Source organism: Mustela nivalis (genome assembly GCF_964662115.1).
Source record: "Mustela nivalis genome assembly, chromosome: 15".
Taxonomy (NCBI): Eukaryota; Metazoa; Chordata; class Mammalia; order Carnivora; family Mustelidae; genus Mustela; species Mustela nivalis.
Window position 1 is genome coordinate 2797631 of NC_139034.1, and position 72089 is coordinate 2869719.

At 41.2% G+C, this 72089-nt stretch overlaps 1 protein-coding gene across 1 annotated transcript; it reads left to right on the top strand.

The window, feature by feature from the left end:
* Nucleotides 1-30061: 30061 nt before the first annotated feature.
* Nucleotides 30062-58439, top strand: ATP12A (ATPase H+/K+ transporting non-gastric alpha2 subunit). The gene is made up of 23 exons (XM_082700923.1): nt 30062-30163; nt 30802-30957; nt 34023-34082; nt 36909-37112; nt 37835-37948; nt 39146-39280; nt 39412-39529; nt 39757-40025; nt 40637-40835; nt 40994-41103; nt 42718-42852; nt 46177-46369; nt 48481-48656; nt 49293-49429; nt 51998-52148; nt 52688-52856; nt 52945-53099; nt 54409-54532; nt 54722-54867; nt 55344-55477; nt 55634-55735; nt 56161-56252; nt 56338-58439. The coding sequence occupies exons 1-23, from the start codon at nt 30155-30157 to the stop codon at nt 56364-56366; spliced, it is 3117 nt and encodes a 1038-aa protein (XP_082557049.1). The 5' UTR covers nt 30062-30154; the 3' UTR covers nt 56367-58439.
* The last annotated feature ends 13650 nt before the right edge of the window (nt 58440-72089 follow it).

Genomic DNA, 72089 nt, shown 5'->3' on the forward strand with positions numbered 1-72089 from the left:
ACCCATTCTTTAACTGGGGCAGGATACAGTGCCAACTACCAGCCAAAATTTTTGCTTTTGCCTCCCTGGATACAAGGCTGGAACCCATTTCCTCTATTGCTGTCAGATATGGCTATGTAACCAAATCCTAGCCAATGAATGTAAATAGAAGCTACATTTCTGGGCAAGGCCTATAAAAAGCTCCCACATCTGTACTTCAATACTTCCTTCCTTTCCAGGTGGCTGGAATGAAAATGGTCTCCAAGGCAACCTTGGAAGCCATGCATTCAAGATAGAAGTATCCTTATCAGCCTGTGTCCTGCAACAGTTTTACAGAGGAGCGACCTATGGAAATCTGTACATCTACCCAGTAATGCTAAGGAAAAAAAAAATGCAATCTTCTCTTGTATTAGTCTTCATACTTTTCGGTCTACCCCTTCCTACATTTAACCTGTCCTATTAATAAAGCTAAGGATTGCCTAGATTTCCCCAGTAGTCTGTAAACTATCTACCATGGGCCTCTCATAAAGCATAGGCCCTCAACAAATATTTCTTGTTTGATTATAGATCAATCAGTTGACAGAACATATACATTTTTAATGAAATGATTCTTATAGAATCCCTTCCTTTCTACAGCTGCAAAATTTTCACTACTGGAGTTGAGGACTTGCTATCCAAGAGCCCCATGGCCAGCCTCACTGGGATACTTTTGGTGGGCCATTGAATTTCGCATTTTCTCATTTCCTCCACTGGGATACAAGACCATAAATATCTCAAACCACAGTGAGGTCTAACAAAGAAAGAGTTGAATATCGATTTTACAAGTCCAGAGTGTCCAGAGGAATGTCCTATCAAATATCTAAATTCTAACTAGTGGTGTGCCTGGGTGGCTCAGTGGGTTAAAGCCTCTGTCTTTGGCTCAGGTCATGATCCTGGGGTCCTGAGATCGAGCTCCGCATCAGGCTCTCTGCTCAGCAGGGAGCCTACTTCCCTCTCTCTCTCTGCCTACTTGTGATTTCTGTCTGTCAAATAAATAAATAAAATCTTAATAAAATAAAATATAAAATAAAATAAAATAAAATAAATTCTAACTAGTATCTTTTGGCAGGAGTTTCAGCACAATAAGCATGCATTAATAAATCAATCTAAATACAATTCTCCACGCCTAAAGTACATGTTGGTTCCAAGCATGTAGACAGATGACTTTTAGAACATCCACAATAAGCAAATGTCCCCCCAAGTAAAGAAAAAGAATAAGGGGAAAGTGAAATTAGATGACTGAAAATTATAAAATTAGAGCAAGAAAAAAATGCTTAAACTGAAAAGATTTAGAAACAGACAAATGTATATTAAAGAAAAATGAAAAGATGAGACAAAAAGGTGAAAAGAAACCTGGGAATCTGGGTAAGAGTCCTGAGATTTTTCAGCTTCTCTGTTGCCACTGGCTTGGTGACCTGGATGGAGTCTGATTCAGATTAGCAGGGAGTGACCTTCCCACAGTTGCTAGATTTAATGGGTGTCCCAAGACCTTCCATCCACTTTCCCCTTAATAAACATATCTCAGTGTGGAATTATGCTAATTACTCTGGAATTGCCTCTTCAAACCAGTTTAACAACTTGCTTGTGCCAGAGTGATGTAGTGTTGAGATTAATGGAAACCAGAAATGGTGCTAGATTATCACTCCTGTATGTTACACCTCTGTCACTGAACAGACATAAAGGGCATCTTCCAAGGGGATTTGTTGCCCAAAACCCACCCTTCTTCCCTGCAAGTCAGACCCTGACAAAGGCCACTGCTGGTCAAGGTGGGACACTAATGACTATGTCAATGAAAACTGCTTGGCTGATGGTATCGAGCTGGTCTTAGCAGTCACCATCAAACACCATCTTTTTGAAACACTAGAAGGACATATGTCAGTATCTAAGTAAAGAGATAGCAATCTTGAGAAAGAAGACCAAATTTGAAAGTATCATAATCCCAGATTTCAAGATATACTACAAAGCTATAGTAAACAAAACAGTATGGTACTGACGTAAAAATAGACACATATACCAATAGAACATGACAGAGAGCTCAGAAATAAACCCACAATTATATTGTCAATTAACCTATGACAAAGGAGGAAAGATTATACAATAGCAAAAAGACAGTCTTTTCAATAAATGGTGCTGGGAAACCTTGACAGCACAAGCAAAAGAATAAAACTAGACTACTTTCTTACACCAACACAAAAATAAACTCAAAATGAATTAAAGAACTAAATGCGAAACCTAAAACCATAAAATGCCCTAGAAGAAAACATAGGCAGTGATTTCTTGGATGTTGTCCTTAGCAACATATTTATAAGCATGTCTATTCAGGCAATGGAAACAACACAAAAATAAACTATTGGGACTACATCAAAATTAAAAGCTTTTGCACAGCAAAGAAAATCACTACCAAAACCAAAATGCAACCTACTGAATGATGAAAGGTATTTGCAAACAACATATCCAATAAGGGGTTAAGTCTCCAAAATAAATAAGGAACATGCACAACTCAACACCAAAAACACAAACAATCCAAGTAAAAAATGGGCATAGGGTCTTAATAGATATTTTTCCAAAGAAGATATATAGATGACCAACAGACACATGAAAATATGCTCAATATTCCTCATTATCAGGGAAATGCAAATCAAAACTACAGTGAGATATGACCTTACACCAGTCAGAGTGGCTAGTATCAAAAAGATAACAAGACAAGATAACAGGTGTTGGGGAGGATGTAGAAAAGACAACCCTCGTGCTCTATTGGTGAGAATATAAATTTGTACATTGATAGAAATGCAAATTGGTATGGAGATTCCTCAAAAAATTAAAAATATGACTCAGTAATTCCATAAGATATGATCCAAATCCATAAGATATGATCCAAAAATTCCACTATTGGGTGTTTACCCAAAGAAAATAGAAACACTAGATTTAGGGGTACCTGGGTGGCTCAGTCAGTTAATTGTCTACCTTTGGCTCTGGTGTGATCCCAGAGTTGTGGAATCAAGCATGGGACTCCCTGCTCAGCAGAAAGTCTGCTTGTCCCCCTGCCTCTTTCTGTGCCTCCAGCTCATGTTCGATCTCTCTGTCTCAAACAAATAAAGAAAATCTTTTTTAAAAAACCCACTAGATTTATATTCAAAAATACATTCACCATTTTGCTTATTGCAGCCTTATTTACAATAGTAAAGATATGGAAGAAACCATATATATATATATATATGGTATGGAATATTAGTCATTATACCATATGATTGCACTTATATGTGAAACCTAAAAAAACAAAACAAATAACAAACAAAAAACCAAACAGACTCTTAAATACAGAGAACAGACTCATGATTGCCAGAGGGAAGGTGAGTGGGTAGATGAGTGAAACAGATAAAGGGTAAGATTAAGATTATAAACTTCCAGTTATAAAATAAATAAGTCACTGAAATGAAAAGAGTAGCATAGGGAATATAATAACAATACTGTGGTAATGTTGCATGTGACAGTTACTACACTTATCATGGTGAGCATTGAGTAATATATAGTATATATTACTGAATCAATATGTTGTATACCTAAAACTAATATAACATTATATGTTAATTATACTTCAGTATTTTAAAAAGGCAAAAAAAAAAAAAACCCTGATATTCACAAACCAGGATATCTAATCACAATTTCTTAAAATTAGAAATCAATAATAAATATAGTTTTAAAAAAACACATATATATAGAAATATAAAAGTATACTTTAATTATCATTTGCTCAACAGAAAAGTATCATGAAAGTTTTGAAATATTTCTAACTTAACAGAAAAACTGAATTTTAAAAACTTGTGGAAAACCCTTAATGCAGGATGTAAAGGGAACTTGCACCTTATACGCATTTAGGTAAAAACATGAAAGATTTAAAAATAAGCACAATAAACTATGAAAGGACAAGAGAACAAAGGCAAAGGAAGTAGTAGGAAGAAAGTAATATAGTAAGGGTAAAAAGTAATGAAATAAATAATTTAAAAACCATAGACAATCAACCCAAGAAAAGGTGGTTCTTCATGAGGACTAAAAAGAGATAAACTCCTTGTGAGCTTGATAAGAAGAAAAACAAGTTACAAATAAGCAAAGTATGAAAAGTATGACATACCTACATATTCAGTAAAGTTTTTAAAGTCATAGGAGAATACTACAAATTTTATATCAATAAATCTGGAAACCTCAGTGAAATACAATAATTCTTAGTCAGGTATAACTCACCAAAATTGACCAATGAATGAATAGAAAGAATGGGAAAAAATAGAAAGAAATTAACTCAGTAGTTAAAAATTTTCTGCCTAATAATGATATCAAGGAATAAATGAATAAATGAGGAAAATAGATAAATCTCCCATACAGACGCCTTTCAAATAATTTATGTAGCTACTCCATGCTCAGGAAAATGAAGCATAACTCCTCACTCCTTAAGTGCAGACTGCATGTAGTAATTTTCTTTCAAATAGTACAAAATTCAAATAGTACAAAATAGTATAGATTGCTGGGGGTGTGAGTGGGGAGAGTAGCCTTATCTAATAAGCACTACCTAAGCCAGGTGATAAAGGTCAATATCATCAGTGAAAAATCATACTGAATGTATGTACCTTTGGTTTGATATGATGAGAACAACAATTCATGTTTATGGTCATCTTCCCCAAAATCCATAACCCCAATATAATAATAGGAAAAACATCAAAGGAAACCCTTATGCGCTGTTGGTGGATATGCAAACTGGTGCAACCTCCGTGGAAAACAGTATGGAGGGTTCTCAAAAAATTAAAAATAGAACTACCCTATGATCCAGCAAATCCTCTTCTGGGTATTTATCAAAACATATGAAAACACTAATTCAAAAAGGTATCACAGCTCCATATTCATAGCAGCATTATTTACAATAGTCAAGAAATGGAAACAGCCTAAATGTCCATTGATGGATGAATGAATAAAGAAAATGTGGTACACATACAATGGAAATTATTTGAAATTATTTGACCATAAAAAAGAATAAAATCCTGCCATTTATGACAACATGGATGGACCTTGAGGTCATTATCCTAAGTGAAATAAGTCAGAGAAAGACAAATACCATATGACCTTCACTTATGTGTAGAATCAAAAAAACAAAAACAAAAACAAAACAAAAAAAACCCCAAACTCATAGATACAAAGAACAGATTGGTAGTTGCCAGAGGCAGGTGTTGGGAGGTGAGTAAAATGAATGAAAGAGGCCAAAATGTATAAAATTTCAATTAAAAAATAAGTCCTGAGGATATACTGTACAGCATGGTGACTGTAGTTATTAAGACTGTATTATATATTTAAAAATTGCTGAGAGAATAGTTCTTAAAAGTGTGCATCATAAGAAAATTTTTTTTAGCTATGAGTGGTGATGAATGTTAACTACTCATTATGGTGATCATTTCAAAATATATGCATATAAAAACCACTATGTTGGGACGCCTGGGTGGCTCAGTTGGTTAAGCAGCTGCCTTCGGCTCAGGTCATGATCCCAGCGTCCTGGGATCAAGTCCCGCATCGGGCTCCTTGCTCGGCAGGGAGCCTGCTTCTCCCTCTGACTCTGCCTTCCACTCTGTCTGCCTGTGCTCGCTCTCACTCTCTCTCTCTTACAAATAAATAAATAAAATCTTTAAAAAAAAAAAAAAACCACTATGTTGTACACCAGAAACTAATATAATGCTATATACCAATTATATCTCAATTTTTTAAATAAATAAATCAGTAAATATTTTTTAATAGGAAAAAAAAAATCAGATGAATTCCAACTGAGGGACATTCTACAAAATACCTAATCAAAAGTGCCTCTAAACTGCCAAGGTCATTAAAAGCAAGAATATTCTGAGAAAGTGTCACAGCCAAGAGGAGTCGAAAGAGACTGGGTAGTTTAGTGTAATGTGGTTTCCCGGGAAGGAACCCTGAAATGGTGAAAAGTAAGAAAATTCAAATATAGTATGGACTTTAGTGAACTATAATGTATCAATATTGGTTCATTAATTCTAGTAAACATACCACACTAAAGTAGATATTAATAATAGATCAAAGTGAATGTCGGTGGGGAAGTTGGGGGAAGAGGTAGAGGGAGAAAAATCCTCAAGCGGACTCCCTACTGAGCAGGGATCCCCACATGGGGCTCAATCTCCAGATCCCCAAGATCATGACCTGATCCAAAACCAAGTCAGTCCTTAACCAGCTGAGCCATCCAGGCATCTCTTACCTGCTCATTTTTTCCTTAAGCCTAAAGCTTCTAAAAAAAATTGTCTACTAACAAAAAAGCAGAAAAATAATTAAAATTCAACAATTGTTCATTATTTGTTAACTTCTGCTTACAGATATATTATTAAATAAATAAATAATTTTTAAAAAGTTCTTGGCAAATGTGGAATGAACAATAATTTCGTTAATCTGATAAAGGACATCTACTAAAAACATCAAACTTTACTGTACAACATTAGAAGTAGTCCATTTAAAGTCAGAGGCGAGACAAAGGTACCTACTCATCAATCTTTTCAACATTACTCTGGAGGCTAACTCAATGCAGTAAGAAAAGAAGCAAAAGATGTTAGAATTGGAAGTAAGTGAGAGGAAAAATCATTATTTTCAAATGATAAATTTTATCAAATATATGGAATCCACAGAGCAGCTCTTAGAGCCCCCACTCTGTAACCTGCCTCTGAATAAGGAGAGAGTCTGGGAAGTGGCCTCAAAGGAAATGGAGGCTGTTGGTCAGGTTCTTCTCTCCCGTTTATACATTTCTCAAACCATTTCCCTCTACTGTTCCCAACAGGATCCTCTGTGCAGTTGTCGACTGTGAGACAAGAGGAGAATTTAACAGATTTGTTCCACAGCTCCCCTGAAGCTAGCTTAGCCAAGCTGAAGGCAAGTCAAATTTCACAGTGTATAGCACCAAGTAAGCCTTGTACTTCCCAGATACTTCCCCACCAAGCCCCTAATGCATAACATTTCATAGTTAGGGTTTCCTGTCTCCCACATCAAACCAATAGCAGTTTTATCCCTCTGGGAGATAGAAAACTCCAGGGACAGAGGGTCTCTCCCCAAACACCTTGAACTATGTAAGTCCTCAGTATCACACAGACCCAATACTCAGGGCAGCTGGGGTGACCTCCATTACTACCAATGCTAACTTTATACAACCTTACAAATGGATTTTGAAATAGAAATTAAACTTAGTTATAGAAAAACAAAGTTTTATTTCTCATACTCTCAAATTTGTGAACTGAATCTCAATCCCTCTACATGAACATTATAGAAGCTCGAAATTTTTTAGGGGTCATGACTCAGTTTAAAGCACATGTGCTACAGCTTGGGTGATCTTGATAAATGACAGAAACTATCTTCCCCAGCAAGCTGTTAAGGTAATGATTCCTGAGAACAAAAATGGAGGGAAGGCAGCATGGAGCCTTTCATGTTTACATTATATAGTGCTACATTATTTTTATAACTAAAAAAGAACTTCTAATCAATTATGTCTCAATTTTAAGAAAAGAAAAAATGAAATGTGTTTATACTATACCTAGTACATAGTAAGCACTCAATAAATGATAGCTACCAGTAAGAAGGTCAATGTAAAACAATTCTTGGAAGCCCACTGTCTACAATCCATGAAATTATGTTCTTTCCCATGAGGATTTGTCCTTATTACTGTTGTTTATTCTGCCCAATTGTTATCTATTTTTTAAAGACTTTTATTTATTTATTTGAGAGAGAGAGTGAACACAAGCAGGTACAGGGTCAGAGGGAAAGGGAGAAACAGACTCACTGCTGAGCAGGGAGGCCAATGAGAGGCTTGATTCCAGGACCCTGGAATCATAACCTGAGCCAAAGGCAGATGCTTAACCAACTGAACAACCCAGGAGTCCCACTGCTCAATCTTTAAATAGAATATTTTGACTCACTGATCAAGCATTTAACCAAATGAATTAGAAACAATAAACTCATAAGGAAACTACATAAGGAAACTACAAAGTTTATTCCAAGTAAATATATTTGGGGAGTGTTCTCTCTCTACTTAAGCACAGAGATTTTTCTAGTTTGGGAGGAGCTATCCTCTGCCCTCAAGGATGAATTTTGTACTTCATTACATAGAAACTCATTTCTCCTGGAAAGAATTTTTTAAGACTTCCTTGTGTATCTCCCTGTCTCTTGAGTAAATGAAATTTTTCAGGCTTTCAAGAAAAAAATGTTACATATTGTCCATGAGAAAGTATTTTACACTCCTCCCTCCCCTTGTCCTTGGGTCTGCTGGCTGCCATCTTCAATCCAGTGAAGTACTTAAACTCTGGGTACCAAAATTCCTGTGTGTCCATGAGATGGGAAAGGAGTTCACTCAGCTCTAATGGTTGGGTCACCTTAGAAGCCCTTTTTGCCACCTCTTCTTGAAATGCTGCCTGTCAAGTCCCCAAGATCCCTCAGGGAGACTACTTGTGTCTGCCTTCAGCACTTTGAAAGTGAGCAGCTGAAAAATGGATCCATATGCTGGGAAGTTCTAGAAAAGCCTGTGCTATTCTTAGAGTGTGAAGAAGGGAGAGGGCTAGCCAGATAGTTTCTCACATTTCAAAGAAAGTTTTCCTGCTTCTATCAATTCTCATAAACTTTACAGAGAACATTCAATAAATTCTCCCTTCCCTTTTGCCCAGAGTCAAAAAAATGAAGAGGCTACATAGCAGAAATAACTCCAGGTTGCAGTCCTAGATCTGGTCCTTGTGTTGTCACTCAGTTGACTGTGATATTAGGAAAGCCACTTACCAGAGGAAAACTGTCAATGGACATTCATCTGTCAATGGACATCTGGTTCTTTTCATAGCTTGGCTATTGTGGACAATGTTGCTAATAAACATCTGAAGAGATGCAGGTGCCCCTTAGATTGCTACCTTTGTATCTTTTGGGTAAATACCTGGTAGGGCGATTGCTGGGTCGTAGGGTAGTTCTGTTTTCAAATTTTTGAGGAACCTCCATACTGCTTCCAGAATGGCTGCACCAGCTTCCATTCCCACCAACAGTGTAGGAGGGTTTCCCTTTCTCTGCATCCTTGCCAACACCTGTCATTTCCTGACTTGTTAATTTTAGCCATTCTGAATGGCATGAGGTGGTATCTCACTGAGGTTTTGATTTGTATTTCTCTGATGCTGAGTGATGTGGAGCATTTTTTCCTGTGTCTGATGGCCATTTGTATGTCTTTATTTGAGAAATGTCTGTTTATGTCTTCTGCTCATTTCTTGACTGGATTATTTGTGTTTTGGACATTGAGTCTGATAAGTTTTTCATAGATTTTGGATACTAACGCTTTATCTGATAAGATGGCTACAGTTATCTCTTCCATTCTGTCAGTTGTCTTTTGGTTTTGTTGATTGTTTCACTTATTGTGCAAAAGCTTTTGATCTTGATGAAGGCCCAGTAGTTCATTTTTGTCCTTGTTTTCCTTGCCTTTGGTGGTGTTTTTAGGAAGAAGTTGCTGTGACAGAGGTCGAAGAGCTTGCTGCCTGTGTTCTCCTCAAGGATTTTGATGGATCCCTGTCTCACATTCAGGTCTTTCATCCATTTTGAGTCTATTTTTTGTGAGGTATAAGGAAATGGTCCAGTTTCATTCTTCTGCATGTGGCTGTCCAATTTTCCCTCAACACCATTTGTTGAAGACTGTCTTTTTTCCGTTTGACATTCTTTCCTGCTTTGTCGAAGATTAGTTGACGATAGACTTGAGGGCCCATTTCTGGGTTCTCTATTCTGTTCCATTGATTTACATGTCTGTTTTTGTGCCAGTACCATATTGTCTTGATGATTAAAGCTTTGTAATACAGCTTAAAGTTCAGAATTGTGATGCCTACAACTTTAGTTTCCTCTTTCAGCATTCCATTGACTATTTGGGGTCTTTTCTGGTTCTATACAAATTTTAGAATTATCTGTTCCATTTCTTTGAAAAAAAAAGTTGATGGTATTTTCATTAAATGTGTAGATAGCTCTAGGTAGCATAGACATTTGTTCTTCCAATCCATGAGCATGAAACCTTTTTCCATTTCTTTGTGTCTCTCTCAATTTCTTTCATGAGTATTCTCTAGTTTCCCGAGTGCAGATTCTTCGTCTCTTTGGTTAGATTTGTTCCTAGGTATCTTATGGTTTTGGGTGCAATTGTAAATAGGATCAACTCCTTAATTTCTCTTTCTTCTATCTTGTTGGTGTGTAGAAATGCAACCGATTGCTGTGCATTGATTTTATGTCCTGCCACTTTGCTGAATTTCTGTATAAGAGCTAGCAATTTTGGGGTGAGTCTTCTGGGTTTTCCATTTACAGTGTCTTGTCATCTGCAAAGAGTGAGAGTTTGACTTCTTCTTTGCCTATTTGGATGCTTTTATTTCTTTTTGTTGTCTGATTGCTGAGGCTAGGAATTTTACTGCTATGTTGAACAGTAGTGGTGGGAGTGAACATCTCTGGCAGGTTCCTGACCTTAGGGGAAAAGCTCTCAGTTTTTCCCCATTGAGAATGATATTCGCTGTGGGCTTTTTGTACATGGCTTTTATGATTTTGAGGTCTGTTCCCTCTATCCTTACACTATGGAGAGTTTTCATCAAGAAGGGATGGTGTATTTTGTCAAATGCTTTTCCTGCATCTATTCACAGGATCATATTGTACTTATCTTTTCTTTTATTAATGTAGTGTATGATGTTGATTGATTTGCAGATGTTGAACTACCCTTGCAGCCCAGGAATAAATCCCATTTGGTTGTGGTGGATAACCCTTTTAATGTGCCGTTGGATCCTATTAGCTAGTATTTTGGTGAGAATTTTTGCATCCATGTTCATCAGGGTTATTGGTCTGTAATTCTCCCTTTTGGTGGGGTCGTTGTTTGGTATTGGGATCAAAGAATGCTGGCCTCAGAAAATGAGTTTAGAAGTTTTCCTTTCATTTCTATTTTTTTGGAACAGTTTCAGAAGAATAGGTATTAATTCTTCTTTAAATGTTTGGTAGAATTCCCCTGGAAAGCCATCTGGCCCTGGGCTCTTGGGAGATTTTTGATTACTGCTTCAGTGTCCTTGCTGGTTATGGGTCTGTTCAGGTTTTCTATTTCTTCCTGGTTCAGCTTTGGTAGTTTATATGTTTCTAGGAATGCATCCATTGCTTCCAGATTGTCTGATTGGTTGGCATGTAATTGCTCATAACATGTTCTTACAATTGTATTTCCTTGGTCTTGGTTTTGATCTCTCCTTTTTCATTCATGATTTTATTAATGTGGGTCCTTTCTTTTTTCTTTTTGGTAAGTCTGGCCAGGGGGTTATCAATCTTATTAATTCTTTCAAAGAATCAGCTCCTAGTTTTATTGATCTGTTCTACTGTTCTTTTGGTTTCCATTTCATTGATTTCTGCTCTGATCTTTATTATTTCTCTTCTCCCGCTGGGTCTGGGCTTTATTTTCTCTATTTCTTTCTCCAGGTTGTGTATTTGAGACTTTTCTTATTTCTTGAGGAAAGCTGTATTGCTACATACTTCTCTCTTAGGACCACCTTTGCTGCATCCCAAAGGTTTTGAACAGCTGTGTTTCATTTTCAATTATTTCCATATTTTTTTAATTCTTCTTTAATTTTCTTATTAACCCATTCATTGTTTAGCAGGATGTTCCTTACCGTCCATATGTTTTTGTTCCCTCCAAATTTTGTATTGTGATTGAGTTCAACTTTTAAAGCTTTGTTGTCTCAGAATATGCAGGGAATAATCCCAATCTTTTTTTCAGTTGAGACCTGATTTGCAATGCAGTATGTGATCTATTCTGGACAATGTTCCATGTACATTAGAGAAGAATGTGTATTCTGTTGCTTTAGGATGAAATACTCTGAATATACCTGTGACATCCATCAGGTCCAGTGTGTCATTCAAAACCCTTGTTTCCTTTTTGATCTTCTGCCTAGATGATCTGTCCATTGCAGTGCGTGCAATATTAAAGTCCCCTACTATCATTGTATTACTGTCCTTTTTTTTTTTTTAGTTTTATTATTAATTGGCTTATATAATTGGCTGCTCCCAAGTTAGGAGTGTAAATATTTGCAATTGTTAGTTTTTCTCATGGGATAGACCCTTTAAATATGATATAGTGTCCTTTTTCATCTCATTACAGTCTTTAGTTTAAAATCCAATTCATCTGATATAAGGATTGCTATACCAGCTTTCCTTTAATGTTCATTAGTGTGATAAATGATTCTCTCCCACCTCACTTTAAATTTGTGTCTAAAACGAGTCTCAGGGAGCCTGGGTGGGTCAATGGGTTAAGCCTCTGCCTTCGGCTCAGGTCATGATCTCATGGCCCTCAATGGAGCCCTGCATCAGACTCTGTTCAGCAGGGAGCCTGCTTCTCCCTCTCTCTCTACCTGCCTATCTGCTTACTTGTGATCTCTCTTTCTGTCAAATAAATAAAAGAAATCTTTTTTAAAAAATAAAATGAAGTTAGGGGCACCTGGGTGGCTCAGCGGGTTAAAGCCTCTGCTTTCAGCTCAGGTCATGATTTCAGGGTCCTGGGATTGAGCCCCACATCGGACTCTCTGCTCTTCAGGGGGCCTGCTTCACCCCCCACCCTGCCCCCGTCTCTGCCTACATGTGATCTCTGTCTGTCAAATAAATAAAATCTTTAAAAATAAATAAATAAAATGAAGTGAGACTCTTGTAGAAAATATATCAATGGGTATTGTTTGTTATCTAATCTGATACATATGTCTTTTGATTAGAGCATTTACATTCAGAATAATTATTGAAAGAAATAAATTTAGTACCATTGTATTACCTGTAAAGTCAGTGTTTCTGTATATTGACTCCGTTCCCTTCTGATCTATGTTACTTTTGGGCTCTCTCTTTGCTTAAAGGATCCCCTTTAAATTTTTTTGCAGATCTCGTTTAGTGATCACAGATTCTTTCAGTTTCTGTTTCTCCTGAAAACTCTTTATCACACCTATTTTTTTAAGTTTTATTTATTTGACACAGAGAGAGAGAGATCAGAAGTAGATGGAGAGACAGGCAAATAGAGAGAGGAGGAGGCAGGCTCCCCATAGAGCTGAGAGCCTGATGCAGGGCTCGATCCCAGAATCCCGGGATCATGACCTGAGCCAAAGGCAGAGGCTTTAACCCACTGAGCCACCCAGGCACCCCTATTGCACCTATTCTGAATGACAGCTTACTGGATAAAGTATTCTGGGCTGCATATTTTTCTCATTTAGCATCCTGAATATATCATACCTGTCCTTTCTGGTCTGCCATGTCTTTGTGCATAGAGCTGCTGCCAGTCTTGTTTCTACTCTTGTAGGGTAAGGACCATTTGTCCCAAGCTGCTTTCAGGATGTTTTCTTTGTTTCTGAAATTTGCAAATTTCATTATTCTATGTTAAGGTGTTGACCTATTTTTATATTTTTTAAGGGGGTTTGTCTGTGCGTCCTGGACTTGAAAGCCTGTTTCTTCCCCAGATTAGGCAAGTTCTCAGCTATAATTTGCTCAAATAAACCTTCCCCCCCTTCTCTCTTTCATTTTCCTCCTGGACTCCAATTATTCTGACATTGTTTTGCGTTATGGTATCACTGATTTCTCAAATCCTCCCCCTCCTAGTCCAGTAGTTGTTTATCTCTCTTTTTCTCAGTTTCTTTAATTTCCATCATTTTGTCTTCTATATCACTGCCTCTCACTTCTGTCTTGTTTATCTTAGCAGTTAGAGACTCCATTTTTTATTCATCTTAGTAATAATCTTTTTGATACTCACCTGATTAGATTTTAGTTCTTTCATTTATCTAGTAAGGGATTCTCTAGTGTCTTCTGTGCCTTTTTCAAACCTAGCTAGTATGTTTATTTCACCTTGCATAACACCTTCTAGATTTATCCATGTTGTCACAAATGCCAAGATCTCATCCTTTTTTTATGCCACATAATATCCCGGTGTGTGTGTGTGTGTGTGTGTGTGTGTGTATAATCTTATCCATTCACCAGTCAATGGACATTTGGGTTGCTTCCATATCTTGGCTTTTGTAAATAATGCTGCAATAAACATAGGGATGCCAATATGTTTTTAAATTAGTGTTGTCATTTTCTTAGAGCAAATATTCAGCAGTGGAATTATTGGATCTTAAGGTAATTTTAATTTTTTTAGTAACCTCCATACTGTTTCCATAGGACCAGCGCCAGTTTGCATTCCCATCAACAATCCACAAAGTTTCCTTTTTCTCCACATCCTAGGCAGCACTTGTTATTTCTTGACTTTTTTATTTTAGCCATTGTGACAAGTGTGAGGTGATATCTCATTGTGGTTTTGATTTACATTTCCTTTGAGTGACGTTGAGCATCTTTTCATGTGCTGTTGGCCATCTATATGTCCTCTTTGGAAAAACATCTATTCAGTTTCTCTGTTCATTTTTAAAGTAAACTTGCTTTTTTAGAAATGTGAGCAGTTGTATAAAAAAGTTGTATGAAAAAAGCAGTTGTATGAAAAATATTAATGAATATTAAATTGTAAACTACTAACCTCATTCAAATTCTCTCATATTTTCTAATGTACACACATTTAATTCCACTTGGTTGTAACCAGCATATATGTAACTTTTTCTGGTATTTTCACCTAACTTTATTTCATTTAGGCATGTCCTGGTGTTGACATTTTCTACATATTCGTCATGTTTTCCAATTAATTTATAGCATTCATTCATGTTAAGAAGCTATAGTTTTAAGTCATAACCCTCCCCCTTTTTTAGGAGGGAGGAAACTACTATCAATTTCACTTAACATCTATTTACATAAACTGTAATACCTATGCATTCTTTTTTTTTTTTCATTTTATTTTATTTCTTTTCAGTGTTCCAGAATTCATTGTTTATGCACCACACCCAGTGCTCCACACAATATGTGCCCTGCATAATACCCACCATCAGGCTTACCCAACCCCCCACCCCCCTCCCCTCCAAAACCCTCAGTTTGTTTCTCAGCATCCACAGTCTCTCATGGTTTGTCTCCCCCTCCAATTTCCCCCAACTCACTCCTCCTCTCCATCTTCCAATGTCCTCCATATTATTTCTTATGCTCCATAAGTAAGTGAAACCATATGATACTTGACTTTCTCTGCTTGACTTATTTCACTCAGCATAATCTCTTCCAGTCCCGTCCACGTTGATACAAAAGTTGGGTATTCATCCTTTCTGATGGAGGCATAATACTCCATTGTATATATGGACCATATCTTCTTTATCCATTTGTCTGTTGAAGGGCATCTAGGTTCTTTCCACAGTTTGGCGACTGTGGCCATTGCTGTAAGTCATAGCCCCATTTTAGCCATTTGCAAAATTCCAAGTGTTTGCCATTTGAAAAGCACTACTTGAACACATTTATGCAAATAATTTTTAAATGTTTGAATAAAAAGATTCCTACTATTTCTTTTGTGGATGCTGCAATTACACACTTCCTGCTCATCACCTGGCACAGGTGAAAGAGTATCGCCTCTACTTCTATGTATGTATGTAGTACTAAGTCTCCAAAAGAACTCCTCTGTCAAGCTGGATCTAAGAAGGGATTTGCAGGCTTGGAAGTTGGAAGAAAGGAAGCATTTTACATTATGAGAATTTAGATTCTGCATATGGTAATGGTGTATTTACTACTGTTAGCTGTACTTGGACTAATAATCATTACCTTGTGACTTAGCTTGGATTTATAAAATCAATGATCTTCCAGAGCAAGTTTTCTGTCCCAGCAAATGCCCCTCTGTTGGTTCACCACCCTCTCAGGGGGTTTCCAGGTATAATCTGAAATAAGACACTTATATATGGAGGGCAGAGAGAGACCCAAGAAAGAGGAGGCCATTCCAGGTTAGTAGTTGGTAGTTTGAACAAACAAAGGGAACTTCCATATTAGGCTTTGTCTTGGGTGGCAGCAAGATGAGTAGATCCCCACCTTTGTCTGCCAAATCTTAGAAAGCTAATAAAGAGTTCCTAACTAGGTTTAGTCATGTATACCATGCAGATGTTCTCAATATCACACCACAATCTCAAGACTAGGTCCTTGGAGTGGCCTCTAGGAGTGGGAGAGGAAAGTGAAACCCATATTCCAAGGAGAGGGTTGGTGAGGAGCCTCTGAATGTCCAGGTCAATCTCACAGGTCAACTAGCAGTTATGTCTTTTTGATTACTTTCCCCATAATTCCACTCCTCATGACTGACTATAATTTCATACACATCCCTCCTTCCACAGCAGGCCCTGAGCAATTAGCAAGGGGTTTCACTAGCATGGAGGTGGCCCCTTTGGTGGCTATCTGGCTGTACTGGAGGCAAATGCTGCACCAACACAGGCACATGTAAGAAAAATCACAGATTAAGATAATAATTCCAAAATCACTAATAACTTTCTGTAAGAGTCTATCAAATCACTGATTCATCTAGTCCCCTAAGCTAGGAGTCAAATCACTCAAGGAGTTTACTATGTCTTCATGAAATTTAATAAACACGATACATTAGTATACTCATCAAAGTATGAACACAAAACATTCTGTTTGGATAATGACATAGGTGCCTCCTTATAAGGCAGTAATAAGGTCTAAAGCCATCCTATTTTGGATGTTTCTGATGTTTCTCATCAGAAACATTTCAGTGTTCAGTAAAAACAGGCTTTGTTGGCTATCATTTAAATCTTGCTGGGTGAATTTTGTAAGGATTTCTTTTTGTGCTGTAACATCCTCCAGGCCAATGAAGGGAACAAAGATGGTGGCCAAATGATCAAACCAGTGGAAACAGAATGCCCCTACCTGGCCTTGAGGAGAGGGAGGTTGGGAGGTTTAGAAATTTAACCTGGTGGTATATACTATGCATGTTGGCAAGAGGAGGCAGCATTGTTAGGCATGAGGAGATAGACTAGGAGAGGGATGTGCTAGACCAAGACCCCCATCCTCTTCCCTTTTGATGGTGTATGTTACATTCCAGGTATAGTGCCTTTTAATGGGTCCAGCTTGGATAATAGGATCCTGGTGGATCCTGGTGGAAATTGAGTAGCTCTCCCTCACCAAGGAATACAAAGTAACTATCCCAGCAGGAGGTCCCACTGCAATTTCTAGTAGATAATTCCTTTCTCAGGCGTGATAGGGCTTGGTGTTCTCAACAGGATAGCGTTTATCCACAATGAGAGTTGGGACAATGGCTGGTTCCCACAACTTCTTCATGGTACTGGGTGTTTCATCAGGGGTCCCCAACCTAGCACATGGAGCAATAGGCCCTACTGGATGGTCATTCAAAATTATTAAAACCTGGGACAATACTTTAGTCCATCAGCCAAGGTGGTTTTACTTGTTAACAATTTAATTTGCTGTTCTGATATTCTATTTCTTCTTTCTACCAACCCTGCTGCTTATAGGTTATAGGGAAGATGGAACCTCTATTCAGTGTTATGTTCCTTTTCCCACCCTTGCATGTCATGACTTTTGAACTGTAACCCCTAATGACCATCTAGTCAAGGAGGATATCTATATGTGGTACTTAGCTTCTCTAATCTTCAATGATGGCAGCCTGGTTTGCATAGCAACAGTGGAAAGTTTGGGGTTAAGCCAGACGTAGTGTCCACACAAACCAAGGCATATTTAGGACCTCGCTCAGAGGGAGGGAACCAACATAATCAATTTGCCAATTCTTCATTGGTTGGGAACTTCAGTGAATGGCCTCAGATTCCTTTGACATCTTCTTTGGGCATTGTTTAAAATACATAGGACATGCTGTTGTAAGTAGAATTTAAGAAACAAAACAGATGAACATAGGGGAAGGGAAGGAAAAATAAGAAAAAACAGAGAGGAAGGCAACCCATAAGAGACTCTAAGAAACAAACTGAGGGTTTCTAGAGGTTGGTGGGTGGAAAAATGGGGTAACTTGGTAATGGACATTAAGGAGGGCACTTGATGTAATGAGCACTGGGTGTTATATGCAAGTGATGAATCTACCCCTGAAACTAATAGTACAGTATACTTTTAACTAAATTGAATTTAAAATTTTTTAAGAGGCCTAACTGGTTTCAGTCGTGTATAGTGCAGGTACTCTCAGCACTACATTCCATCTCAATGTTCTATCCTTGGAACAGCTTCTGGGATCAGGAAAGGCAAATGAACCCACAGTCCAAAGATAGGGGAGGGGATGAGGAGTCTCTGAATGCCCAGGTTCATCTCATAGGTAAACCAGCAGCCACTTCTTTTGAATGACCTTCCCTACCATCCTCTGAGGGAGGTTATTGGGGTCTTACTACCTTTTGAATGCTAATAGCATGGCAACTCTCCAAGGATGAGAAGATCTTATTATAAAACATTTTTTAATGTATTTGTCCTTATGACCATGTTGCAGAACTAAGACACCATGGCACACATTTGGGGAACTACAAAGAAGAAAAATAGAATCCTTAAGAAATCACCTTCCTGTGTTTCTCTTTCTCATACATTAATAATCATAACTGGACAATCTGATTCTCTGTGGCTAAGAGCAAAGAAGCCAAGAAAACAAGAGTATTTAGGCAACTATTTGGATTTTCCAGTTCCCAGACCTCTAGGTGATCCTGTGAGCTGCAGACCTGATGTCTAAAGCTGTTCAAATCCACCAGAAAGTTGCTATGTGCCTTATTTCCTTTTATTTTGTAGAAATAGTTTACATGATGCATTTTTTTAAATGCTGCATTTTAAAACAGACCTTATAACCACCATGAGATTTAGCAGAAATAGCTTTATTACTCTGAATTCCTCAGAAAACTAAGAATTCAAATCACTTCATCACAGCCTCTCAAATATTTCACAACCAAAGCCTCTACTCCATGATTCTTTTACCTGAAGGTGATTGTTCATTGTCTGCCTCCCCACAGCTACCCAGATACCCCAAGGTTAGCAAAATGGCCTTGGAACAAATCACAAGGAACTCTGGTTGTAATAGTACTTATGAAAATGAAGCAGTTGATGGTAATATCCAATCATGAGAACATCATAGATTTTTTTATACACACCCCCAACCTAAAAGGTGGTTGATCATACAAATTTCCTTTAGGTTGTAGACAAATGACAGAAAACTGCCTTTGAGGGGTGCCTGGGTGGCTCAGTGGGTTAAAGCCTCTGCCTTCAACTCAAGTCATGGTCTCAGGGTACTGGGATCGAGCCCCGCATCGGGCTCTCTGCTTGGCAGGGAGCCTGCTTCCCCCCTCTCTCTCATGCCTGCCTCTTTGCCTACTTGTGATCTCTGTCTGTCAAATAAATAAAATCTTCTAAAAAAGAAAAAAAGAAAAACTGGCTTTGGCATCTGATTTCTTTTCTATGCTAGAAGTTGTCTGTGTGGTTTGCTGGGGTGTTAAGCTTAGAGCTTGCACTAGCTTGTATTAGCTCAGGATTCGCCAGAGATAAGAGAACCCATAGGATGTTTAAATATAGAGAGATTTAAAGAATTAGTTCACAAAGTTGTCAGGGTTGGCAAGTCCAAAATCTACAAAGCAGGCCAGCAGGCTGAAGACTTGATACTATAGCTTGAGTCCAAAGAGGTCTCGAGGCAGAATTCCCTTGTCCTTGGGAGCATCAGTCTGTTTGCTTTTAAGTCCCTCAACTGATTGGGTGAGGCTCATCTGCATTATGGAAGATAATCTGTTTTACTCAAAATCTATTGATTTAACTGTTAATCCCATCAAAGAAAATGCTTTCACAGCAACATCTAGACTGGCGTTTGACCAAAAACTGGCTAACATGGCCTATCCAAGTTGACACATAGAGTCAACCATCACAGACTTTTAGTCAGAATATTCTAAGAGCTGAAAGGTTACATCAGAAGTAAGATGGAGTGATTGAACTGAGACCAGCTTTTTTTTTGCTTCCGTGTGGCATGTCTTTCATTGCTTGCTGAAGTGGAGCTGAGGAATGCCCTTGGCAGAAGGTCTGGTTCACAATCCATATCAGGCCCAGATCCTTGAGAAAACAGAGGCTCCAGGACACAGCCCAGGATCTGACTACTCTAAACCCAACCCCAGATAGTCTTTCCTGGCCACATAGGGAGGGAAAGTAGTAGAAGAAAGGTGCCTCTAAGATGTCACCTAGGTGCTGATAAGCTTCCATAGGCATTCTGAGAAGAGGTAGTCGGTATTAGAGATTCAAAGAGCCTATAATCTCCTAGACTAGCAGGATTTCCAGTCACTTGCTCACCACAGAAGCAATGCTATTCTTACTGCAGATGAGCCTTCTCTTACACACTCTTGATGATGGCATCAAGACCGAGTAACTCCTCACAGAGGAGTGGAGAACAATTGACAAAGCCTAGCATTTGCTAAACTGAACTAGAAAAATTTCCTCAAGAGATCACAGGTACTTGGGTCCTAGACTGTGTCTCTTGAAGTTAGAAACTGGCATTATGATGTAAACTGTGTTCTGTCAGCCCTCATTCCTCTCTGCTAATTCAGAACCCTGGAACCTACAGGCTTGGAATACTGAGAGAGGTCAAGTCACCCTCCTCTCCTACCTCTGCTCTAGCCCTGTCACACTCCACTGCTAACTCCCCATCCACCAAGGCACCAAGGATCATCACCACTTCCTGCAAGTTCCTGCTGAACCTCAGTTTTTATGAAGCCTGGCCACTGTGAATACACAGAACTTACAGGTGTCAAACCGCAGAGTTTCAGAGTTTCAGAGTCTCAGCTTTTGCTCTAGTCCTCTCTCCTCCTTTGGCCAGAGGTACATTCATGAGCTAGATCGTGAGACAAATTAGAATGACAAAACATTGTACTGTCCTACCAGTGACTAAGGTTTTTGTACTGGACCAACCTTTGCATACGTTGCTCTTTCTTCTGGGTAAGGAGATGCCTCCACCCAACCTCCTTCCTTTTGGCCTGCCCCACCAGTTAACCAGACATGCCCAGGCAGGTCCTACTGTTGGACACAATTTAGGCTCAATCTAAAAAGCCCTGTCACACTCCCAATGTGTTCATCAGTTACATTTAAAAATATAGAAATAAATTAGAAATGTTGTTACCCTGAGGTCATTGCAATTCAATACATTGTTTGTAGAATGAGTCTACATCCCTGTTCCTGAAAAGCTCTACTTGGATGTCAATATTCATACACTACTGGAAGCTAGCACATGGCTGGGACACTCAACTTGCTGTTGGTGAATGTACACTTCTAGTATAACTGGCCTGCGCTCACTCACCCACACTCCCACATCCCCTTCTTTCTGGAAACAAGAGTGACCCTTTGTTAAGGGGTAGCTATGAGACATTTGCCCTTTAGTCTACAGATCTGAGCCACAATAGCAAGCCACCCATTTTTTTTAAATTTTTATTTATTTATCAGAGAGCAGAGGGGGTGGGGTGGGGGGGGAGAGTGAGCGCAGGCAGACAGAATGGCAGGCAGAGGCAGAGGAACAAGCAGGCTCCCTGCTGAGCAAGGAGCCCGATGTGGGATTCGATCCCAGGATGCTGGGATCATGACCTGAGCCGAAGGCAGCTGCTTAACCAACTGAGCCACCCAGGCGTCCCGCAAGCCACCCATTTTAATTAAATGCAAGAAAACTGCCATGTAAGTACTTATAAAGGTAAGGTTCTTAGACCTTAAAGTGTTTGAGTCAGAAGGGATCTTAATGAACATCTAATCCAGGGCCCTTGACCTTGATTGCATGGTAGATACGCCTGAGGACACAGCTCACACTAGACCACTGAAGTCACTCTCTGGAGGTCCAGGCATGGATATGTGCAGTAAGGCCAGTGATCTGGTCCAATAGTTCTCAAGCCCACTTGTTCATTAAGTCTTGAGAAATTGAACATGATGTTTCCAAATCCTATCCAGCCCTAGGAGTAGGGAAACATTCATCATTTGTTTTTTCTTATAATCCTTTTTCCTTTTTTTTTTTTTTTTTTTAATGTCAGGGTCACGCCCCTAAGATGGCGCCGGCTATATAGCCCGAGCAGCACGGACAGCCTGAAAAACATCCGCCCTGGCCACACGTGACCTCGTGCTCATCACGTGATCACCTCTGTGATTGGCTGTTATGCCCTATATAAGGCAAGGGAACTTCCCCCGCAGAGAGAGGAGAAAGATCCACCAGGGAATAAATAAGAGTTTGTGCATCGACCTGTGTGTGTGTTGGTGTTGCGTCATCTCTGCAGGCAGGGAGAGCACGACATTTTAAGATTTTGTTTATTTATTTATTTGACAAAGAGAGCGCAAGGGGCAGGGGAGCAGTAGGCAAAGGGAGAGGGAAAAGCAGTCTTCCCACCAAGCAGGGAGCCTGATGTGGGGTTCGATCCCAGGACCTTGGGATCATAACCTGAGCCAAAGGCAGACGTTTAACCAACTAAGCCACCCAGGCACCCCTGTTTTTTCATATAATCTTGTAGTTTGCTGCTTCTTTGCACTAGCTATCATTGGAGTTTTTTATTATTATTGTTACTTCTTTTCTTTTACTAGTAGTTTTTTTTTCCTGGTTTGTTTGGGGTTTGTCTTTTACCCAAGTAGTCCTTTGCTTAGTCAGAAATTTGGCACATGGTTTCACTTATTTGTGGAGCATAACAAATATCATGGAGGACAAGGGGTGTTAGAGAGGAGAAGGGAGTTGGGGTAAATTGGAAGGGGAGGTGAATCATGAGAGACTATGGACGCTGAAAAACAATCTGAGGGGTTTGAAGTGGAGGGGGGTGTGGGAGGCTGGGGTACCAGGCGGTGGGTATTATAGAGGGCACAGATTGCATGGAGCACTGGGTGTGGTGAAGAAATAATGAATACTGTTTTTCTGAAAATAAATAAATTAATGAAAGAAAGAAAGAAAGAAAGAAAGAAAGAAAGAAAGAAAGAAAGAAAGAAAGAAAGAAAGAAATTTGGCACACAGCTGCAAAGCCTGCGGGGATTCTAGAAATTCTTGGTGCCTGAGTGATGCCAGGTGGCCCTGAGAGTGCTGATCTCACCCAGGTATCCTGAGCCCAGTGTGTCGGTTTGAAATGTGCTCCCCCTGCTGGTCACCTTTAAAAGTAAAAATTAGTTTTGAGATCGCACTGAATTCCTGTAGTGCTCTTCTCAGCAGCAAGAATGTATATTCATGGTGTGTAAAAAAGCATGATACATAACTACAATCTTAATTACATTAAAATGCTTACTTTTGTAGATACACACATGGGACCTAGAAGTCAAACTGTAAACTGCTTGTGATTATGGATGACTTTGTTCTTTGGTTCTTGTGTTTTTCAATTTCCTTTTATGCACATGTTAACTTTTAAAAAATAAATTTTTTAAAACCTAAAAAAAAAAAAAAAAAAAGAATGTGACTTCTGCATCGTTGTAAGAATTTTCTGGCTGAAAAGATACCTGATACCTGATTTTAAAAAGAAAAAAGAAACTTACTGCCACACTCATTGAAATTGCCTTAAAGCAAATCTGGTTCAGGTGGGCTCTTGGGAGGGACTGGCAAAAAAGAGAAAATCTGAATCTGTTATTATCTTCATGTTTGCCCTCGTGATAAGATCAGTAGAGCCTAGGCCAATGTCCCAAAATGTGCCAGCTGACAAGCAATAAAGGACTGATCCCCAGTGCATCTATAAGGAATAGGATTGCCAGAGTTGTAAATAACAATAGCCAGTTAAATTTGCATTTCAGCTAAACGAAAGCAAGTATGTCCCATGCAATATTTAAGACATGCAGAAAATGATTCATCACTTACCTGAAATGCAACTCTAATGGGAGCCCTGTGTTTTATCTGGCAACTCTAAGCAGGAGGGAAAAGTGAGATGAGGAGAAACATCAGTCCAGAGTCAAAGAACTCTCTTAGATGGATACTGCCCAAATGTAGTAGTGGCTGAAGCTGGGGACAGTTGAACCATTAGACCAGACCTACCAAGACCCCTTTTAAATAATTTTCTCTCCCTAGAGCTGGAGACAGTTAGGCCCTGCACTATTGCATCTGTCAATTAACTAAATGCAGTTTGTCCTGTTTTTCTGACTCTGCCTGTTTCTCAGCCTATCATCATGTTGGTCTCATGTTAATTAACACATATTGCATTTCAGCAGCGAGTAGATTTATTTCCTAAGTGGATACTTTGGCCACAGTAAGATGGCCTATAAATGTACTAAGTATTTTCTCTTGCCTTTCTTGCTTCTGGTCTCCTCCAGTACCCAGATGTACTTTACAGAGCAGATCTGACCCTTTGTTGTCTCCCTTGAGTGATAGCAGACAAACTTCAGAACCTCCACTACCAACTCACCTCTTAGCAGAACTTCCCAGTAGAATTTGCAGGCAATCATCTGCCAGTTTTCTCCTAATTGTCCCTTGAAAGCAGTTTCTTATTCCTTTACTCACTTTATGTCCCATCATTTATGTGCAAGATACCTAAAGTCTCAAGCCCTGCTTTGGACTCTTCATTGGGTTGTGGCATGGTCCACTCCTATGCACCTTTCTGGGTCAGCAAGAGCTAAGTTGGCCTTGCTGTGAATGAGACCAGAGATTCAGGCTGTGTTTCCCAACCCCCCCTGCTTTGCTTCTTCAGTGAATTTTTGTTATTTTGATACGCTGATCCCAGAACAGATATGAGCATAGAGCCAGACATGCTGACTTAAGACATTGGGTTATCACAGAATTATATAAAGTACATCAGAGAGAAAGAGAGACAATCAAGTAAGAAAGTGATTTTTAGAGGACATGGACTCCACAAATAGTTTTATGGTCATTTTCATGTACCCCAACACCAAACCTGTCATCTCACAAGGGACATATCAGACCTGAAAGCTGGGTGAGAGGAACATAGCTGTGTTAACTTGCGTGAAAAAACGGTCAAACTGTACTTTTTCTTTCTTCTTTTTTTTTTCGTTTTTTGTTTTTTACAAACTTAGATCATCATAAAGAATGAAGCAGCTCATCATTATTACTAAATTGAAGCTGATCTTTGTGGATAAGACAGACTATGTCTCCTATGATGTTCTTTAATTCCATAGCTCCTCTTCCCCAGCTCTTAGAACAGCTCAGTTCATCCTGGAAACACAGGATAAATACAAATTTATTGGGGGATGAAGAGGGGAGAGTCCTATCAGCTTCCCTAATGTAGATTGTGTGATGACCATTTGCTCTCTCCCTGATTTCATTCCAAAGACTCTTGATAGAACAAATAAATTCTGCCTAAAATAACAGCTGTTTAGAGACTAGACATGTTTAGGGTGTCAGGGAGCTAAAGCACACTTGCCAAAAGCAGCAAGACACCTTGTTTAGAACCTGCTCACTGACAGGAACCTAGAATAAAGAGAAAAGGGTTCAAGACTCATGCTGGGACAGTTGCAAACCCAGGAACTTCAGAGTCAGAAGGGCTCCCAGTTTTTGCTCTAGAACTGCTCATCTTTCCTAAAATGTTGTTTCCATTAGATTGCTCTCATCCTCAAGGGCTCCCTAAGGCATATTGATGAAATCCAACCCCTACAGAGTCCGTCTTTGACAGCTGGACCTTCTGCTACTCCCTGAAAGAACCTGTCTGCTCCAGCTACCAGGCTCCTTTCTCTCCCTGGAATGCTGCCATTTTCATTCCCATCCCTTTGGTCATTGCAGGAGCCATTGCCTTCCTCTTTCCTCCTCTCCTCGTTCATTGCCCTACACCTCCCTAGTTGTCTCAGGTTACACAGCCTTCAAAATCCACTTATACTTGTCCCTCTCATCACTCACTATCTAGAGCTCATGTCTTCCTTGGCTCCTCTGGAATTCCAGTGTTTGCCCACTGATTCAGTGCTGGACCAGGTATAGTTTTTTGTTTTTTGCTTTTTGTTTTAAGATCTTATTTATTTATTTGTCAGGGAAAGAGAGGGCACAAGCGGGGGAGTGGCAGGGAGACTGAAAAGCAGGCTCCCCACTGAGCAGGGAGCCCGATGTGGGACTTGATCCCAGCACCCTGAGATTGTGACCTGAGCTGAAGGCAGATGCTTAACTGACTGAGCTACCCAGGTGTCCCCTCAGGTATAGCATTGGACATGTCTTTATATTAATTTTCTAATCCAGAGTGATATATCTTACCTCCTCAACCAAATCAAAAGCTCTTTCAGGGGAGGGGAACCTACTATGGCCCTACACATTTTTCACAGGCCTCCAGTAAATATTTCAGAATAAATAGATTTTGGAGTATCTGCTTTTGTCTCTCTAACTCTGAAGAATTTGGAAGCTGGTGACCAAGAGAGTATCACCTCACTCATGAGAAGAGGCAAATTTTTGCAAACTTAACTGAGCATATTTATATGAATAATATCTTTCATGTTATATGTGTTATATGTCATATATATTACACATGTATAAGGTATAACTTCCATGATAAAGGTGAAGATTATTCAAATGAGGAAAATCTGTTTCACCCTAAGATTCAAAAAACAAATTTAAGAACTTCAGAATGCAGTTAATTTTTTTTCAATCACCTATTAAAAGGAAAATAGTAATTTTTTTAGAAAGGATCTTAGTACCCAAAATAAGTCACAGAGAATAAGCATTGTAGTAACCTAACATTTTGGAGAGCTATATTCACAAGGGAAGAAAACATCCCTGTGGCATGGCCACACCTAAGCCCCATGCAGGCCTTTTATCTACTTCTGGAATCACCCCTATCCACTCTGGTCATGGTCTTTAACAGCTTCAGGCAGGACCATTATCATGGTATTGGTGCTTCTTTTTTTTTTTTTTTTAAGATTTTATTTATTTATTTGACAGAGAGAAATCACAAGTAGGCAGAGAGGCAGGCAGAGAGAGAGAGAGAGGAGGAAGCAGGGACTCGATCCCAGGACCCTGAGATCATGACCTGAGCCACCACTGAGCCACCCAGGCGCCCTGGTGCTTATTTCTGAAAGCAGGTTTCCCTTCTGCAGGTTGTTCATATGACCATCTCTGGGTTTCTTGTACATGAAAAAATGAGGAAACAGCTTAGCGATGTGCTTGGCTGAAGTTTTGTTTTGTTTTTGTTTTTGCATCTTGACTCCAATCCAGGCGCCCTTGTCAGTGGAGAAATGCAGCCTAGTCATAGCCTGGTATGATGAGGGAACACAGGTGTGTAGGGACTGCCTGTGTGCGTGGGACAGGAATCCAGGAGGAAGAAGACAGTGGGCAGCAGTGGCACCGGCTGATCCAGATGTAAGGCAGGAAGTGAACCTTCCTCTTCCCGTTAGCACCTGGATCCCCTTCTCTGGAGTACTAAATCTTCACGCTCACACTCTTGAGTCAGCTGGTGGATGTCCCTTTATCCAGGACTCTACAGCAGGAGGGGGCACTTCAGGGCAGCAAGTATGATCCATAACTCCACCACTCTTTCTATCTCTCTCCCTCATTTCACAGAAAGTAGAAAGGGATGGGGAAAATCTGAAAAATTAATTCTAAGAAATAAAACTCTTGCCATCTCCTGCATCTTTTCTTTAAACTTTCAAAACACTTAGAGCCTATACCATTTAGTGCTAAATTCTTTTCTCGCTTGGGTGATTTACTATTGTCTATTCATTAAATCTGCCTTTCCAACTCAAGTGTAGCTTTCTTGAGGGCAGAGAATGACACAATTTTAATACCATTTCCCCCCACCACCCTCTATGTCTAGTACAGTTTCACATACATTGTGTGCATTTAATTGATTAAAATGAGCTAGGAGTAGTTACATATATTATGACAACCTATCACAAATATATAATATTTACCAATGAGAACAGTCTTAGAAGAGATTCTTGGCATGGATAGGCTCTTTTTGAAAGAGAGGAAAACTCTGCTTTAAGCAGAAGCTGCTACTAGAGCATTTGGGCTGAGACAGTGTCCCAAGTCATACCCTGGTCTTTACAGCCAGTTCAAGAGAGTCATAGAACTGGAAGAAATTCAGGGTACATTGGCCAGAACAGGACAGGTGATAGTTCCTGGGGCCAAAAAGAGGTGAGTAAGTCTGTGTTTCCAAGCGGAAATTCAGTCCATAGTTCTACCATGTGAGGACTATTCCAGGTACCTGCCTCACAGATACCTAGAGGACATTCTCCTCAAGAAATATTGGGATGTCTGGACTCTTGGGCAAGATGACCAGCAATAGCAAAGCAGTAACTGGAGTTAGGGTGGGTGTAGAGTGGCCCCATTTGTCCTCTGTGGTAGAAATCACAGTCCAGGATACCTGATGGCATCAGAAGATGCCCACAGCAGTAGTGGCCAAAGCTGGCCCCTGGCAGGAATCAGGAACTCTGCAGGACCACAGAGGTGCTAGAGTATCTGATGATGTCACTTTTGTCCAATTTGGTAGTAACTAACACTTTTCCAAACTTGACACCAATAAGAATAAACAGCAATCTTCTCTAGGAGGAGTTGTTAGGATCTACTGATTTTAAAATCTGCTGTCACCTCTCCATTAGCCCATTCCTCTCCCTACATCACTCTCTCCTATTCCCCTAATTAAGTGTGAATCTGAGTTTGCTTTTGAAGCTTGAACTCGACATGAGTTCTGGGGCATTTCTCTAAGCCATCCCGCTTCTCTATTCTCTCTCTGTCGTAAAAAGTTGAGCAGGAGCTGGGGAAGAGGGGAAGGTGAGCAAGCAGCCACTTGTACCTGCAAAATCCCTTCTCCTGGATTTCCAGCAAACAGTGGGAACATCAGTTGCATACAAATTTTCTTTCTCCTTAGTCCTGTCTTACAATTTTTCCTTTGAAGAGCATTCTCCAGGAGAGAAGAAAAGGGGGAGAACACAACACAGACTTAGCCAGGGGTCAGTTGTTGCTTGAGTTTGAACTAGAATTTAACTTGCCATCCAACTCCAAAGAACCTGTGATCTGTATCTGCAAAACAGATGTCACCCGGAATTTTCCTGTCCCTTATCATTTAATTAAGGAGTAACACATTGGTGTTGCCCAACCCCACTGTGTGTGTGTGTGTGTGTGTGTGTGTGTGGTGCGGGAGGTGGGGCGTGGGGTGGGGCGGGGTGGGAGGGTAGGATCGTCTAACTTCAAATTCTCTCATTTTGGAAAGAAAAGAAGAAAGGAAGGGTGAAAGAACGAAGGCAAGAAGAAAGAGGAAAAGGCGTTTATAGCCTTGGCAGGAGGAGATGTCCATCCCGTTTAGGGGATGAGCGGGTTTACCCGACCCCAGCCTATAGCTTCAGTTCTGCCCAGGAGGCAGCCTCATTTCTGAGTCCTCTGACTGCACAGTTTCTCCCATCTCTCCTCTCCACAGCTGTTTCAGAACTCCAATTTTCATCCAGATCCCGCAAGGTAGTTCAGCAACTCCTCAGAGCTCTCTCAGTAATTCCCAAATTCACTCTGACACCACACTGGCCTGTGGAAATTCATCCTCCTGTGGAAATCCACCTAATAAGGTGGCCTTTTATAGGCACGACACCTTAGAGAGCAGCTGCTGCTGGAAGAAGCAATTCTTCCGCTCTGCTTAAGCAAATTTTAAAAGCAAAGCGGGTGAGGGGCGCCTGGGTGGCTCAGTGAGTTAAAGCCTGCCTTCGGCTCAGGTCGTGATCCCAGGGTTCTCGGATGGAGCCCCGCTTCAGGCTCTCTGCTCAGCGGGGAGCCTGCTTCACCCACCCCACCCCCCACCTCTTTCTGCCTGCCTCTCTGCCTACTTGTTGTGATCTCTGTCAAATAAATAAAATCAAGAAAGAAAGGAAGGAAGGAAGAAAAGAAAGAAAGAACGAGAAAGAAAGGAAAAGAAAGAAAGAAAGAAAGAAAGAAAGAAAGAAAGAAAGAAAGAAAGAAAGAAAGAAAAGCGGGTGAGGGTCCCACCAAAGCTGGGATGAGGGCGTGCGATCGTCGGAGGCTCCATCAGAGGGTAGGCTGCGGCCGTTCGACGGCGCTGCCTCGGGTACCCCACATCCCTGGCCGAAGGCCGCGTCGCTCCCGGCTCCCTGGATGGAGCACAGCCGCGAGGTTCCGCGCCCAGGACCGCGCCTGCAGGACTCCCCCCTCCCCGGGCGTCCTGAGGCCGGGCAACCTGCTCGCAGGTAGGTACGTGGGCGGGGCAGGCGGCATTTAAGGCGGACACCGCCTCCCCCCGGCAGCGGCTGGCGTTTGACCGCAGGAGGTGAGCGTGGGGCTCTCGCCACCGCCGCCCGACGGGACGCTTGCCCTGCGCGCGCCGCCACCGCCAGAGCCCGGACACCAAGCTCGCCTGCCCGCGGCGCCACCGCCTTCGCCATGACCAAGGTGCGTGCAGGCCCCTGGCGCCGGCCCGAGACCCGTATAGAGGGGATGGAAGACGAGGGGAAAGAGGAAGGACTGGCCACCTTTTTTCTGCGCTCCTGACCTCTGCACGGCTCCTTTCCCTTCCCGGAGCTGACTGGGGGGAAGACCCAAATCCATACGCTCTGGGAAGGAACCCCAAGGGCCCTTGGACGTCTCCGATGTGGCGGGTGTCGCCAGGCTGGGGGTTACCCGCCTGCGCTGTGGTCTGTAAAGCCTGCCCTGCCCGGGACTGAGATTCAGTGGGCAACGCCCCACCCAAGAAGCGGGACACACGCCGGTGTGCACTGTTGGGAGCAAAGTACTAGGGCGACCCTGGGGCTGGAGGGGTCTTGTCTCGAGTAGGAGGAAGTAACATCCCACCTTCCCCAACTCCAGGATGGGGTCACCCTGAGGAGATGCCGGCAGGGCTTTGCCATCTATCCTTTATACTGGAGAAGAAAGGAGAGAAAGGGCCTGGGAGTTTGAAGGTGGGGGAGAGAGAAACTCTCCACATCCTGCGCCTTACTCTCTCTTAGGTCCCTGACCCACAAAGAGAAGTGCTCGACACTTCTTCAGAAAACCCATCTTGGACCAATATTGTATTTCTGCTTTCTTTTCAGAAAACACTAGAAATTTACTCTGTGGAGCTCAGTGGAACCAAAGACATCCAACAAACAGACAAGGGGAATGGCAAGGAGAAGTACAGAGGCTTGAAGAACTGCTTCGAACCCAGAAAGAATCACTATAAGGAGGAGCTTAGGAAAGAAGTGGATCTGGTCAGTTGATCTGGTTCTTAAGCCATATGGGTCCACTGAGTTCTGCCCTTTCCCCTTGAGAACTTGCCCCTATAGCCTACTTCCTAACAAAAGAAGGATCAGTCTCAAGGATTTGAAAATCCGCCTGAGATTTGTTTCCTTGTTTAAAATAAATGGTGTGATAATATCTGCCCTTGGGGTCAGGGCTTCTGCAGGATTCCTGCATTTTGGTTGTAGGCACTCCCAGCTAGAACTCTTGAGGGAAGAGCCTTTGATTCCAGTCCCCACAGGCACAGCCCAGACCTCTCTCCTTCCTGGCTGCTTCATTGAGATAGCTGTACCCAACTGCCAGTTTTTAAGCTGATAGGGTAAAACTACTGGAGCTGGAACCACGAAGGAGGAAAACAAAGCCACTAACCTTGCTAGGTTTTTGGCTATGTATGCCCCGTGAAATAGAATAATTTCACTGGTAAAAGTATATTGGGCTTGGATTCAGAGAACCTTGGGCTCAGTAAAGTTCCACTTAAGTGATTGGTAACTGGGAGCAAACTTGGTAAAGCTCCATTTTCTTTATGTAAAGTGGGAAATAAACAATTTGCATGGGTGAGGGGGAAAAATGAGAAAAGAGTAAGAATATTTTGTAATTTATGCAATTCATAATTAAACTATTTATAATTAGTAATTTTGTAATTTATGGAAGCACAATGTCATTCCTGTGAAGGAAGAACTTTGGAATTGTTAAAGTTGTCCACCATGGGCAAGATCTGCCTCAGAATTGAAATGTGACAGGTTATGTGTCAGGAATGTCAAGGGGGAAACTTCTACAGCAAGCCTGAAGTTTTACTAGACCATCCCTTCAGTTCATTGCAGACTTTAAAACTGTTATTGTTGGCGCAGACAGTAGTGGTGTGAGTTCATGTGGGCTAGAAAGCCCATTGTTAAATTTTCAGGAATTTGGCAAGTTGGTTGACATTGGGTTAGCATCTTACAACTTGGTTATAGTGAAAAATCAGTAAGTACAAGTCAGAGTTTTTTATTTATTTTTCCTGGAGAGCTTGTGAAAAATTTAGCAACACACCACTAGGTATTTGCCCATGCCTGTTTTGACAGACATTTAAGAACACACAGCCCTGAAATTGCACTGACCTGAATTCAGATCCCAGTTTGATTGACATTCACTTCCTATTTCAAAAAATAGGAATTTAAAAAAAAAAAAAAAACAGTGCCTACCTGTTGGAGTAGTTAAAAAGGTTAAGTGAAATAAAGCAGGACAAAGACTTAGCACAGCACCAGATAATAGTCATTCTTATTTCCTATGTATCTCTAGCATTCAGGATTGAAGACATATGTAGTCTTCCATAAAATTGCTACTTATAACATGAATATATATCCATTCTATCATATGCCTGTTTATTATGAAGAGAATCTCCCTTCTCTGAGCATTTTGGAAAGATGTATAGTATAGAAAGATAATTTTTGTAGTGTTAACTAGTGTTCCCCTGCTTCCAGGCTGAGAGGAAAATCTTTCCTTCTTATTTCCCAAAATTCTCACAAGAATCCTATAATTTAATTTGTGACTGTGTACTGGGATGCCCTCTGGCACATTAGATCCTTGACAAGAACGAAAGTATCCCTGGCTGCTGAATCAACCGACGGGTAATCAACCGATGGGTAACCTGATAGAAGTCTTGAGACGCAGGATGATGCCCTGAGCTATTCTAGTGCTGGTCAGCAGAGTGCGCCACAGGCACCCACCATGCCTCCAGCCCCTCCCTCTCCCCCATGCTCTCGTCCCCAAAGCCAAGGCTAAAGAAGGAAAGATATTCTGCCTTATTCTGCCTCACTGTACAGGCCCCTTAAACTATGAAATACCTCCATGCAATCAGTGGCTCTAATCACCTGTTACTTGGATCTGCACAGAATTTAGCACAGTGCACAAAACTGTGTCTTAATCCTTTGAATCCCCAGCAATATCTTTCAATCAATATTGGTACAATGACTAAATGAGTAAAGCAGAATCTGGCAGAGGAGAGGACAAAATAATTTTTTAATTGGAAAATCTCATCTCTTAACAGGTAACCTTTTTTTTCATATACTTAAGAAAAGAGATAGTTCTAGTATCCATCACAGTATAAATCTTTGTTTCAGATGATCAAAACCTAAAGAATCCTGAGTGCTAGGTTGTCTAGGTGGGCTAAAGAAGGCTTACTTGCCCCCTAGGTTTTCTGAGACAGGAAAAGGCTTCCAATCCTGTAGCCCAGTGGCTCTCAAGGGACAGGATAGGAGGAATTTGCCCCCCCATGAGACATTTAGTGGGGTCCTGAAACATTTCTGGTTACCACTACTCTAGGGAGGGTGTGCTAGTAGGTGACATATAGTACATGGAAGTCCCCATCACCCACCCAGATAATTATTGGCCCAAATGTAAGTAATGCCAAAGTTGAAAAACTCTGCTTTAGTTTAATGATTCTATAACAAAATTAGCAAGTGTGGGTCATACTGGTGTTTATTTGGCAGTTTTAAATCTGTAGGGCTTCTCTACCAAATAAACTCTCTGAGTCTCAAGTACTTGATTAAGAAAAGGCTTGCTGCTTCTACCAGAGACTACTTGCCCAATGAGGGCTCCATGGGCAAGGAGTTGTCGGATGGGTCTGGTCTGGTTTGGTATTGCTCGTCACCCTCAACTAATCCCAGAACTCGGGTACTGAACTAAGTATCCAGATTACCAGTACCCGGACAGCAGACGGGTATGCTAGGACTTGCATGTGCTGAAGATCAGATTGAAATGACATACTTTGTTCATAAAAACTAAAGACAGCTAATATTTGGTAAAGGACAAACTAAGTCTGAACTTAAGGGATGGCCAGAAAATCCCCTGGCCGGTGAATCAGAAGGCAAGCCTCCCCTGTAGCAAGACTCTCTTTTCTCTCAGTGCAATAACCACCTGGCACAGAGGGTTTTCTCTCCCTCACTTCCTGGCTCCTCCTATCATCAGTGCTTCTCAGTTTTCATGGGCTGGTCAAAGCTTAGGGTTTGAGTATTTTGGAATTATTAATGCACTCTCTTCTTCCTTTCATGGACTTCAGGATGACCACAAACTCAGCATTAAGGAACTGGAAAAGAAATATGATACAAACATCATTACAGTAAGTCATCAAGGGATTAGGGGTTGGGAAGAAAAGCCCTGGGACTATGCAAAGGACTGTACTTTAAAGCCATGTGCATAAGGTGTATGAAAAAGTAGACGGCATCTTTAGGTTGAAGCAGCAACTTTAAAAATACCAGTCACGCACATGCCCAGTATGTAAAAGAGGCTGGTTAACTTTAAGAGCTGGTGTGCCTGAACCAAAGCCTGGAGTCAAGCCCCTCTGCTGAGCTGGACTCCTGGCTATAAACATTTCTTTTGACTATAACTGCAGGAAAGCTGTGGTGTCCTTAGAAAGGCTCGGACACTTCCTTATGGTCATGGTCAGAGGTTGCTTTTAATCCTCATGTCCAGGAAGTATAAGGTCTTATCAAAGAATGGGGAAAACCAGTGTTAAAAAGCAACCATCCAGAGTGACAGGCTTACAACACTGCTTGTTCGCCTCTTCCTCTGAGAAGGAACGATGATGACTCCAGGACAGACTGGTATGCTCTCAGGTGTCTGGCAAATTCCCCCACCACAGAAGAACTGCTTCCTTGTGTGAATTCAAACTCAAATTAAATGTCAAAAGCTTTGGTGTCTTGACATCAGGAGATTTGGATACATCTGTTCAAGTCAACAAAAAGCCCCACTATGTGCAACACACAAGACAAGCAGTGAGAGGGCCAAAGAGGGATAGGTGATCCCCGGTCTTAAGGACTGAGCAGTTCAGCAGGGGAGGCAGGTATATAAGAGAGTATCATAACATCCAGTCTGTTCGACTTAGATGGTAAAGAGAGAGGAGGTCTAAATGGTGTGCTGAGTGAGTGACAGATTCTTCTGACCAGAAAAACCAGAATGGGCTCCCTGGATGGTGCAGTGTTAAATCAGGACATAGGAGGAAGAATTGGGTTTAAGTTAGCAGACTACCCAGGAGACCAGGGAGAACAGACTATATTTGGAGAGCAATCTGGAGTTTCTGGAAGCTAATGTGTTTCGAAAGGGGAGAGAAAGGGGTGGAAAATGAGACCGTGGAGAGGCAGTTTGTGTGAAACCTTTAAGCGCTTCCATATTAAACTAAGGAATAAGGGCTTTATTAGTTACACACAAATTCTAAACAAGGAAGTGATTTAAATAAGATTGGCTTTCAAAAGGGAATTCTGGTACAAGATATATACAGATATAGATAGTTAGGTGGATGAACTTTTTTTTTTTTAAGTGGGAAATGGAAGGGTCTAGAAGAATGAGACAATAACCCAGGAATATAAAATGAGGAACTGAAGCGAGGTAGCAGCAGTGAGATGGGAAGGAAAGGGGACAGATTCCAGAGACTTTTCAGAGAAATCGCAGGTAGGACTTTGTTTCACTGGGGATTTGAACAAATCCCTGATCCCAGGTACCACGGTAGAGAAGCAGAAGGAGGAGGCAATTTGGTCAGGTGGTTAAGAGGGCCATGGCAAGACATGGGGCTGAGAGAGTAGAGAAAAAGTAGGAAGGAGACAGTGATGACAGAGATGAATTTTATTCTGACTACAAGTTAGTGACTTCAAATCCAGTTATTCAGCAAATATTTGAGCCTCTGTTACAGAACAATCAGGACACCATATAAAGGACACAAAAATTAACAAGGATAGCGTCTTTTTTTTTTTTAAGATTTTATTATTTGTCAGAGAGAGAGAGAGAGAGAGCACAAACAGGGACCGGCAGGCAGGGGAGAAGCAGGCTCCTCACTGAGCAAGGAGCCCAATGCCAGACTCTGTCCCAGGATGCTGGGATCATGATCTGAGCCAAAGGCAGCCGCTTAACCAACTGAGCCACACAAGAATCCCAGAGTCTTTTTTTTTTTTTAATTAAAGATTTATTTTAACTTATTTGAGAGAGAGAGCACATATGAGTAAGGGGAGGGCAGAGGGAAAGGACCTCAGGCTGACTGCACACTGGGCATGGAACCCAACACAGAGGTTGATCTCATGACCCTGATGTCATGACCTGAGCTGAAATCAAGAGTAGGAAGCTTAACCAACTGAGCCACCCAGGCACCCCGTGGATAGTCTTTAAGCTGTCCTTTAAGGAGCTTACAACATGATTAGGAAGAAAAAGTAATGACAAGACTTTCTCCTTAAAGGAGAATTTGTGGGGTGTGGGGAACCTTATGAGTCACAATACAGGATTTCAAGAGGGGTGGAGGGCCCTCTGTATACCTGTGGAAGGCATGCTTACCAGGGAGGGCTTCTGGCAAGAAGTGACTACACATGTGGGCTTGAGTTTGGTAGAATTTAGCTTGGTAGAACTTAGAACTTGGGGTGGATATACAGAAAAGCAGAAAGACACCAGACTTAAGGATGAAAAATTAGCCAGTGCAATATGTAGAAATTCTAGAAAAGAGAATATTTTGTGGATAGTTCCCATATTGGCCTTAACTTTAGTGATTAGCTAAATCCTCCTTAGCCAAGTTACTCTTGTCTCTGGATAAACCTCCAAGAAGCTGAAAGACCTTAGCAAAGTGTAATAAAGTGGCTCTGGAACCCATTTACTAGCTGGGTGATTTAACTTCCAAGTGCCTCAAATCCCACATCTATAAAATGAGGATAATAATTGCACCTTATTCAGTGGGTTTTTGTGAAGGGTAAATAAGCAAATATACAGAGTACATTGCCAGGCTGATATTAAGCATTAATATTAAATATTCTTTTTAAAACAGTGAGAGTTCGGGGAGGTAAGACATCATCCACTTTTCACAGGCCCTTCTTGGGCATGGTAACTCCTACCCACAACCTGCATAAGAATGACATCTGTCTGAGGGAAGAGAAATGTCTAATTCCTATTTGTTTTTGTCTGGCTTTCTCAGGGTCTTTCCAGCACCCAAGCTGCTGAGCTCTTGGCTCGGAATGGACCCAATGCCCTCACTCCTCCCAAGGAAACACCAGAGATCATCAAGTTCCTTAAGCAGATGGTGGGGGGGTTCTCCATCCTTCTGTGGATAGGAGCCATCCTGTGCTGGATTGCTTATGGGATCCAGTATTCCATGAATACATCCTCATCCCTGGACAATGTAAGGGGAGGTCTCCTTCCGGGTTTTTCTAAACTAGTAATGGAAAAACAACCCTAAAGTAGGCCATTAGTGGGCAGAGCAGTGGGCTGCAGTCAGGAGTCCACACTGATCCATCACTGGGTAAATCAAATAATTTTGCCAGCTGACTTTCTGATGTCTCAGAGCATGAATTTTAAAGAGAGAGAGAGAGACACATACACACTATAAGTTCCTAAGGGGGGAAAAAAAGATCTACATCCATATGAAATATTTTGGGTCTCTCCTCAAAGCTAATTGTATCCCTTAAAACATGGGGAGCATCTATGCCTGCTGATAACAGCACCAAAACCAAAACACTGAACTGGCCAGCATCATGCTAAGAGAAAGAAGCCAGATGCAAAAGGCCACACACTATATGACTCCATTGATAGGAAATGTCCCGAACAGGCACATCCTAGAGACAGCAGATCATAGGTGGCAAGGGCTGGGTGTTGCAGTGGGGAATGACTGCCACTGGGATGATGGATATGTCCTAAAATTGGATTGTGGTGATTGTTGCAAAATTGAGTAAATTCATCAAAAATCATTGAATTATACACTTAAAATAGGTAAATTTTGTGACCTGTAAATGACACCAGGATACCACTGCCGTGTCTCTCACCTTTGCAAGGAGAGCTCTAGCCCAGGACCTGGCTCATTCCTGAAGGCTGTTTTTCTGATTGATGCTTCTTCTCCTTACCCAGGTATACTTGGGCTGCGTGCTTGCCTTGGTCGTTATTTTAACAGGGATCTTCGCTTACTATCAAGAGGCAAAAAGCACGAACATCATGGCCACCTTCAATAAGATGATCCCACAGGTGAGTGGCAGCCATCCCTCTCTGGTCTCCATGTGATTTCAGATGAGGAAGCATCAGATAAGGAGGAGAGTGGAGCCTCTGAGGCAGAGGGTCAGCACTCCATCCTTTGCTGTCTGAGAAGTCTTAGGCAGTCCTTCTGAAGCCCCATTTTCACACAGAGTTTTGAGATCATCAGGGAAGTAAGATACAGGAAAACGCTTAGTCAAGAGCGAAATAAGACAAACATCAGTCGGGGCGCCTGGGTGGCTCAATGGGTTAAGCCGCTGCCTTCGGCTCAGGTTATGATCTCAGGGTCCTGGGATCAAGTCCTGCATTGGGCTCTCTGCTCAGCAGGGAGCTTGCTTCCCTCTATCTCTCTCTCTGCCTGCCTCTCCATCTACTTGTGATCTCTCTCTGTCAAATAAATAAATAAAATCTTAAAAAAAAAAAAAGACAAACATCAGTCATCACACAACATCTTCTATTACTGTTCTTGAGCTTTGGTGAACTGTTCAAACAAAAGGAATTCAGGAGCTTTTAAGACCAAGTTGTAGAAGTTCAGGAGTGTTCCCCAGTAGCCAAGGAGGTCAATCTACCATTTTTCATCTGTGACCATTTCTGCACCCATTTTGGAGTCTCTCTGCATGTTTCCCCAAACTGCTTTTGGTAAGGGAGGCCCCCTGCTCCTGTCTTCCCACAGGACCCCATGTTAGGAGTCCTCTAGGGAGATCACACACCACTGTTAGCACAGTGGGAAAACCACACTGCCCCTGGCTCACAGAGCTGCCAGCTAGAGAAGGTTCTGGATGGACTCGTCCATGCTAAGAAGTGGGAGATCTGCCTTCTACCCCGTTCAAGTCTTCCTGACACGAGCAAGAGTATTAAACCCTTTGGCTCAGCCATTACAGTCCTTCCCAGACATCCTAGCCAAGATCATTCATCCTTAATTGTCCCTCTCTGTCGTGCTTGGGCTGGTAGTTTGTTATATCTGCCCACAGCAGCGTTTTCTGTTTCCAAGAATATCTCTGAGCGTTCCTCCTCAAGAAAAGATAGTTCTTAGTGTATTCAGGCCCCAAGCAAAAGTTTTTTGTTGTATTTTTGCCATTCTGACAGCTGTGCCTTCCAGTGCCTCCATTCTGGAGAAGTGGAGAGATGTGGATGGAGGAGAGTTGGCATCATTCTAGGATCTGAAGCATCTGTCTCTGTTTTCTTTTGCAGCAAGCTCTTGTCATTCGAGACTCAGAGAAGACGACAATCCCGGCAGAGGAGCTAGTGGTGGGGGACATAGTGGAGATTAGAGGAGGAGACCGGATCCCTGCAGACGTCAGGTTGTTGTCTGTTCAGGGCTGTAAGGTAAGCACCAGAGGGCACCCCAAAGATCACACTCATAACTAGTAGCTATTCTGTTGTCTTCCTAGATCTCAGTGTTACTGGGGCAGGGAACAAGATGGCCAGCCTTGAACTTTTTTCAAAATTTCTTCTAGGTAGATAACTCATCTCTCACTGGAGAATCTGAACCCCAGCCCCGTTCCTCTGAGTTTACCCATGATAGTCCCCTGGAAACAAAGAACATTGGTTTCTATTCTACAACCTGTCTGGAAGGTAAGTCTGGCTGGTTCCCATGACTGCATGCACCACCCATATCACCTCTCCCCTACAGGCTTTATGCTCTTGTCTCTTTAGCATATCTTGCATGGAACTGAAGAGCCCAGAGAACTTTGTAATGTGTGCTAATTGATCATGTAAACCAGCAAAGAGAGGACTGTAAGCAGGCTGTGGTTCCCTCATAGCTGAGGATCCCCAGAATAAAATGTCTATTTCACCTGTAGGCACAGCAACTGGCATGGTCATCAACACGGGTGACCGCACCATCATTGGTCAGATCGCCTCACTGGCTTCAGGAGTTGGAAATGAGAAGACACCCATTGCCATTGAGATCCAGCACTTTGTTCATATTGTGGCAGGAGTGGCCGTCTCCATTGGCATCCTTTTCTTCATCATCGCAGTGTCCCTAAAGTATCAGGTCCTGGACTCCATCATCTTCCTCATTGGCATCATTGTGGCCAATGTGCCCGAGGGTCTCCTGGCCACTGTCACTGTGAGTCCGTGCTGCTAGGTGGCCTTTCCCCTGACCCTATTAACACACAGCATTCTGCTGTGCTGGGTGTGTGCCCACCATACACTGCGAGTCTCCTCCATCTTCAGGGTGACACTCTTGTAAGGGGACACCATGGGACATTCTGAATAGATTGTTTCTTAAACAAATGGAACTGTGATATTTTTAACATTTTTAACACTATCCTAGAAAACTTTCTATTTTCATTTTTAGGGGCACTATCTGCAAATTGCATATTATCTTCCTTCTTAAAAACTAGATAAGATTAAAAAAAAGATCTAGATAAGACAGATGCAAACCACCACTTACAGATTCTCAGGAAGTCTGACACCTTCCCTACAGTTTCACATTTCTTAAAAAGAAAAAGACTCTTTGGCAATTTCTACAACTGAGGAACTTAGGCACATTGTTAAACTCCTACATTTAATAAAAGGAATATGGCATATATGTAGGGATTTATGTGGTTTATCAGCTACTTGGTCAGCTTTGCCACATCTATAACAATACCTCCATCCTGAAACCAGCTTGAGTTCGAAATGATGATTTTTCTCAAAACTTCTTCCTCTCTCTCTCTCTCTCTCTCTCCTGTCTAGGTGACTCTGTCACTGACAGCTAAACGGATGGCCAAGAAGAACTGCCTGGTGAAGAACCTGGAAGCAGTGGAGACCCTCGGCTCCACCTCTATCATTTGCTCAGACAAGACTGGGACTCTGACCCAGAACAGGATGACCGTGGCCCATCTGTGGTTCGACAATCAGATATTCATAGCTGACACCAGTGAAGACCATTCAAGTAAGTCTTCTGGAACACTCAGTGTGGCTTGAAGCTGTGGACTCGAGTAGAGGGGGCTGAGCAGAACATGGCATCATTGGTGTGCAGACTCAGAGAATTGGTTGAATAGTATGGATATTAGGTCCGGCACCCACAGCATCCACTGTTCTATTTTCCAGACCAAGTCTTTGATCAAAGCTCTGGAACCTGGGCCTCCTTATCAAAGATAATAACATTGTGTAACAGAGCTGAGTTCAGTCCCGGACAAGAAAGTGTCCCCATCATGAAGGTAAAGCTTCAGTATCACTCAGTCTTAAATCACAGCCTGTTTGAAGTCATTTTCTCTGTTTTGATTTGGCTCTTGATTTAAATCTCTCCCACTGAGTAAAGTTTGTACGAGTAATAGCAAGTCTGACTCACAAGACCTGCAGAAAATTTTCATTACCCTTATTTGCTTTGAGAAATCAGAGATGTATGAAAGTCCTCAGAACATTGATTTAGTTCTATTGAAAATTCTCATTCCTGAAAATGAATGTACCTTTAAGTTACTTTCCTTTACAAACTAAGTAGATATAATCGAAGTTTCTTTATTACATAAATGCCATTCACTGACGTTTAAAATATAATTGGCAGGAAATAGAAGGATTGACCTTAGAACATCCTCCTGGCACTCCTAGATGCAGCGCTAAGGGGCCCTGGAATGTTAGAATATACAAAAACAAACTTCTTTTCTTTCTCCCCCTTCTTCCTCCCCTTCTTCTCTCCTCTCCCCCTCTCCTTTCCTTCTCAGTCTGTCACTGAGTCTATCTTCTCTGGGATTTTCTATTTGCCATCTGTTTCCTTCACTGACTCTTCCTTTTTCTTAGACTATTTGTTTGGTTGGTTTTCTTTCTCTGTCAGACAGCTCATCAGTTCTCCTCCTGGCCCATGATTTCTCTGTCCATAGCTTTCAAATCCTTATCTCCAATTCTGATTTTTCACCCAAACTCCATGGATCTCCAGTTAGCTGTGTGTTTCCACTTGAAAGTTTTGCCATGCTAGGCTTTCAACAAATTATACATGCCACCTTCCACCTGTACCCAGCCTGGCTCTAAATCATTATCTTGTCCCTTTTCTATTTTTCTGTGGCATAACCATTTTAACTTCCTATCTAGTCCAAAACTTTTGGAAGTTATCTTTAACTTTCTTCATTACTAATATCTAGTGAATCACCAGGTCCTATTATTGTTGCTTCAAATAAATACATAATTTTACTTTTCTGTTATTGCCAGTACCTCACATCTAATTAATTATAACAACCTCTTGATTGGCCTTCATGATTGCGGTTTATCCCTCCCCCCGGTCTTTCTTGCATACCAGGAATTTTCCTTAAGTACTTCTTTAGATGGACCGCTTCACTTAACTTTGCTCAAAAACTTTCCATGCATCTGTTTTCTGCAGCTCAAGCTTTGGACCTTGTCTGCCTTTCAAGGCCCTCTCTATCTCTGCATCCCCCATTTCCACCTGGACGTCCAGGACTTACAGTGGAATTCTTCCAATTCATGCCTTCATTCATGGCATTCTGATTTCCAGAAGGCTTTCTTCTTTTCCTTTCTGTCAGTTATCCACCCATCTTTCAAGACTAGTTCGTAGCAGGTTCTTTCATGCAGCCCTCCAGGTCTCACAGAACTCAGACTATTTTGAATTACCCTAATGCCAGTAAGCACCATCATCCAGTTTAACACCTCCACCATGGTTCAGTCAGTGGCTCATTGTGGTGCTATCATTTGTTAGATACTGAGCTTAGGCCATCTGCTGGCTCATTTAAAATAATCATAAAAGAACCAGATTATGTTAAAACAAAAAACAAACAAACAAAAAAAACATTATGTGCTACAAATATTTGTTATCTCTTGATTCTCAGAGAGTTGTGGTTGGAGATGCCTCCGAAACTGCTCTTTTGAAGTTCTCAGAGGTCATTTTAGGTGATGTGATGGAGATTAGAAAAAGAAACCACAAAGTAGCTGAAATCCCTTTTAACTCAACCAACAAATTTCAGGTGAGTTTTTCCTCACAACTGAATCTTTATTACCACAAGAATGGCATTTCTACCTGTAAGTGTTCTCTGGTTAGTATGTATTTTGAATGATATTTGACTTCAAAAGTAGCCTTCAGGGATACAGGTCCTGGGCATCTGGTATACCCAGAATAGGTTTCCCTTGCTGGCTTCTTCCCCTATGCCAGAAATAGGTAGAGAAAAAAGAAAAGTGAAGATCTTCTCAGGGCCTGGATGTTCCTGTGAGTGATCAATCTACATTACATCCATCCCCCACTCCCACGCATATGCCACCTCCACCACCACCAGGTACCATTTGCACAGATGAGGGGCAAAAACCACATCCTAAAGGATAAATGAAAACTGGGGGAATGGGGAGAACTAACATTTAATGCTCCCTTAGTCTGTATCTGGCAAGTTGCATACATTCTCTCATTTAATCCTCACGATAAGCCTGAGGTGGGAGTAATTAATCTCAATTTCTAGGTGAGGAAACAGGCCTTTAGAAAATGTTGATGTGACCAGAGTTCCCAAGCATCTAAGTGGCATAACCAGCTTTCACATGTCTTTTCAACTCCCAAGGCTATGCTTTGTCTACTACAACACAGAAGCTGAACAGTGTAGCTTGGGCCTTGTGAGTAAACCTTGCCCTTTGTGAAGACCAATGAATAGTCTCTCAGATGACTGTTACCAGACATGCTTTTTCTAGTTCTGCCCCATATGCAGTTGACAGGGACCTCCTTTCTACCCATTGCTCAGGAAGAAAATGGCTATCATTGCCTATCTGTATTCACTCATTCCAGACCAGCCAATGGTCAGCTAGCTACATCCTCCTCAGAGTGGGACAAATGATAGTTTGTAGCCTGGTTTACTGCTGCAGGTGGGACTTCCCTTAGACCAAAGCTGAGAGCAGGCCCTTGTGACTTGGTCTTTGCATAACAGGAAAGTATATAAATAAGATAAACATGGTTGTTTAAAAGTTTCTGGTGTTTACCCTCACATTTTGTTTGGACGGCATTTAGGATTGGGAAATAACTGTTGCAAACATCTTTGTGGATAACCAGCCAAAGAAGAATTGTAGTTAGCCAAATAGACAACTAAAAAATGTATGAAGTAAAATATTAAAGCCAGTAAATCAGATTTCTTGTTCAAAACAGAAAGGAAAATAGAATGAGTAATGATCCTTATATAACAATAGTAATGATAGTTATTATATGCTAATTTCTTCATGTATTCAATCTCTCAGTTCTCTCAACTCCATAAGATTGGGAATGAGGAAACTGAGGTACAGAACATTATCCCACAGCTAATAAGGGCCAGAGCCATAATTGAATGGTCTTCTAATCAGGGATAAGACTCAGAATCATGCTGGGGCTCCATCTACTCTAGTAAAGAATTTCCTCATCATGTGAGAAATGAGGAAAAAGCAGGTTCCAAGAGGCCTCGTCCTAAATGTTGAAGGGGAAAGTAAGCTACCCAGAGTTAGGACTACTCTGATAGTCTGATAGATAGGAGGACTTCTATGGTTTCCTGCAGAAGAGGCCAAAGAGCCATTTTGGAGGCTGTTAGTGCCATTTTATATCTACACATAAGCAACACTCAAAAAAGAGTCTCCTATGTTGTGACCTTGGAAGGTCTCTGGGGTATCATTCAACTAAAGGAAACAAAGGAGAAAGTCTGTGTCTTACTGATTTTAGAACAGCAATTCTCCAAACTGAGACCAGCTCATAAAAACATTTCTAATAGTTTGTGGCAAACTGGAAAATAAGGATGGTGTTTTATGAAGTTTTATATAAGGATGAATGTATTTAATTTAAAAGATTATCCTTTATATGCTACTTGATTAAGATGGGAACTCTGGAGCCGGCTAGTCTGAATTCAAATCCCAGCTCAGCCACTTATTAGGGCCAGTTAACCCCTTGGTGCCTCAGTTTCCTTCCTTGTAAAAGGTAATAATAATAGTACTCACAGCCTTAGGGTAGTTTCAAGAATTAAATGAGTCAATGTGTGAAGCACTTAGAAGAGTACACACTATAGGGGTGCCTGGGTGACTCAGTGGGTTAAGCCTCTGCCTTCGGCTCAGGTCATGATCTCAGGGTCTTGGGATCAAGCCCTGCATTGGGCTCTCTGCTTAGCGGGGAGCCTGCTTCCTCCTCTCTCTCTGCCTGCCTCTCTCCCTACTTGTGATCTCTCTGTCAAATAAATAAAATCTTTAAAAAAAAAGAGAGAGAGAAGAGTACACACTATAAAAGTGTTTATTGTTTTATTTTTTAAATGTTAAAATATCCTATCTTTGAGGAAATAATAGTAATAATAGATGGGAAGTTTGGGTTTGGTTTGGTTAGATAGTTGAGGTTTTTTTAATATGTTTACTTGGCTATTAAAATATATATATACATTTGCCCTCTACTTTTTTATATTTTATTGTGCTCCACTTTGGTATGCAAAAGGCTAAGAACTAGAATTTAGAATCAACTGATAGACCCACAATGGTAGATTTTTTTTTTTTTTAAGTAACATACTGATTGTCTTTCAAACACTCCAACTTCCTGAAATTCCTTCCAAAAGTTTAGAAGAGCACCTGGTATATAACAACAGCGTCCATAAGACTAAGCCATTTTATATAAAGTTTTGGGGTTGTTTTGTTTTGTTTTGTTTCAGATTTTTTTTTCCAATTACTTTATTAGGATGACTCTAGAAGTAGAATCAGTAGGTGAGAGGATTTTTGATATAAAATTGTGTTACTTAATTGTCCTGAAAGCCTATATGTAAGGGTGTCTACTTCCTCCACCCCTATCATTTTCTTTCACTACCAGGCAGTAAAACTGGATTGATTTGGAGACAAAGGGGCATAGGAACTCCTGCTGCCCTCATGCCTGCTTGAACTCAAAATAGCTTGCTACCCATGATAGGGAGGTAGAGACACCAAGCAAGACAAAGTGGCTCATGGTCCCTTAACTCCCATGGGCACCCCAGATCTGGTTCAATACACAAGACTTCACAGCACAACAGCCACATCTAGCCTCCGTAAAGCAACTAGTTTCTGTTTGAAAGATGAGATCTACTTACTTTGGATTCAAGTTCAGGGTGCCTAAACTGGACCAAGATTAGATTTCCACATACTACTTGACCACAAAATAAAAAGGATAGAACATGCCTGTAGTGAACACTCCTTTTCATGTCAAGGGTAAGTAGTCCATGAGAGAAAGGTATATCTTTAATCTTTGTTAATTAAGAAATTGTCCATTTAAGGCCCTTATGAGTAAGGATGGTGTCATCATCCAATGGCAGGGAATATGTTAACATGCTCAGTTCCTTCCCTCCTAGCTCTCCATACACAAAACCGATGACCCCAATGACCAGCGCTTCCTCCTGGTGATGAAAGGGGCTCCTGAGAGGATCTTAGAGAGGTGCAGCACCATCATGGTCAATGGCCAGAAGCAGCCTCTGGACAAGAACACAGCCGAGGCCTTCCACACAGCGTACATGGAGTTGGGAGGCCTGGGGGAGCGTGTGCTGGGTGAGCTCTTGGTGACAGAACCCTTACCTAGTACCTGTTGGGTGTGAGGCTTTATGCCAAGTCAGGGCATAAGTGGAGACAGCCTTATTATCTAGCTGTAAGTAGCTATGGCATCCACATGAATCATAGAAGAATATGATAAATATATAGAAGTACTGAGGAGGGTGGGATTGCTCCCAGATAAAGAATATCTGGGAAGATTTTGTGGAAGGAGTTATATTTTAAACTGGGCCTTGCACAATAATTCTTGAAGGGAGGTGAGGGAAAATATTTGAAGTAGAGGGAACAACATAGGCCAAAACACAGAGTTAGAAATGGATGGGATGTGTGCCCACATTGTGAGTGAGCCAGTCTGTGTGGAGTGTGGCAGGTAGATGAGATGACATAGTTCCTAGGAAATGGGCAGGAAACATAGATTGGAGGGCATGATATGGAGTGCCTTATGTGGGTGAGGAACTAGGGTTTCATTCCACAGTCAGAGAGCCACAAAAGGCTTTGTGGTGAGTGAACCAAACAGATTTACAGAGTTTAATTCTTGGCAGTAGCAGGGAGAGGAGAGGCATGGGTCTCAGGAGGAAGTGGCAGCCCTCATTGAGGTAAAAGAGGGTAGGAATTTGATCCAAGGCACTCATAATGTGATGGAGGGGTCAGACACAAGACTTCATGGAGGCAGAACAGGTAAGACTTAGCAACTAGTTAGAGGAGAAAAATAAGTTAAAAATAATGTTGAAGTTTCTCACTTGCCTATTAGGGAGAAAATACTGCCAGTAATAGAGACAGGGGTTGTCGGAGGTGGAGGAGAAACCATAAAACTACAGCCACTGGTAGATGCCTAATTGTGGTAACTTAAGTGGTATGTTCTGTCATGAGAATCTGGGTTGACAGAATGGCACCTGTGAACTACAGAATATGAATTCAGGGTAACAGAAGTTCACAGTTGATGATACGGCTCATTAAACATCATAAAAGTTCTTGCCAATAGAGATGGAATCTGTGGAATGTGTATTTCTAAAGGATATTTGGGCTTGTAAAGCAAATGAAATAATTAAATGAGGTGATAATGCTTTAAGCATGTCTTAAATAGCCCACAGCACCAGGTAGTGTTTTCAATGCAGGACTGATACCCATCTGACAAGAATCGCTCTAGGAACCTTGTGTTTGCCCCCTCAGACTCTGCGCTTTACTGAAATGTGTAAGGCAGTGGGGCATGCTGAGAATAAATTTGATATAAAAGTTGATGAGAAAGCCACATGATCTTAGGGGTCCCACCAGACACAGGAATCCCTTCTACCTTAACCTATGAAAAGCAGATGTCTTCTGAGTAACAAAAGGTTCTCCATTCCTAATGGCCTTTCTCTCACACTTTCCTTGATTAAAGACCAAGCTTCATACCCTTCCCTTGGTGTCCCAGATTCTTTCCCCAGTTTATATAGTAGCACATGCTGTTTTCTCTGCCTCAGATGGCCTTCCCATCCCTAACCCTCCCTTCTCCCTGAAAAACTTTTAACTCTTTTCTCAAGAGTCAACTCCCATGTGACCTCCTTGGGGAAGTCTTTCCTGATTCCCCAGGTGGCTCTACCCTATAACACTCACTATGCTTTTTTATGTTTTACCTCTTTATGTCTCTGTCCGTACAGTAAACTGAGACATCTTCCGAGGCTAAGGCTACCCCCTCTTAGTTTCTATATCCTTAGTACATATCAGAAAATCCAGTGGGCACATAGTAAATTACCTTTTGAATGAACTATATCCTTCCTAGGGGTGCCTGGGTGGCTCAGTGGGTTAAAGCCTCTGCTTTCGGCCCAGGTCATGATCCTGGGGTCCTAGGATGAAGCTCTGCATCGCTCTCTGCTCAGCAGGGAGCCTGCTTCCCTTCCTCTCTCTCTGCCTGCCTCTCTGCCTACTTGTGATCTCTGTCTGTCAAGTAAATAAATAAAATCTTAAAAAAAAATACGTCCTTCCTAATTACAGCTTGCATGTTGAAATTGAAAGAATGAAACAACTCTAGTATACTCTCAAGTATTAGTAAAATAGTAAAGGAGTGTGTGAAAATGTTCCTCCTTTTATTTCTTACCAAATTTCATTGACTCCCAAATTCATGTGCATTCCAGGTTTCTGTCATCTCTACCTGCCAGCAGACGAGTTTCCAGAAACTTACACATTTGATGTAGATACCATGAATTTTCCCACATCTAACCTCTGTTTTGTGGGGCTGTTATCAATGATTGATCCCCCTCGGTCCACTGTACCTGATGCAGTCACCAAATGTCGAAGTGCAGGGATCAAGGTAGGAGTTATTATCCTGACTTAGGAAGTCCTCCCTTTATGTTATCTAAGGATGTTTGTCATAGGAGATAGTATTTAAATCTCCGATAAATATCATAATACCCTTCTTTTTATCTCTACTTTCACTATACTAAAATTCTAGTAATTGTCCAATAAAGGCAAAATATTGTGTCTGTATGGAACAAACCACGATAGTAGCCGTGAGAACACCATGAATTGACTTTATCTTGCCTTAGACTATGATAGACAATAAAAGGTTTTATTACTTAATCTTAAGGTTTGGCCTCCAAAACCCATTTGCCTTCATATTACCAAAGCCAAAATAATTAATTCAATTACCATGTTAATAGCAAGACTGTCGAATCAACATGAAGCTGTCTCAAGTACACGTCCACTAGCCCTTTCACAAGTAAGGTAACATCCAAAGGAAAGGGCCTCCTCTAATGTCAGAAAAGGAAATGAAAGAAGCTCAGAAGCAAGGACAGAGCCAATGAGATCAGTGTGTTCTTCAGAGACAGTTTTGTCTTTGATCTAAAGATCAAGAACTGCCCATAAGGGCAAACCACGATAATCACTAATATTCTGGCCAGCCAAGTTTCTCGTTGTCCACATGCCTTTCTCGTTGTTTGTGTTCTAGGTTATTATGGTTACAGGTGATCATCCAATCACAGCAAAAGCTATTGCCAAGAGTGTGGGTATCATTTCAGCCAACAGTGAAACAGTGGAAGACATTGCAAAACGCCTCCACATTGCTGTGGAACAAGTTAACAAGCGGTAAGCACAGAACCAGTGTAGCAGAAACTAAAGTTCTTATTCAATTCTTTATCCTTGTTGGCTCTAAAGAGCTGTGCTATTTGGAGCAAATCCTCTATTTGCCCCACACTCTTTCAGGGTAATGCCTGGCTGGTACCATGGTACCACTGGTATCATGAAAATTACCTGTGATATATTCCTTATATGAAATTTTAAAACCTAAAAACCCAATGGAGCAGATCTGAAAACTTCAGTGCCACATTCAGAGTGAGAAAAACTGAAACAAAATGTACATAAAATTACTTGCCATTGATCCAGTTGTCTAACCAGGAACATTAAGAACCCTCTGTGTTTGCTTATTTTAAGTATTTGTTCGCTTGCTTCATAATGTGTAGCTATATGAACATACAGTTGTCTTTTTTATTCAGTAGTAAATAGAATGAAAGCTTCCTGAGGAAAGACTCAGTTTTTCCTTCTGTCTCCTAACTCTTGTAGTCATGTCTGTCCTTTAGTCCATTTGTCCATCCATTCATTCATGTGTTAACTTCTTTCAAGAATTGTTTTTTTCTTCTTGTTGTTGTTTTAAAGATTTCATTTATTTATTTATTTGAGAGAGAGGGAGATCATGCATCAGCAGAGGGACAAGAAGAAGCAGCCTCCCTCCTAAGCAGGAAGCCCAAGGTGGAGCTCAATCCCAGGACTCTGGGCTCATGACCTGAGCTAAAGGCAGACACTTAACCAACTAAGCCACCTCAGTGCCCCTCAGCAATTAATTTTTGAGTGCCCACAATATACCAGGCACTGTCTTGGACACTGGAACTGTAGTAGCAAACAGACCAGACACTATCTCTACCCTTGGGGAGCTTTCCATCTAGACAGAGGGACAGAAAAACAAAAGCTACTTCTGATGTGATAAGTACAGTGAAGGACACACAGAGGACAAGGGTTCAAGCAGTGGGAGGAGTCCAGAGTCACCTGGACTGTTGACAATTTAAATGATTAAAGACTCCAAAGTCTCAGTGTAAAAATAAATGTCATTGGCTTTATTATAATTTCATGAATGTGGGGGGAAAAGGGAGAAACCAATGAACCTCTTCTGGTTTACCCAAGCATTTATACTCTTCAGAATACAGATCTGTCAGTTAATAAATTATTACCAGGGCAACAAATTACCAATTAAGACAACCACACAGAATTCTAGCTTCTGGGCACAACAATATCTGAAAGTCTGAGAGTATTCCAGCACTCCTTTGTGTAAACAACATTCATCGACAAAAGATTTTTGGAGCTTTTCTTAACTTATTTTTTTTTAATTATCTAAATTGAATTAGCCAACATATAGTACATCATTAGTTTTTGATGTAATGTTCAATGATTTATTAGTGCTCATCACATCACGTGCCCTCCTTAATGCCAAAAATAATAGGATTATACATAGCCATGTAACTCATCTCACTGAATGGGAGATGGGATAGATAACATGGACCTAAAAAAGCTCCAAACATGGGATGCCTGGGTGGCTCAGTTGGTTAAGCTGCTGCCTTCAGCTCAGATCATGATCCCAGGGTCCTGGGATTGAGTCCCGCATCGGGCTCCTTGCTCAGCAGGGAGCCTGTTTCTCTCTCTGCCTCTGCCTGCTGCTCTGCCTGCTTGTGTTCTCCCTCTCTCTATCTCTCTGACAAATAAATAAAATCTTAAAAAAAAAAAAAGCTCTAAACTAAAGAAAAAGGAGTGCAGTGTTTTGTGAATAGAGTGTATAAGCTAAGATTTGAAAACAAAAATGTGGAGTGTTAGCCAAGGGAAGGTGAGGTGAGAGACATGCATGACCGGAAAAGGGGAAAGACCTGTGAAGGCCTGAGGGCAGTGGAGAGGGTGGGGCACTCAGGGCTGGGAGTCCCACGGGCTGTAGGGGAGAGCCAAAGGGTGAGGTTCAACAGCAACAGCTGCAGCTGGGCTTGCAGAACACCTTGGGGACTCTGGGGTCTGCTCTAAGCACAGTGGAAAGCCTCTGAAATGGTTTAGCAGGGAACATCACCGTCAGATCTGCATAATCAGTAGTTTCTAGAACCTTACTTTCATCAGCAGCAGACAGCAGTTTTCCCCAAAAAGGACCTCAATAATTGTTCTGCCTACACAGCTCATTGTGCTGTAGACACTATAAATCGGAAATGAGCAACAACAAAGAATGCTTACCATGTGTTTTGACATAAGCTGAAGTCTAGGACCCAAAACATACAAACAGGAAGGTTTTTTTTACCCTCTTTTTACTCCTTAAGTCAAAATTGCCCCACAGATGCTCCCACCCATTTCTACAAGCAAAAGGCTACTTGGCCTATTCTGATTGTATATCAGAAAATGACCTTCCTGTTTCACCTTAGTTTACTATCTTGAAATGGGGACCAAAGTGTTCCCAGAACTCATAACCCCTATCTTCCCACTAAAGTATTAGTATTAGTACTAAAGTATTAGTGTCAAGGACATTGGGTTCCAGGTGAAGTCAAAGAGGCTTCAGCCTACTTCCTGCCCAGAGCAATGTTTCAGCCTAAGATCCAAGCTTTGGCCTCACTCAGTTCCTTCTGGCCCTTCTAGGGACGCTAAAGCTGCAGTGGTGACTGGTATGGAGCTGAAGGACATGAGCCCAGAACAGCTGGATGAGCTCTTAACTAACTACTCAGAGATCGTCTTTGCCCGGACATCCCCCCAGCAGAAGCTGATCATTGTGGAGGGCTGTCAAAGGCAGGTGGGTGGTCAGCAGCACCCAGAGAACCTTTCAGGTCTGTCACTGTCCTGTAGGGAAATGCAGGGCTGAGATTTGGATCCCAGATCAGGGCTATGACACTTCTTAAACCTCTCGAGAGATAATTCTTTGCCTATCTTTATAACCTTACATTTCTACACTCTCGGGGCTGCCCCTCCACCCTTCTTTGAGAGCTTCCTGCATACAGGGCTTTCTGACAATGAAATATTTTTTTCTGTGGTAGGTGTGCATATAGAAAGATTTGAAAATGTAAGATACAGAAGAAAAAATTTAAAGACAATATATAAAAGATCTACTTTAGTCTGCCACATACAATGGTTTTAATTATGGAACACATCTTGTTAGGAGTTTGTTGTTCCTGCTTCTGAGATTTCCCAGCTTTATCTTCTCCCAAAAACAGGCCAATCATCTCAGTTCCAGTTGGCCCTACATCTGGAGGGAGGAAAGGGAGACTATGTTGATCTTCCTTCTCTATGACCCCTTAGATCTGCTGATTCCCATTTTCTCATGTGTCCCCATAGAATGCAGTTGTTGCTGTGACAGGAGATGGCGTTAATGACTCTCCAGCTCTAAAGAAGGCAGATATTGGGATTGCCATGGGGATAGCAGGTTCTGATGCAGCCAAAAATGCAGCTGACATGATCTTGTTGGATGACAACTTTGCATCCATAGTCACAGGGGTGGAGGAAGGTGAGTGAGGTCTCAAATGGTCTTACGAAGACAGGGGTCACCTGGGGGGATCGAAAGCAAGTCCTATGAAAGCAACATCTTTGCCTAGGTCGCCTGATCTTTGACAACCTAAAGAAGACTATCGCTTACACCCTGACCAAGAACATTGCTGAACTGTGTCCCTTTCTGATCTACATCATTGTTGGGCTTCCCCTACCCATTGGCACCATTACTATCTTGTTCATCGACTTGGGCACAGACATAGTAAGTAGCACTAAAGGGAACAGATTCTGATAACTGACCCAGGAGATGTAAACTTTGGGGCCATTACCTTCAAGGGTGAGGAGATGGACTAAATTAGTGCTCCTCAAACTTCAATGTGATGGGGCCAGAAGTTCCGCATTTCTAACATGCTTTTAAGTGATGCCAATTCTGCTGGTCCACCAGCCACACTTCAAAGCAAAGGACTAGAGAGATCTCTCAAATGTTTGGAAGTTAAAACCACTTCACTTCCAATAAGAGCTTTTCAAGACATGAGTTCTTAAGCCTCCCACCAGCATATGCCATTGGTCAGTTTCAGCTAACATGCCTCCCTTTCCCTTTGAGAAGATAGAGCTATCACTTCATAGCCCCTGTAACACCAGGGGCCCAATGGCCTATGTGATAACCCACAACTGCCCCTTGTCAAGTCAAAGAATCTGTGATCTGGAAGCCCGTCACCTACATGCAGTTAGAAGTAGAAGGTATTGACATGTGATCAGGCCTCATTTTGACCTACAATAATATCACCCAAACCCTTCCTTCTTCTGGTATGTATCCATTTAAGAAAGTATCAGGACAGTTACCCACATGGTTCCAGTTTATGTAAGCAAAGGGGGAAAAAGGCAACAGTGAGCGAGCTGAATTCACAGTGAGGATGCTCCAAATGGCCACCTCCCACCCTCTTATTTGATACAATACCCAGGCAATCAACACATTGCAGAGAGACAAAAGATATCTTTGCCTTAGAGGGGAACTGGGATCCTCGGGTTTACAGTCAGATCATTTTCCAGGCTCTTTCAATTCACTTCTTTTTCTCCACTGCAGTGCTTCTCACAGTGTGGTTCAGGCATCACCTGGGGAATTGTTAGAAACAGATTCTATGGCTCCAGCTCAGACCTTGGGAGAGACCCCAGGTGGGAGGTGGGACCCAGTGATCTGACCTTTAACAAGCCTTCCAGGTGGGAGGACCTCTGAGAGAACCAGTGTGTTCCAGTGGCATGCCTAAGGAAAAATCTGCCTAGAGGGGAAACAACATGTTTTATAGTTAGCATCTTTAGAACTGCCAGCACATGGTGATAATTAAAAAAAAAAAAAAAAAGATTGATTTTTAAAGCAAACTTTTTTTTTAAATTCTCTAGAAACAATGAATCCCCATTGCCTACACCCTGGATAGACCAGTTACATAACCCTACCACCACCACAGTCTACCCACCTCCCACCCTGAGGCCCATGGTTATGCCACTGCCATTATCGCTCTGTTGGTATAGCACAGTGTTTCAGGGCTAGGCCTTACGGACTGTCTCCCCTCTAGATCCCCTCCATTGCCTTGGCTTATGAGAAAGCTGAAAGTGACATTATGAACAGGAAGCCTCGCCACAAGAAGAAGGACAGACTGGTGAATCAGCAACTTGCCATATACTCTTACCTGCACATTGGTACGATGAAGCCATTGCTAGCCTATCAGATAAAGGACCACCCCGAGAATTCATTCCAGTCACAGTCAGAAACTGTTTTTCCTTGGAGGCAGGGTTGGGATGGGATGGGAGGAACCGAAAGGAAAGTGAGCACAGGCGCAATTCTGAAGTCATGTATAGAACATCTGTCCTTACCTCTTGTGCTTTCAGGCCTCATGCAAGCTGTGGGAGCTTTTGTTGCCTATTTCACTGTGTATGCACAGGAGGGCTTTAAACCCAGCATTCTCATTAACATCCGGGTGGAATGGGAAGATAGCAATGTGAATGACTTGGAAGACAGCTACGGACAACAGTGGGTAAGGGAAGGAGGCTCTGCCTTCAAAGTCCTGCTATTTCCCTCCTCTCACTGCCTTGCTAAGAGTGATGCAGAGATTTCATTTCCCTGGACAGCCTTGATGAGACAGAGAAGGTGGAAGTTTTCTTAGTTAATAGGGCTTATGGGCCGCTTTGTTATATTGGTTTGGCCTTTGCCAGAACTCAGCCTCCTCTCTTGAATTAGATGCCTTGAGCTCACTTTCTTACATTGGCTTTGCAGTTGATATGGATGAGTGACAGGTCCAACAATATCCACAGTGGGGCCAAATCAATTAAGTTAGCATCTTCACTACTCAACCGAATAAAGAAAAAAAAAAGTTTCTTTCCAAACACAAGGAGGTGATCCTCTGTCAATCTTGGTGAGTAGGGAAGAGAGTAAAACTTCACAGAACTACATTGAAATATTCCTGAAGTTTTCCCTCTGGGGTTTCACAGTCTCCTTTTTGTCCATTGACAGACATGGTACCAAAGGAAATACTTAGAATGGATGGGCTATACGGCTTTCTTTGTTGGCATCATGGTCCAACAAATAGCAGATCTAATCATCAGGAAAACCAGGAGGAACTCCATCTTCCAGCAGGGTCTCTTCAGGTACTGCCCACATCCAACCTGGTAGTTCAGCCTTGGGAATTCGATGCAGTAATGATGAGGGTTGGGCCTTTAATTCATGAGGCCTTGACTCCCTTGATTGTGTGGTCCTATGGCCATGTGAATTCAAAATCTGTTTGTCTTTTATGTTTCTTGTAGAAATAAAGTCATCTGGGTGGGGATTGCCTCACAGATTATCATTGCATTAACCCTCTCCTATGGGCTTGGAAGTGTCACGGCCCTAAATTTCACGATGCTCCGGTGAGTTCCTTTTAAATAGTAGACAGGAAAGAGCCATCCCTGTCTGAGCTGTCACAGCCTAAGTAAATATTAGGATTCCAGTGGGTTTTTTTCCCCTCAGGCTTTCAAATGAGATAAAACCAAATTGGCTCTATTTTAGTCAGAGATTTTGACCTGTGAGTTTTCCCAGAAGAGGCAGTGGGTCTTCTAACACCATCCCATCTCTACCTTCATCCAGTAGGCCACTTTGAAGGCATATATTACTTCTACCAAACACAGTCCAGTTTAAATAAGAAGCTTGCCAGTTTTATGTTGTATAACCCAATGGATGTGTTGTTCTTTCCAATAGGGCAGAGAAATGAACAAGAAGCCCTCTGTCCACTGGCAGGGTACTTGGCCCTTTCTTTGGATACATTCAGACTTACCTTCCTCCCTTCTGCTTCCAGGCCTCAGTATTGGTTTGTGGCTGTGCCATTTGCCATTCTGATTTGGGTGTATGATGAGGTGCGAAAACTTTTCATCAGACTCTACCCTGGAAGTAAGTAGTAATTGGATTTTTGAGACTCTGCTTATCTACTTCAACAGACTCCTAATTTCTCATTAACCTTTTTCTACCTCTACAGGCTGGTGGGATAAGAACATGTATTATTAAGACCACCCTATTTCCCAAGCCTCCCAGTGTTCTTCATCTTCTGGCTGCATCTGGAAGATCCCTGCAACAGCAACTTATCAAAATGCAGAAAGAGAAGGCAAAAAATAGTATGAAAGATACTTACTAAGGTTTTGTACTTTCAGAGATTCAGCTGTTTATATATGATTTGCCTCTTTATACCCATCTTCCTGTTCAAAAATAGGTGAACTTCAAGGGAAGAATGACATGTTGATATGTATATAAAGTTCACTCACATTAAGTAGTCTTGGGTAATCCAGTCACCTGTTCAGATATTCCTGCTAGATAAGATTGCTCAAACCTCCATTCCATACCTAACTAAAAGTCCAGTGACCTCCCTAGATACTCTGAATGGGACTTCATCAAGATCAAAAGCTTTTGCACAGCAAAGGAAATAGTTAACAAATCCCAGAGAGTTTTTAATTTCATAGTCACCATGCTTAAAAAAAGGTTACTTAGCTAAAGGTTTGCAAAAGGTGGAAGTGATGGCAGATCTACATCACAGCAATATGGGCAACCTCAGTTTTGACTTTCAGACATCCTTCTTAACTGTTCCCAGTCACCCACTGCATCCCTATTTATCCCATACCATCTCACCAGTCCTTTGGGGCCCTCCCTCCTCCCAGCTGGACTCCTCCCTCCACATCGCCCTCAACTCCAAAACTGAGCTCCATGTCCATTTTGCACAGCCCAGCTCCAGATGTTCTCCCAACCCAAAGAGGTTTTCATTTACCGTGATTCAGCCTCAATAGGGACGCACTGGGGTTTAAAATAGTAGTATTTATTTCATGTAAAATGGTTGAAAAGCACTCTCTGGCACTAATTTTATACCAGTTAAGTTTCATGCTTTAACTTCACTTTATTCATGTGTGACGCATACATCTATGTTGACAGCCCCCAGGAGGCCTCATTTTTAAGTAAAAGGTGTTTTATAAAACCCAGTCTAATTGTTGTATTTTAATTAATTTGAGTTTCTCTAGAATGCAGAGCATAAGGCACACAAAAAAGAGATGTGAATTCAATTAAATTTTTTTTTTTTTTGGCCTCATCATTTTGTTTTTCTATGGAAGGTCTAAAAATACAGGATTTACCTTCTGAGCTCCTCTCAACCAACATCCCTGCTCTGTATCCTGAGTCTGATGTGCCTACATTTTTAAGTTGGGATTTCAGGGGGAGGATACACCTTTCATCAGCAGCACTAGGGAAAGCAGTTTTCATAGCACTTGACAAAACCTGAAAATTGCAATTTTGTTAAACTTTCCCACTCCCTGGCCTACCCAATCACTTCTCCTCCATTACTCATTTAGATAAGGACATTCTGCTGCTGATGTCTCTAGGCTGGTGTCTCTGACACAGGAAGAGGGAGACACAGAGCCACAATTCTGTGGCGTTTTCTCAGGGGTCATGCTGAGAAGCATGAAAGAGGTCAGGGGCCATCGTTGTAACTTTTTGTTAATAGATTACAATGTACAGTGTGTATTGTATGTGTATATACAAGTGAACCATGTTGGTGTCCTCAAGGTCTTTCATCTCTATTTTCAACCACAATTAACACTGGGCTAATCTCACATCAGTAGTAGCAGTGAACTGGAAACACTTTTCAGGCAGCAACATTATGGGCTTCTCATTCCAGTCTTGACAAAGCAGCTAATGCTTTCTAAACTTCAACTAAGAATAATTTGTCCTCACTCTGTTTCTTGCCAGACTGTCTGAGTGCTCCTGGCTGTGACGGTTGGCAGCTCTCGGTCCTGCCAGAGCCAGCCAGGGAAGGCTTTTATAAATATAACACAAATCAAGGTTTGTGTTATATTTATAACACTTGATTTGGGATTTAACTTGAGGTTGAAAGGAGTAACATTTGAACTAGAAGTCTCTTCACAGAAGGAGTCCTGTCTGGAAAAACTCTCATATTACACATACCTACTCTTACAAAAAGTTGATCCTCAAATATTACAAACATAACTAATTTAAGGAATCCCAGAAATGAGACTCATATATCAAGTTGCTTTGTTAAGTGGTAGACAAAATAAGGCAATAAAGTCCCATGTCAAAGAATTGTTTTGTTTTGTCTTGTTTTGTTTCTTGGAGGGACTACTACATTGACCCACTAAGGATGGTCTAAATATGCTTTAGAAACAATAATAGAGTTAACTTTAATTGGTTTGGCACAGTAACTCAGGGAAGCATAAAGCTGGATTTATGAGTCTGTTTTTGTATTTTGTAATTTATTAAAAAGATTTTATTTATTACAGAGAGATCATGAGCAGTGTTAGTGGGAGAGAGAAGTAGGTACCCCCATGAGCAGGGAGCCTGATGTGGGTCTCAATCCCAGGACCCTGGGGTCATAACCTGTGCTTAACCAACTGAGCCACCCAGGTGCCCCAAGTCTTTATTTTAACTAATACATGTTTTAGTCTGTTTATAAAACTGCAGCTTGTCTTAGAAAATTTGGAATATCCAAGAATAAAAAGAAAATTAAAATCACCCTAAATCTTACTGTCTAGTAATATATCTAAGCAAAAAAGTAGTTATTTCCTTGGGGCTTTTCTATACATATGTTTATTTTTAGCCAAATTGAAATATGAAGTTTCCATTCCACCTTTTTATTTACCACTGAAGATGTGATTTAATGATTGTGCAGTATTGCATATTAAGAACACTTTAGTCATATCCCCACTGTTGGGTGGTTCATTTGTGTCTGAATACTCATCTTTTTCTAAAAGGCTGAAACTGTCATTAAATCTTGTTCTAAAATATCTCTGATTATTTTATACTGATTCCTCCAAATGGAGTGGAGGGTTGAGAGCATTTTTAAGAGTCTTGATACACATTACCAAGTTTACTTTCAGATAAGCAGTATCAGTTTACATTCCTGCCAGCAATAATAAAGTATTTATTTTGCCTGTCATAAAAGATATGAAGGCTCAGTCGACTATAAAAGATTTTTCTTCATTTAGCCAAGATGTACGGAGTGGCTGCTACACAGTGTGAGCATATAGCAGAGAATGAGACAGAATCATGGAGCCAATACTCCAGTGGAGGGGCAGAAAAAAAACAGAAATGGAAAAAAGGCTTTACGAGACATAATGAGGCTGAGACAGTAAGCTGTAGGATGGGGAGAGGTGGTGATCCTACTTTAAGTGGGTGGTTAGGAAAGTTCTTTTTGTGGAGGTGAAAGAGAAGAAGCAGTCATTGTCACCAGCAAAGAGAAGAGAATTCCGGGATGACCAACAGTGAGGTGTGGCAGGGACAGGGACAGCAACAGGAAGACTGGGTCATCAGGTAGTTGGAGAAATAGGCAGGAATCATATAGGATCTCATAATCCCTGGGAAAGAAGTTGAATTTCATTACAAATACAGGGTCACACTATTGAAAATTATTAATAATATCAGTGACTTGCTCCAGTTTACATCTTATGATCGCTTTGACTTCTGTATAGAAGACAGGAAGAGGAGGGCCAGGCAAGAATGGATGCAAGGAGATGAGCTAGGCAAGGAAAGCTATGATTTAGACTAGGCACATGGTGACAAGTATGAGAACACCTGAATGTGAAGCACCTGGCCCCTGTGAGTGTGTGTGTAACTTTAACTCCATAAACAGACTTCCTTGGAAGAATTTTTTAAGGGAGGTTACCTGTAGATGATCCAAATCAAGCCACTAGAAAGGCCACCAACTTCCCCAGCTGACTCCATGTTTATCAAAATGGGGGAAAGAAGAGATACTAAGGCAAGGATCTTCCTCCCAGGGGACTTCTTAAGTAGAACAAGATACACATTTAAATGCACATATGCTAGTTGCTTCTTACTCTACATTTATAAAGGAAATAAGTTCTCCACATTCATTTATTCTGCCGTCATCACTCTACTTGTGGAGCTTAATGTGACTTAACAGGACAGTAACAACAGCTGATACTTATTAAAAATACCTGTTATGTCTGGGCACTGTGATAAACTCCTAAAAGCATGATCTTATTAATGCTCACAGTGACCAGACCAGTGAATAGTGTCAACCTCACATTACAAATAAAGAAACTGAGATTCAGGTAAGTGACTTGCCCTGCACTGTGGATTTCTTCTGTTCTACTAAGTAGCTCAATTTTAGAATCTGTGAAGTGATGGGAGAATTTGTGCTTCCATGGAAAACACCTTTCAGGTGTTATTAAAGTTATCAAGAACTGACAGCAATTCAAAATATTCCTTGTCTGTAGACATGTAAATGCATCCTGTCCCAAGAGGGACAGTCCCGATTCTTCTGGAAAATCCAGGTTTATTCCTTTTGCACAATCTTCTGACATTCCTTGACTACAAATAAACATGTATTTTTTTTGTCCTTTGAACCTGTTCTAAAACTAGTTCCCTCATCTATATAATAAGCCAATAAAATCTTTAACATTTGTTCATTCTTTACTTGTAGAAGAGCCACGATTTTACCTGTTCTTTGAAAAATATCCTTTCACAATGAAAACAGAGGAAGAAAACCGCGTTTTCCTTTCAGGGGCTCTCAGCCTTGGTGCAGCTGGACCATCTACCAACTCCACGTGGGCTAATCTCACCCGGTCCGCTGCCCAAACAAGTACCAGGGCCTGTCTTCCTTTTCCACTTTTGCTTCATTGAAGCTGTTTTTTCTGCTTCAGACCAGATCTCTGGGCAAGTTCCTTCCTCCCCTCTGATACACCAGAACTGACTGGGGATTTTATCTTCTTGGTCCAGAGGCTCCAAGATAAAGTTTAATGGAAATTTAAGACAAAACCTGATTGATTTTAAAGGGATAGAAGCTCCCCTCTACAGAGTTGTTATAAAGATAAATTGAGATACTGTGAAGAAAAGTACTTTGTAAGCCTGAAAGTACAAGAGGTTACCAGAGTTGTTTTTCCTTCTCTACATTTTATAGTTATAACATGGAATTTCTCCCTCTTGCTTTCATTTTTCAACAAAATCAATCACCTGTTAGGTAGACAGCAGCCCACTAAACGATGTGAGGAAACTAGGATTGATCAGTGTGGTGCTAGTCTCAGAGGAGCAAATAATACAACAGGAAGGGCATGTTCATATATAAGCTATGGATGGAGGGCAGGATTTGACACAGGCAGCAGAGGCACCTATGGTAAGCATGCAGGAGACCACCCTCAGCAGGCCCCTGAGCTTTCAGGAGGTGGGCTTCAATGGCAGAAATGAGGGAAAGCATCACAGTGAGGGAAAGGAAGGAGTAGGGGCAAGAGATGTGTCCCAGTGGGTTACAGTGTGTCCCAGAAGCCAGCTCCCTTGAAGGTAGGTTTTAAACTGCCTGGGTGTAGTAACTGGAGGGTGAAGAGACACATACCTTCTGGACCCTGTGAGCCTGGGTGTAGTATTCCGCCTGATCACAACCCTGGGGCTGCAATATCTGTGACCAAACCTCCAAGAGACAGAAATAAGATTGCCTGTGAGACTAAAACTCAAATGAACACATCCACGGCCAAAGCAGAGATGGCAGAATTACCTTAAATAAGAAGGCCCATGTTAAAGACTGTCAGTCAGAAAGAAGCTGTCCATGACAGAGACAAAGAAAAGGAACACTAAAGCCTGGTAGATATGTCCACTCATGCCTGTCAAGGGGAAGGAGCCTGGTTCCACTGAGCCATGTGATGGCATCCCTGGCAAGTCTAGTCCTAACATGGGGACAGGCATGTCAGACCCACATCAGGTCACAAAGCCACATCTGCTTCCTCTATTTTCTTTTTTAAGATTTTATTTATGTATTTGACAGACAGAGATCATGAGTAGGCAGAGAAGCAGGCAGAGAGAGGGGGGGGAAGCAGGCTCCCTGCTGAGCAGAGAGCCCGATGCGGGGCTTGATCCCAGGACCCTGAGATCATGCCCCGAGCTGAAGGCAGAGACCTAACCCACTGAGCCACCCAGGAGTCCCTGCTTCCTCTAATTTAATACTCACCCATTGAATTTCTGACTTCTGATGCAAACAGAGGAGGAAGGCCTAGCTGGTGAATATGAAGACCTTATGCCCTAGACCATCACTTCATGATGTAAATTCATTAAACCAGCACTTAGTTTATATACTTGAGCCTCAATATACTCACCATCAGTCATGGTGGACTGAGACTCTAAACTCATCCACTCCCCAGAGAAGTCTAAAGGGTTGTTGCCCCTGACAGGTCTCTGATCATTCCCTTTAATGTCCAGGGTGGGAAAGCTGGTCCTAGAGAAGAGTGGAAGGTGAGTAAGGTAGGCAGACTGTGGAGCTCTTGAGTGCCTCGCTCAAGAGTCAAGACTTCATTCAACAAGCAATGAAGGTTGAAGAAGGCCGAGCTCTTGGGGGTCATCAGTATTAAACAAGCCCATATGTGTAAAGCACCTAGAAGAGTTCCTAATACCTACTAGCAGTTCAAATGGTATTGGTTATCCTCATCAAAACTTCACAAGTCCTTATTGGTCTACAAGGCCCTATGCAGTGTGCCTTCAACCTCTATGTTGTGAGCTGTTCATACAGGCCTTGATCTGGCCCTGTCAGGTTGCCAAGTGGTTACCCAGCTTGGGGCCTTTGTGCTACCTGCTCATTCTACTGGAAATGTCTTCTCCCAAACACCCCAAGGCTTCTTTCCCTCCCACACTTTTGAGATCTGCCTGATGACAGTAAACACCCCAACACTCCTTCACCCCAACACTCCTCTCCCTTTTCCATGCTTCATCTTTCTCCATAGCAATCCTCAGCATCTGATATGCTCCATGTTTCACATGCTGATCTGTTTGATTGCCTATCTCCCCATGGACAAGACCTGGGATGTAAGCTCCTAGAGGGCTGCAACTTTGGTCTCCTTGGTTTGCTGCTAAGGCCTAGAAGAGTGGCTGGCACATAGTACATGCTCAATAAATATTTCCAAATGGATGATTGGAGGAGCTTGGAACTGACTATAAACAAGGGAATAAGCCAAGTAAACAGGCTTAGAAACATAAGCATGAAAAGACCTATACTCAGAAGATGGGGAAAAAGAAGGGGAATTCAGAAAGGGGATTGGTCATAGTGGAAAAGCATCCTGGGCTACCAAGTCAGATAGAGCTAGTGTAGAAACTCTCTGCCATTTATTACATTACTGTGGCATTCTCTGGATTAGGGATAATTATACCTGCCTCATGGGGCACAATACCTATGAGCCCTCCATATCTTTCAGTTTCTGTTCCTCCTTTTTTTACTTTATAGTCACCATATGTAGATCTATCTTTTCGTTAACAATAACATACATATGGGGTGCTTGGGTGGCTCAGTTGCTTAAGTGTCTGCCTTTGGCTCAGGTTATGATCCCGGGGTGCTGGGGCTGAGCCCCATGTTGGGCTCCCTGCTTTTCTGGGAGCCTGCTTCTCCCTCTCCCTCTGCCTTCCTGCTCCCCTGCTTGTGTTCTCTCTCTCTGTCAAATAAAATCTTTTTAAAAAACACTCACATACATATATAATTTTAATAAAGGGGGACATTATACTTTTTATATTTTTCTTTTCTCATTGTAACCATCTTAATCTCACAAAACAAACTGAGGGTTGCTGGGGGGAGGGGGTTTTGGAGAAGGGGGTGGGATTATGGACATTGGGGAGGGTATGTGCTTTAGTGAGTGCTGTGAAGTGTGTAAACCTGGTGATTCACAGACCTGTACCCCTGGGGATAAAAATATATGTTTATAAAAAATAAAATATTATAAAAAAAATTTAAAAAAAGATTTTATTTATTTGACAGAGAGGGGAAGAGAGAGATCACAAGTAGGCAGAGAGACAGGCAGAGCAGGAGGGGGAAGCAGGCTCCCTGCTGAGCAGAGAGCCCAACACGGGGCTTGATTCCAGGATCCTGAGACCATGACCTGGGCCGAGGGCAGAGGCTTAACGCTCGATTCCAGGATCCTGAGACCATGACCTGGGCCGAGGGCAGAGGCTTAACACACTGAGCCACCCAGGTGCCCCTCAACCATTTTTTTAAGTATAGTTGACACACAATGGTACATAGTTTCAGGTGTACAACTTATTGATTTGACAAGTTAATTCACTATGCTATGTTCACCATAAGTAGAGCTTCCTTTTCCTCTTTACATAATTACTACATCATTGACCATATTCCTGTGACTTACTCATCCATAACTGGAGACCTGTATCTCCCACTCTCCTTCACTCATTTTACCCAACACACTTCCCCCCTCCCCTCTGGCAACCATCAGTTTGTTCTCTGTATTTATAGTTCTGATTCTGCTTTTTGTTTATTCAATTTTTAGATTCCATTTATGAGTGGATACATAAATGGTATTTGTCTTTCTCAGTCTGACTTACTTCACTTAGCATAATACCCATGTGGTCTCATATGGCAAGATCTCATCATTTTTATGTCTGTGTAATATTCCATTGCATATATATATACCATATTTTCCTTATCCATTTGTCTATTGATACTTAGGTTGCTTCCATGCCTTGGCTATTGTAAGTAATGCTGCAATAAACACAGGGGAGCATTTATCTTTTTGAATTAGTGTTTTCATTTTTCCTGGGTACCCAGTAGTGGAATTATTGGATCATATGGCATTTCTGTCTTTAATTTTGTTAGTAACCTCCATACTGTTTTCTATAGTGGCTGCACCAATTCACATTCCAACAGTGCACAAAAATTCCTTTTTTCCCACATCCTCACGAGTACTTATTGTTTCATGTGATTTTATTTTAACCATTATAACAGGCATAAGGTAATATCTCATTGTGGTTTTGATTTCCATTTCCCCGATAATAAGTGATGCTGAGCATCCTTTCATGTATCTGTTAGCCATCTGTAAGTGTTCTCTATAGAAAAATGTTTACTCAGGTCTTCTGCCCTTTTTTAATCTGATTGTTTGGGGGGGGGTTGGTGTTGAATTATATAGGTTTTTTATATATTTTAGATATTAAGCCTTATCAGATACCTCATTGCAAATATCTTCTCCCATTCAGGAGGTTGTCTTTTTGTTTTGCTGATGGTTTCCTCTGCTGTGTAAAAGTTTATTTTTGCTTTCATTCCCCTTGCCTTAGGAGACATATCTAGAAAAATGTTGCTATGGCTGATGTCAGAGAAATTACTGCCTGTGTTTTCTTCTAGGATTTTTATGGTTTCAGGTCTCACATTAGATCTTTAATCCATTTGAGTCTATTTTGTATATAATGTGCTATCTTTTTTTCTTTTTTGCTTGCCTTTCCCTTCCCCACTCCAGGTAACGTATACTATCAAACAGGTAATAAGTCTTCTTCACGTTTATCCATGCTTATATAACCATAAAGAAATAAAAGGTAGTAATAATACAACATTAAATTGAAAGCACTCAGAATGGAGTAAAATTTAACCTTGCAAATATGTAGAAAGTAGCAAATACAGGTAATGCCCTAATTTCTACATTCACTCAAATTCTTGGCCTTTGAGAAAACTACCCCAGGGGTGGCAATCTGCACATGCTTCCCTTCAAGAAAACAGCAAGTTCAACCCTGAAACAAAGGAAAGAAGGCCAGGGAAACCTTTCTGGGCCCTGAAATCCTCTAACAATCTTTGCAAAGTACTGGTTTCCGCAAATTGATGTGCTCTGCGTCTAATAAGAACAATAAAAAGCACACCAAAAAATATCCCAAGATCTTCTGTATTAAGAGTGCTGTGAAGTGTGTAAACCTGGTGATTCACAGACCTGTACCCCTGGGGATAAAAATATATGTTTATAAAAAATAAAAAATTATATTAAAAAAAAGAGGGTAACCATATAATTTATCACTCAAATTGGGACACATATGAAAATAAAATGAAGCACTATTAATAAGTATGCTGAGATAAGAAGCATAAACCAATATGTCCTCAGTTAACTGGGATACATGGTCACCTGTGCAGTAGGTGGTGTGACCTGAGAGAAAAAGCACAGGTCTAGGGCCAGACCCTCCATCCAAACATATTCATGGATAACTCACTTAACCATTCTATATTGCAATTCCTTCAAATGTAAGGGAGCAATGATGATGCTCTCTCTTCATCTCAAAAGGATGACTTGAGGAAGGAGATATTAATACTTATTTAAACCATATCTCATCAAGTATGTGATAACATGTTTCTAATATTATTAAATATATAGGGATTCTAAGAATCTGGCCTCTTAATTTCTTGAAAAAAGGACATATGCTCACAACCAGCAACCTTGCTCTACTTAGCAGCTGGGATCAAATAAGGACAGAATGTAGGAGAAAGGTACCTCCTTTAACCACCAACTGTTCAAACAGCTTCCTTGGGAGCCAGTCCAGAAAGCTGTTCCAATCTTCAGATACTAAAACCAAATACTCAGACTATCTCCAGAATGGTTAGATCCTCATTATGTGTCCAGTTTTTACCACCTAAAAGTGACAGCTTTGGGATAACAGGGCAAATTTGTATGGTCTAGCCCTTTTTAAAAAAGATTTATTTATTTATTTATTTATTTGACAGACAGAGAAAGAGAGCATAAGCTGGGGAGGAGAGAGGGGAGAGACAAGACTCTGAGCTGGGTGTGAGCCTCACATAGGGCTCAATCACACAACCTTGAGATCAGGACCTGAGCTGAAATCAAGAGTCAGCTGCTCAAATGACTGAGGCACCCAGGTGCCCCAGTCTTGCCCTTTTGATTCATCTGCATTCTCCAGAAGGTAGCAGTCATTCTATTTATATATTATTCAGTTAGCTCTTTCATAAGCAGTAATTGACTATTTCACATAGTGCATTATTAGAGTCAGGGTGTTGCAGCCACTCTAATTTAACAGAATGGACCCCACCCAAAATTTGGTGATGTCAAAACTATTGATTCTATACACACACCAAGAGGGTATAGAAAGGTTTATTATTCACGGAATGAAACTTTTTGCTCCCAAGCAGGTCCAAAAATGGCTGAGAGAGCAGAGAAAGGAAAGTGGTTTGGGCTTGTACTGTGGTAGAGGTGGGAGTAGATTGAGGATTCCAACAGAGAGAATATCCAGGCTTTATTATTATCTCTTCCAAATATGGAACAGAAAGAAAAGAGATGAGTAATGCTTGAAAGCTGTCAGCAAACGTCAAAAAGGAGTCTGACTCCTTACTCCAGGGGATATGTCTGAGTCAGGTCAGCTCAGTGGGACAAGGAGGACAAGCATAAAGAAATAACAGGGCAGGGGTGCCTGGGTAGCTCAGAAGGTTAAAGCCTCTGCCTTCGGCTTAGGTCATGATCCCAGGGTCCTGGGATTGAGCCCTGCATTGAGCTCTCTGCTCAGCAGGGAGCCTGCTTCCCTTCTTCTCTCTCTGCCTGCCTCTCTGCCTACTTGTGATCTCTGTCTGTCAAATAAATAAATAAAATCTTTGGGGAAAAAAAAAAGAAAGAACAGGGCACACCTGATCAAGGACTCTTATCCATGTAACCAAAGAACTCTTAAAACTCAACAATAAGAAAGCAATCCAATTAAAAAATGGGCCAAAGACCTTAACAGAGGGACACCTGGGTGGCTCATTCCGTTAAGCATCTGGCTTCACTCAAGTTATGATCCCAGAGTCCTGGAATCAAGTCCCACATCAGGTTCCTTCCTCCAAGGGGACCCTGCTACTCCCTCTGCCTGACACTCTCCTGGCTTGTGCTCTCTCTCTCCCTCTCTATCTCTGTGTGTGTGTCTCTCTCTTCCCCTCTCTGACAAATAAATAAAATCTTTAAAAACAAAACAAAACCTTAACAGACACCTAACCAAAGAAGATATACCGATGTCGAATAAACACATGAAAAGATGCTCCATATTGGATCTCATCAGGGAAATACAAATTAAAACAACAATAAGATAACCACTATATGCCTATTAGAAAGGTTGAATTCCAAAACACTGACAACACCAAATCCTAGTGAGGATGTGAGCAATAGGAACTCACATTCATTGCTGGTGGGACTGCAAAATGTTACAGCCACTTTGGAAGACAGTTTGGCAGTTTCTCAAAAATTAAACATACCCTTACTATATGACTCAGCAATCATACTTTTTGGTATTTACTCAAAGGAGGTGAAAGCTTATATTCACAGAAAAACCTTCATGAGGCTGTTTATAGCCACTTTATTCATAATTGCCAAAGCTTGGAAGCAACCAAGATGTCCTTCAGTAAATGAATGGATAAATATACTGTGGTACCTTCAGACAATTGAGTATTATTCAGTGCTAGTAAGAAATGAGCTATCAATCTCAGCCACAGCAACTTCTTTTTTTTTTTTTTAAGATTTTATTTATTTATTTGCCAGAGAGAGAGAGAGCACAGGAAGGCAGAGTGGAAAGCAGGCTCCTTGCTCAGCAGGGAGATGTGGGACTCAATCCCAGGATGCTGGGATCATGACCTGAGCTGAAGGCAGCTGCTTAACCAACTGAGCCACCCAGGCGTCCCCACGGCAACTTCTTGTTAGACAGGTTGCCAAAGGCAAGGGAAACAAAGGCAAAAATGAACTATTGGGACTTCATCAAGATAAAAAGCTTCTGCAGAGCAAAGGAAACAGTCAACAAAACCAAGACAACTGACAGAATGGAAAAAAATATTTGCAAATGTCTTATCAGATAAAGGCCTAGTATCCAACATCTATAAAGAACTTATCAAACACAACATCCAAAGAACAAATAATGCAATCAATAAAAGGGCAGAAGACAGGAACAGACACTTCTCCAAAAAAGACATACAAATGGCCAACGGACACACGAAAGAATTCTTGAAATATAAATCAAAACCACAGTGAAATATCACCTCACACCAGTCAGAATGACTAAAACTAACAAGTCAGGAAACAACAGATGTTGACAAGAAGGCAGAGAAAGGGGAATCCTCCTGACCTGTTAGTGGGAATGAAAGCTGATGCAGCCACTCTGGAAAACAGTATGGAGATTCCTCAAACAGTTGAAAATAGGGCTGCCCTACCACCCGGCAATTGCATTACAGAGTATTTACCCCAAATATACAAATGTAGTGATCCAAAGGGACACCTGCACCCCAAAGTTTATAGCAGCAATGTTCACAATAACCAAACTATGGAAAGAACTGGATATCCAACGACAGATGAATGGATAAAGATGTGTGTGTGTGTGTATGTGTGTGTATATATATATATATATATATATATATGGATAAAGATGTGGGGTGTGTGTGTATATATACGGATAAAGAAGATGTGTGTGTATATATATATATAGCTACATATATATTCATATATACATACATATACATATATATATACACATCTTCTTTATCCATATACACACACACACACACACACACACACACCACATCTTCTTTATCCATTCATCTGTCGTTGGACATCCAGCTCTTTCCATAGTTTGGCTTTACATATATATATATATATATATATATATATATATATATATATATATATACACACACACACACACACACACACACACACACTGGAATACTACTCAGCCATAAAAAATGACATCTTGCCATTCACAACAATGTGGATGGAACTAGAGGGTATTATGCTAAGAGAAATTAAGTCAATCAGAAAAAGATAGGTATCATATGATTTCACTGATATGTGGAATTTAAGAAACAAAAAAGAGGATCATAAGGGAAGAGGAAAAAATAAAGCAAAATGAAACCAGAGAGGGAGAAAAGCCATAAAAGACTCTTTTTTTTTTTTAATATTTTATTTATTTATTTGACAGAGGGAGATCACAAGTAGGCAGAGAGGCAGGCAGAGAGAGAGAGGAGGAAGCAGGCTCCCTGCTGAGCAGAGAGCCCGATGCGGGACTCGATCCCAGGACCCTGAGATCATGACCTGAGCCGAAGGCAGCGGCTTAACCCACTGAGCCACCCAGGCGCCCCAAAAGACTCTTAATCATAGGAAACAAACTGAGGGTTCCTGGAGGGGAAGGGTGTTGGGGGAAGGGGTAAATGGGTGATAGACATTAAGGAGGGCACATGATGTAATGAGCATTGAATATTATAGAAGACTGATGAATCACTCACTCTACTTCTGAAACTAATAATACATTATATATTTATTAATTGAATTTAAATTTTTAAATCTATTAAAAAAATAAAAGAATACCCAGAGTTCTAAAAAAAAAAAAAAGAAAGAAAGAAAGAAAAAAAGAGATGAGCTACCAAGCCATGAAAAGATAGAAGAAACTTAATCTGAGATTACATATTGTATGATTCCAACTATATGACTTTTTGGAAAAGGCAAAATTATAGAGACAGTAAAATGATCTGTGGCTGCTGGTGAATGAGGAGTGAAAAGAGATAAATGGGCAAAGTACAGAGGATTTTTAAGGACAGTGAAAATATCTTATGATATAATGATGGATATATGTCATTATACATTTGTCCAAATCCATTGAATATATAACACCAAGAGTGAATCCTATGGTTAACTATGGACTTTGGGTGATAGTAATGTGTCAATGTAGGTTCATTCTTGGTTAAAAAGAAAAAAATGTACCATTCTGGTGAATGATGTTGATAATGGAGGAAGCTATATCTGTGTAGGAGGAGGTGGTACATGGCGTATGTTTCTCTTTCTCTCAATTTTATTGTAAACTTAAAACTACTTTCCAAAAGAAAAGAGAAGAAGCAATTTTGTAGATATCACAGTTCTACAAGCCCTACATACATGGTGCCGAAAACTGTGCTAGGCACTGACTACAGGACATTTTTTAGTGCTTACTTTTTGTCAGACACTGTTCTGAGGACTTTTTTATATGTTAACTCAATTAATCCTCACAACAACCTTGAGAGAGAGGTACTATTATCAACCCATTTTGTGGATGGGAAAACTGAGGCAGAGAGGGTAAGTACATTGCCCAGGTACACATAATTAGTTTTAAGTTTCAGAGCTGGGAGTCAGACACAACCAGTCTGATTCCACAGTCTATGCTATTAGTCACTGTGTGATACTGTCTCTCATAAATAAGGGACCAGTCAATGCCTGTGAAATCCAAAGATATTTATTTCAGTTTCTTCTACTTGAAGAGAATACACTCTCCAGTAATACTTTCCATAGTGATTTTTATGTATCAACATAAAAAATAAATCTCAAAAATACATGAGTAGTCTTACATAATTTTTACAATTCCATTTAGTTTTGTAGCATCAGTGGGAATTAAATGGGAGGAGGTGTAGGTTTACTACTATATTTCTATTTTGTAGGAAAGAGAACCATGGCTCCAAGAAGTTAGGTCTGCACTACATTCAAAGCACTGCAGCCAGATCTTTCCAGGACCCCTCTTGCTTCACCTAGATCGACCTCTGAAAGGTAATTTCAGGCTCAAACAAAGAGCAGAAATGGGAAAATTGTGAATTGATGGAGATCCCATTTTCCACATCTCACTCGTGCAACGTGAATGCTAACACAGTCTGGCTGTGGAATTTTAGGAAAGAAAGTATAATGAGAAGGCTGTTGTAGTTTCCACCACATATTCATCTTTACAAGTAAATGATGCCCTTGGCCACAGACCTGGATTCTTCCCACTCATTAACATCTCAGAAACATGGGAGGTCAAGTGTTATTTAAGAAGAGAATTAATATCTGGCACTTGTTAATAGTGAACTGTTTACAAAGCCCTTTGACCCTTAATTCTCATCATAAACCTGAGAAATGACCTGGGCATTTTACAGGTAAGGGGAATGAATCTCAAAAACACTCCCTTGCCTTATATTGCACAGAGAATTAATGACAGAATGGAGTTTATCTGCCTTCT

Excerpts from the sequence above, each read along its gene's own strand:
- ATP12A (XM_082700923.1), top strand. Across the intron at positions 37,949-39,145 it reads TCAATAAGATGATCCCACAG|CAAGCTCTTGTCATTCGAGA; the intron begins GTGAGTGGCAGC and ends TTTCTTTTGCAG. Across the intron at positions 40,836-40,993 it reads CACCAGTGAAGACCATTCAA|ACCAAGTCTTTGATCAAAGC; the intron begins GTAAGTCTTCTG and ends TCTATTTTCCAG.